The sequence below is a fragment of the Zea mays genome, chromosome 2 (assembly GCF_902167145.1).
Source record: "Zea mays cultivar B73 chromosome 2, Zm-B73-REFERENCE-NAM-5.0, whole genome shotgun sequence".
Classification (NCBI taxonomy): Eukaryota; Viridiplantae; Streptophyta; class Magnoliopsida; order Poales; family Poaceae; genus Zea; species Zea mays.
Window position 1 is genome coordinate 179087443 of NC_050097.1, and position 72089 is coordinate 179159531.

The following is a 72089-nucleotide window of genomic DNA, read 5'->3' on the forward strand; positions in this document are numbered from 1 at the left end:
CTGGACAATTTTTGCTCAATTTTTTATTGCTACTTTTTTGTTCAATGCACAGAACATTTGTTAATTTCTATTTGTCCTCTCTGATTATAAGACAAAAATTATCATTTACACTTATTCATTGATCTTCATTAAGCAATGCACTAATAAAGGTTCATCATTGCAGAAGCTGAGGATGAGATCAAACGGCTAAATGGAGAGGCAGAAAAGCGCATATTGATTTTTGATCCTTTAGACGAACCCATTAGACAGCCTAATTTGCGTTGGTATGCTGCTTATCTCTTTCTATATTTTGTGAGTGAACAATTAGGTATTATTGCTTAGGAAGGAGGACTATTTACAAGATAGTCTGAGAAAATCATAGGTTGCTTGGATTCTCTGTTTGCTTGTGTCATGCGACATGTCTGTTTAGATGTATTTGCACCCACGTGGTTTATTCCTCATGTTATTGCTACTGGTTGAGGCAGACAAAGTGAAACATTAGACTTGCTTTTTCTGTACTTAACATTCTCTCAACCTACCTGCAATGTGCTCAAAAGAATCCATGATAAAATATGACCTGATCCATGATTACTCCTGTTAATGGACAGGAGAAAATCATTCCGCGGTTTCAAAGTAACTGAGGATGCTACTACTCAAGATCCCATTGAGATACTGGCTTCCCAAACAACAACTATGACATGATCTCAGTTCTCACAGGATGTTATGCATGCTGTTGCTGAAAAAAATGAACAGTCTGTTCCTTCACGATCTGGTGAAGCTATTTCAGATGTTTCAGGAAAAGAAGGTTAAACAACATTTGTTTAAATTAGTTTGCCATTATCTATACTTTTTAAATTTGCATAAAAACAGTGTAATTGACCTTCTATGATGTCCATATATATATAAAGCTTACAATTCTCATAGTTGAACATTATGGTTTATATGTGCAGGACAACACTACAAAACATGGCCACAATGGATCCAAACATGTAGGCTCGATCAGTGCAGGAAAGCCTGCACTCAGCCTTGATATACATTAGACTGCCACCAAAAACGGTTAGTGTAGCTTGTCAATTCAATCTTAGATTAATTCAAAGAATCAGAGATCACACTTGGTTTCTTGATTCCAAAAGGACTGAAAAAAGTTTTTTACAACTAGACTTCTTGATTTCTTGATTCCAAAAAAAACTCTAGAATTTGCAGAACATATAGCTACGATAGGATTAATCTATTTTTTTTAAAAAAAATACATGTATGCCACTTCATAACTTCAATCAATAGTTGTTTGCATTTTCCAGTTAGATGCTGCTAAGTGATACTTAGGACGGGAAACAAAATGTTGGCTAATTTAGTAGTTGGATAAAAGGTTATTGATCGATTGAGGAGTAACAAAGCATGCAAATCAGTAGTGAAGTATATCTATCGAGCACTGATCACTAAAGTCCAGAGAACTGAATCTTTTCAAACTCATCTGGCTGGTTTGTTTTAGACAAGAGAGATGAGAGTTCCTAGGCACATAGGAACCTTCACTTTCAAGCCTTATCTATACTACTTATTGGATATGCTTAACAAGGACATCAATTCCTTCTCCATGAGAGTCAGGTCTGTGTCTGTTGCTTGATCTCCTATAATTTTTTGGATTCCGACAGTATACAGTTAATCAACTATCTCAACAGATTTGGTATAGTTACCAGTGGACAATTTGCCTTATAATTTAGCGGATCTATGTGGTGCTAGAATTATTTTTGCAGCATTTACTTTTAATAGATCGATGCTCCTAGATCAATGACCATGCGGGTGTTCCTCCTGCACTGAATAAGAAAGAATTTTGGTGATGGTGTTCCTCCTGCACTGAATATTGGGCTCCCATCGAGCAACCAACAGAAAGAAAATTTTATGATAATTAGCGGTACTGTCGGAATCCACTGGTAACTGTACCAAATCTCCAGTACCGCTATTACTCTGTTTTTTGGATTCCGACAGCATACAGTTAATCAGGTATCTCAACAGATTTGGTACAGTTACCAGTGGACAATGTGCCTTATAATTTAGCAGATCTGTGTGGTGCTAGAATTATTTTTGCAGCATTTACTTTTAAGTTCATATTTTGTTCTGTTTGCCAGAGTAATATATGAGTCAATAACTTGACTTCATTTGAATCATGCAGTTTCTTAGGTTTCAGTCTAACTAAATATCTAAGTTTGCAACTGCACCTTTTGTTTCATGTCTTCTTTGGGGTGGCCCGGTGGAGTGGGTTGGAGCTAGAGAGTCCCTGATTTTTAGTGCATTTTGTCGTAGTGCACCGGTGTCGGGGACCATAATTAGGGGTACCCTCAAGACGCCTAATTCTCAGCTGGTAACCCCCATCAGCATAAAGCTGCAGAGGCCTGATGGGTGCGATTAAGTCAGGGATCAGTCCATACGAGTGACTCGATCACGCCTCGCCCGAGCCTAGCCTCGGGCAAGGGCAGCCGACCCCGAGGGATTTCCGTCTCGCCCGAGGCCCCCCTTTAACGGTGGACACATCTCCGGCTCGCCCGAGGCCTTGCCTTCGCTAAGAAGCAACCCTGACTGAATCGCCGCGCCGACCGACCGAGTCGCAGGAGCATTTAACGCAAAGGTGGCCTGACACCTTTATCCTGACGCGCGCCCCCCGGCAGAGCCGAAGTGACCGCCGTCACTTCGCCGCTCCACTGACCGGTCTGACAGAAGGACAGCGCTGCCTGCGCCACTCCGACTGCAGTGCCACTTGACAGAGTGAGACTGACAGGCAGTCAGGCCTTGCCAAAGGCGCCATAGGAAACTCCGCTCCGCCCGACCCAGGGCTCGGACTCGGGCTAAGCCCCGGAAGACTGCGAACTCCGCTCTGCCCGACCCAGGGCTCGGACTCGGGCTAAGCCCCAGAAGACGGCGAACTCCGCTCCGCCCGACCCAGGGCTCGGACTCGGGCTAAGCCCCGGAAGACGGCGAACTCCGCTCCGCCCGACCCAGGGCTCGGACTCGGGCTAAGACCCGGAAGACGGTGAATTCCGCTCCGCCCGACCCAGGGCTCGGACTCGGGCTAAGACCCGGAAGACGGCGAACTCCGCTCCGCCCGACCCAGGGCTCAGACTCGGGCTCAGCCCCAGAAGACGACGAACTCCGCTTCGCCCGACCCCAGGGCTCGGACTCCGCCCTGGCCTCTGCCGAACGACCTCCGCCTCGCCCGACCTAGGGGCTCGGGCTCGGCCTCGGCAACGGAAGACAGACTCGACCCCAGCTTCGGAGGAGCCCCCACGTCGCCCGGCCTCGGGCGCGGGCCCGCCACGTCAACAGGGAGCGCCATCATCACCCTACCCCGAGCCGACTCGGGCCGCAGAGAACAAGACCGGTGTCCCATCTGGCTAGCTCCGCCAGATAGGCAATGATGGCGCCCCGCGTGCCCTGTGACGACGGCGGCTCTCAGCTCCCTTACGGAAGCAGGGGGACGTCAGCAAGGACTCGACCGCTCCGACAGCTGTCCCTCCGCCAAGCTCCGTTGCTCCTCCGACAGCCACGACATCACACCAGCAGGGTGCCAAGATCTCTCCGGCTGCCACATTGGCATGTACTCAGGGCACTAGCTCTCCCTCCGCTAGACACGTAGCACTCTGCTACATCCCCATTGTACACCTGGATCCTCTCCTTGCGCCTATAAAAGGAAGGACCAGGGCCTTCTTAGAGAAGGTTGGCCGCGCGGGAACGAGGACGAGACAGGCGCTCTCTTGGGGCCGCTCGCTTCCCTCACCCGCGTGGACGCTTGTAACCCCCTACTGCAAGCGCACCCGACCTGGGCGCGGGACGAACACGAAGGCCGCGGGATTTCCACCTCTCTCACGCCTGTCTCCGGCCACCTCGCTTTCCCCCCTTCGCGCTCGCCCACGCGCTCGACCCATCTGGGCTGGGGCACGCGGCACACTCACTCGTCGGCTTAGGGACCCCCCGGTCTCGAAACGCCGACAGTTGGCGCGCCAGGTAGGTGCCTGCTGCGTGCTGACGAATAGCTTCCCGTCAAGCTCCAGATGGGCAGTCTCCAGCAACCTCTCTGGCCCGGGACGGTGCTCCGTTTCGGGAGTCTTGAGTTCATGTCCTTCGACGGCAGCTACGATATGATACTCCTTCCACCGCCGCGCGACAGCGACATTGGCGGCCGACAACCCGCCCGCCGGTGGCGGAATCGACGACATCTTCCCCGCGTGGTGGAAGAACAACATTCGAGCTCGCCCCGTCCTCTCCCCCGCCAACGGAGGAGGAGGCGGAGCAACCAAGGCCAAGCGAGAGGCCGCGCTTCATCGGCTGTCGAGCGAATCGACGTCCCCAGCGCCCCAACGGAAGGCACGCCGGGCGTCGACCTCGTGTTCGAGACGAAGGCGAGCGCCATCCCCCCGCGACACGCCAATCCTGAGCAAGTGGACGACGCCGGCGCGCTCGCGGAAAGCTTGCAGGACGTCGCCCTCGTACCTGAGATGACGGTGCAATCAGTCCCCGACGCGACTATGATGCTCCTCGTCGACCAAAAGGTACCGACTGATTCCCATCTTACGTCATTTCGACTCGGCCTCAACCCGCCTAGCGACCTTGCTTTGGCGGGCGCTCTCGTTAAGGCGAGTGCAACCCCACTGGGGTTTCGTATGCGGTCGCCTTGGGACCGGCTGACGGACGTCTTGACCTACGGGCCCTCTGGGTCCGAGGAAGATGACGATCCCAGCATCTGTTGGGATTTCTCTGGATTTGGCAACCCCAGTGCCATGCGGGACTTTATGACCGCATGTGACTACTGCCTCTCCGACTGTTCCGACGGTAGCCGCAGCCTTGACGACGAGGACTACGGCCCAAGCCGCGAATGTTTCCACGTCGAGCTAGGGGATCCCTCCGAAGGCAACCATCTCGGCATGCCGGAGGACGGTGATCTCCCTAGGCCGGTGCCTCGCGCTGACATCCCGCGGGAGCTAGCTGTGGTCCCCGTTCCGGTGGGGGGTCACGACCCACAGCTCGAGCAAGTCCGCGGGGCGCAGGCCAGGCTCGACGAGGGAGCAGGAGCGCTCGAGCCGATCCGCCGGGACGTCGGGCAGGTATGGGCGGGCCAACCCCCGGCCGGAGAAATACGTCACCTGCCCCAAGGTTTCCAGCACCGCGTCGCCAACGACGTCAGGGTCAGGCCGCCGCCCGCATCCAGTGGGGTCGGTCAGAACCTGGCAGCCGCAGCGATGCTTCTCCGCGCGATGCCGGAGCCATCAACCACCGAGGGTCGGCGAATCCAGGGAGAGCTCAAGAATCTCCTGGAAGGCGCTGCGGCCCGACGGGCCGAGAGCTCTGCCTCCCGAAGGCAGGGATACCCCTCGGAACCTCACGCCGCGACTTCCCAATTCATGCGGGAAGCCTCGGTCTACACCGGGCGCACGCGCAACACCGCGCCTGCGGCCCCGGGCCACCTCGGCAACGAGCACCATCGTCGCGACCGTCGGGCCCACCTCGACGAAAGGGTGCGCCGAGGCTACCACCCCAGGCGTGGGGGACGCTACGACAGCGGGGAGGATCGGAGTCCCTCGCCCGAACCACCCGGTCCGCAGGCCTTCAGTCGGGCCATCCGACGGGCGCCGTTCCCGACCCGGTTCCGACCCCCGACTACTATCACAAAGTACTAGGGGGAAACGAGACCGGAACTGTGGCTCGCAGACTACCGCCTGGCCTGCCAACTGGGTGGAACGGACGACGACAACCTCATCATCCGCAACCTCCCCCTGTTCCTCTCCGACACTGCTCGCGCCTGGTTGGAGCACCTGCCTCCGGGGCAGATCTCCAACCGGGATGACTTGGTCCAAGCCTTCACCGGCAATTTCCAGGGCACGTACGTGCGCCCCGGGAATTCCTGGGACCTCCGAAGCTGCCGGCAACAGCCGGGAGAGTCTCTCCGGGACTACATCCGGCGATTCTTGAAGCAGCGCACCGAGCTGCCCAACATCACCGACTCGGATGTCATCGACGCGTTCCTTGCCGGCACCACCTGCCGCGACCTGGTGAGTAAGTTGGGTCGCAAGACCCCCACCAGGGCGAGCGAGCTGATGGACATCGCCACCAAGTTCGCCTCTGGCCAGGAGGCGATCGAGGCTATCTTCCGAAAGGACAAGCAGCCCCAGGGCCGCCCATCGGAAGAGGCTCCCGAGGCGTCTATTCCGCGCGGCGCCAAGAAGAAAGGCAAGAAGAAGTCGCAATCGAAACGCGACGCCGCCGACGCGGACCTTGTCGCCGCCGCCGAGTACAAGAACCCTCGGAAGCCCCCCGGAGGTGCTAACCTCTTCGACAAGATGCTCAAGGAGCCGTGCCCCTATCATCAGGGGCCCGTCAAGCACACCCTCGAGGAGTGCGTCATGCTTCGGCGCCACTTCCACAAGGCCGGGCCGCCCGCAGAGGGTGGCAGGGCCCGCGACGACGACAAGAAGGAAGATCACCAAGTAGGAGAGTACCCCGAGGTCCGTGACTGCTTCATGATCTACGGTGGGCATGCGGCGAATGCCTCGGCTCGGCATCGCAAACAAGAGCGCCGGGAGGTCTGCTCGGTGAAGGTGGCGGCGCCAGTCTACCTAGACTGGTCCGACAAGCCCATCACCTTCGACCAAGCTGACCACCCCGACCACGTGTCGAGCCCGGGGAAATACCCGCTCGTCGTCGACGCCGACGTTAGGCTCACCAAGGTCCTAATGGACGGGGGCAGCTGCCTCAACATCATCTACGCCGAGACCCTCAGGCTCCTGCGCGTCGATCTGTCCTCCGTCCGAGCAGGCGCTGCGCCCTTCCACGGGATCATTCCTGGGAAGCGCGTCCAGCCCCTCGGACGACTCGACCTTCCCGTCTGCTTGAGAACGCCCTCCAACTTCCGAAGGGAGACTTTGACGTTCGAGGTGGTCGGGTTCCGAGGAACCTACCACGCGGTACTGGGGAGGCCATGCTACGCGAAGTTCATGGCCGTCCCCAACTACACCTACTTGAAGCTCAAGATGCCGGGCCCCAACGGGGTCATCACCGTCGGCCCCACGTACAAACACGCGTTCGAATGCGACGTGGAGTGCATGGAGTACGCCGAGGCCCTCGCCGAGTCCGAGGCCCTCATCGCCGACCTGGAGAACCTCTCCAAAGAGGTGCCAGACGTGAAGCGTCATGCCGGCAACTTCGAGCCAGCGGAGACGGTTAAGGCCGTCCCTCTCGACCCCAGTGGCGACACCTCCAAGCAGATCCGGATCGGTTCCAGGCTCGACCCCAAATAGGAAGCAGTGCTCGTCGACTTTCTCCGCGCAAACGCCGACGTCTTTGCGTGGAGTCCCTCGGACATGCCCGGCATACCGAGGGATGTCGCCGAGCACTCGCTGGATATTCGGGCCGGAGCCCGACCCGTCAGGCAGCCTCTGCGCCGATTCGACGAGGAGAAGCGCAGAGTGATAGGCGAGGAGATCCACAAGCTAATGGCAGCAGGGTTCATCAAAGAGGTATTCCATCCCGAATGGCTTGCCAACCCTGTGCTTGTGAGGAAGAAAGGGGGGAAATGGCGGATGTGTGTAGACTACACTGGTCTCAACAAAGCATGTCTAAAGGTTCCCTACCCTCTACCTCGCATCGATCAAATCGTGGATTCCACTGCTGGGTGCGAGACCCTGTCCTTCCTCGATGCCTACTCAGGGTATCACCAAATCCGGATGAAAGAGTCCGACCAGCTCGCGACTTCTTTCATCACGCCCTTCGGCATGTACTGCTACGTCACCATGCCGTTCGGTTTGAGGAATGCGGGCGCGACGTACCAGCGGTGCATGAACCATGTGTTCGGCGAACACATCGGTCGCACGGTCGAGGCCTACGTCGATGACATCGTAGTCAAGACAAGGAAGGCTCCCGACCTCCTCTCCGACCTTGAAGTGACATTCCGATGTCTCAAAGCGAAAGGCGTCAAGCTCAATCCCGAGAAGTGTGTCTTCGGGGTGCCCCGGGACATGCTCTTGGGGTTCATCGTCTCCGAGCGAGGCATCGAAGCCAACCCGGAGAAGATCGCAGCTGTCACCAGCATGGGGCCCATCAAGGACTTAAAAGGCGTACAGAGGGTCATGGGATGTCTCGCGGCCCTGAGCCGCTTCATCTCACGCCTCGGCGAAAGAGGTCTGCCTCTGTACCGCCTCTTAAGGAAGACCGAGTGTTTCGCTTGGACCCCTGAGGCCGAGGAAGCTCTCAGGAACCTGAAGGCGCTCCTTACAAAGGCGCCAATCTTGGTGCCCCCAGCTGATGGAGAAGCCCTCTTGGTCTACGTCGCCGCGACCACTCAGGTGGTTAGCGCCGCGATTGTGGTCGAGAGGCAAGAAGAAGGGCATGCATTGCCCGTTCAGAGGCCAGTCTACTTCGTCAGCGAGGTACTGTCCGAGACCAAGATCCGCTACCCACAAGTTCAGAAGCTGATGTATGCAGTGATCCTGACGAGGCGAAAGTTGCGACATTACTTCGAGTCTCATCCGGTAACTGTGGTGTCATCCTTCCCCCTGGGGGAGATCATCCAGTGCCGAGAGGCCTCGGGCAGGATCGCAAAGTGGGCGGTGGAAATCATGGGCGAAACAATCTCGTTCGCCCCTCGGAAGGCCATCAAGTCCCAGGTGTTGGCGGACTTCGTAGCCGAATGGGTCGACACCCAGCTGCCGACGGCTCCGATCCAACCGGAGCTCTGGACCATGTTTTCGATGGGTCGCTGATGAAGACGGGAGCCGGCGCAGGCCTGCTCTTCATCTCGCCCCTCGGGAAACACCTACGCTACGTGCTACGCCTCCATTTCCCGACGTCCAACAATGTGGCTGAGTACGAGGCTCTGGTCAACGGGTTGCGGATCGCCATCGAGCTAGGGGTCAGACGCCTCGACGCTCGCGGTGACTCGCAGCTCGTCATCGACCAAGTCATGAAGAACTCCCACTACCGCGACCCGAAGATGGAGGCCTACTGCGATGAGGTTCGGCGCCTGGAAGACAAGTTCTACGGGCTCGAGCTTAACCACATCGCTCGGCGCTACAACGAGACTGCGGACGAGCTGGCTAAAATAGCCTCGGGGCGAACAACGGTTCCCCCGGACGTCTTCTCCCGGGATCTGCATCAACCCTCTGTCAAGATCAACGACACGCCCGAGGCCGAGGCACCCTCGGTCCGGCCCGAGGTACCCTCGGCTCAGCCCGAGGCGTCCTCGGTTCAGCCCGAGGTACCCTCGGCCCCCGAGGTACCCTCGGCCCCCGAGGGCGAGGCACTGCACGTCGAGGAGGAGCAGAGCGGGGCCATGCCTGATCGAAATTGGCAGACCCCGTACCTGCAATATCTCCGCCAAGGAGAGCTACCCCTCGACCAAGCCGAGGCTTGGTGGGTAGCGCGACGCGCCAAGTCGTTCGTCTTGCTGGGCGATGAGGAGGAGCTCTACCACCGCAGCCCCTCGGGCATCCTCAAGCGATGCATCTCCATCGCCGAAGGTCAGGAACTCCTGCAAGAAATACACTCGGGGGCTTGCGACCATCATGCAGCGCCTCGAGCACTTGTCGGGAATGCTTTCCGGCAAGGCTTCTACTGGCCAACGGCGGTGGCTGACGCCACTAGAATTGTCCGCACCTGCGAAGGGTGCCAATTCTATGCGAAGCAGACCCACCTGCCCGCTCAGGCTCTGCAGACGATACCCATCACCTGGCCCTTTGCTGTATGGGGTCTGGACCTCGTCGGTCCCTTGCAGAAGGCGCCCGGGGGCTACACGCACCTGCTGGTCGCCATCGACAAATTCTCCAAGTGGATCGAGGTCCGACCCCTGAACAGCATCAGGTCCGAGCAGGCGGTGGCGTTCTTCACCAACATCATCCATCGCTTCGGGGTCCCAAACTCCATCATCACCGACAACGGTACCCAGTTCACCGGCAGAAAATTCTTGGATTTTTGCGAGGATCACCACATCCGGGTGGACTGGGCCGCCGTGGCTCATCCCATGTCGAATGGGCAAGTAGAGCGTGCCAACGGCATGATTCTACAAGGGCTCAAGCCCCGGATTTACAACGACCTCAGCAAGTTCGGCAAGCGATGGATGAAGGAACTCCCCTCGGTGGTCTGGAGCCTGAGGACAACGCCGAGCCGAGCCACGGGTTTCACGCCGTTCTTCCTGGTCTACGGGGCCGAGGCCATCTTGCCCACTGACCTGGAATACGGCTCCCTGAGGACGAGGGCCTACAACGATCAAACCAACCAAGCTAGCCGAGAAGAATCGCTGGACCAGCTGGAAGAGGCTCGGGACAAGGCCTTACTACACTCGGCGCGGTACCAGCAGTCCCTGCGACGCTACCACGCCCGAGGGGTCCGGCCCCGAGACCTCCAGGTGGGCGACCTGGTGCTTCGGCTGCGGCAAGACGCCCGAGGGAGGCACAAGCTCACGCCCCCCTGGGAGGGGCCATTTGTCATCGCCAAAGTTCTGAAGCCCGGAACATACAAGCTGGCCAACAATCAAGGCGAGATCTACGGCAACGCTTGGAACATCAAACAGCTACGTCGCTTCTACCCTTAAGATGTTTTCAAGTTATTCATATACCTCACACCCACGCAAAGTTTGGTCATCAAGGAAGGGTCGGCCTCGCCTCGGCAAAGCCCGACCCTCCCTCGGGGGCTAAAAGGGGGGGGACCCCCTCTGCGTCGAAATTTTCCTCGAAAAAAGATCTCTTTTAGCAGAATATCTTTCGTGCTTTTTGACTACTTCGAAAAGCGGATCCTGAAAACGACGGAGTACACGTAAGCAGCCAAGGCTGACCGAGCCGAGGGACTCCTACGCCTCTGGGATACGGATACCTCACTCATCACCTTCTGCGATAAGTAACTCGCGTTCGGATAAAGTGATTCCGCGGACCGAACAAGTCTTTACGTTCGGAAGCTCTTCTGCCGAAGCGGTCCTTCAAGCCTTCTCGACCGAATCGGTGACAGGGCCTCATGGACGGGTGAAAGTACGCGTAAGCGGCAAGGCCGATCGAGCCGAGGGACTCCCACGCCTCCGGGATACGGATACCTCACTCATCACCTTCCGCGAGAAGCAACTCTCGCTCGCACAAACATCCCTGTTACCGACAAAAAGTCCAGATGCTCGAAATAAGAGGAAAGGAGACGCAGCTTTACAACGCAGCGAGGGTGTGTTTTCTGGCCTCAGCGGCCGCAGAAGGCACACGCTTTAAGACAATCTGATCCTGCAGGCTCAGGTCTTCGCGCTGGAAGGGGGCTGTAGCACCCTCGGCTTCGACGACACCTTCAGCGAGGTCCGACCCAGCCTCGGACAGCGACGCGGTCCAGGGACTTCTCCGGGAATCCGGCCCGAGCAGGCGGCTCGGCCGGTTACCCCAGGGGCCTCGGCCAACCATCTTCCAAGGGCGCCAGCCCGGTCCGAGGCCTCGGCTGATCAATTCTAGCGTCGGTCCCACTAACGGACAACCCGGTTAGGCTCCGGCCAACCAGGTTTTCATTTTCGAGCCAACTCTGCCTCTGTTCGTGCTGATATCGCTACCCCTGGCCTCGGCTCGTCGAAGAGCGGCCAAGGGGTCTCTTTAACTAAGCTAGAGGAGCCTCAGACAACAAGGCCGATCGAGCCGAGGGACTCCTACGCCTCCGGGATACGGATACCTCACTCGTCACCTTGACACGGGGCGACTCATGCTTGGTGAAGCGGTTCAGATAATCAACAGGCGAGACTTAGTGCTCGAAAATGAGGAAAAAACACGGCTCCGTGCCGAAATTACATACATGTTCAGGCCTCGACAACCACGATGAACAAAGACACTGGCATTCAAAGTGCCCTTACAAATGGAACTCCGGTTCCGTCCCCGCGGGGATAAGCGACCTCGAGCCTGCGGGGCGGCGAACATCGGGAGGCTCGCCAGCGACCTCTGCAGCAGCAGCCACGGTCCCGGGTGGACGCGGCCACCGGAGGGCTCTTGTTCGCGGTCCCGCTCAAGGGACGCGAACCAGCCATCAAAGCCAAAGAGCGGGCCGCTCCCAAGCGCACCGGCAGATCCTCGCTGCCGTCCTCGCCGCGAATGCGAGGGAAAGGACGGAATGTTGCATCCTAGCTGGGCAGCAACAGTTCGCCTTCCCCGGCATGACTGGAGGACGTCTCCGTCGCAGCGCGGGAGGACGATTGCCACCACCAGAAGCTGGAAGAGGAGGTGGTCCGCTGACCCGCGCAGGAGGTAGAGCCCCGGCTCGCCTCGCTCCCCGCCCCAGCGAGGATGACGAACACCCCCGATGCTGAGGGCGGGATCACAGCCTGGCTTGCCTCTCCCCATCCAGGAGCTGGAGGTCACCGTCTTGGGTGACCACCAGCGGAGGGGAGCAACCGGGCTGTGTGATGAAAATCCTTGAAGCCGAACGATGGCTGAAAGGTACCAACTCCCACGGAGTTGCGTTCCTCCAACGATGAGGCGGAAAGACGGCGGGTACCCCCCATCCGGGGGCTTGGAAGATGGAAAGACACGACGCATAAGGGAGGAAGAAGACATGGTTGCCTTCCGAAAGGAGTCGTCCTCCTTTTAAAGGCAACTCTCCCTACGTGTGCCCCCAAACGTCACGGGCTGAGTCTTCTCCAACACGCTCCAAGGCCCTCCCCTGCGGCGCGGGGCTGGGTCCCACATGTCATGCAAACCGGCTCAGAGCAGAAGAAGCCAAACCGCCGCGCGTGGCGCACACAACCGCCCAGCAGTTACAAGCGACCCCCCACTTTTGCCCAGACCAACGGGCGGAAGGGGCGGGCAGCCATGCAGGCGGCATGCAACCGCGCCAGGTGGACGCGCTTCTCCGACTCCCAACGCGCCAGCATGGAGGCCTAGGCCCACGCGTCGCGCAACCGGCGCGCCGGATGCTGCATGCAAGCAACTGCACCGCCACTTGCGCCACCACCACGCCTCTTCGGTTGCGGAACCAATACCGCGACTCGAGGCGGCCCAGCGCACAACCCAACAGCGCCAGCCTGGTGCGACGATCAATACGGCCGAAAGTGGGCCGGCAGTAATGACGGTGGCAGGCGGGCGGGAGCAGCGGTCACGTCGTCGGCCAGACTCACGTCCCGTCCGGGGGCAGCAGGAGAACCCCCTCTCACGGCGTGAAGACAGCGCGCCCGTGAACCGTTCCTCGAACGGCTCGCGCACGCGCAACGGCCGCCCCGCCAACCACTCGCCCTGTCGCATTAACTCCGCGGCGGGACAGGCGGCGCTTCTGGCAGGAGAAGCGGGCGACGCTTCGCCTTCGCCGTAATAACCGCGCCAAAAAAGGTACGCCATGTCGTTCGATTTCGTATCCTTTTCCTTTTTTCCTCTTTCTCTATCTCTTGCAACAGGGACCGGGAAAGGGGGATACCCCGAAAAGGATCCTTCCCTGTGAAGGAACCGGGCTCCGAGCCCCCCTACTGATCAGAGGTTCGAAGGCTGGCCCTCCGAGGGGTTCAACAGTCGCCTCAAATCGCGTGGGCCCTACACCCACTACTGGTCAGAGGTTCGAAGGCCGGCCCCCCGAAGGGCTCCACGGCCGCCTCAGGCTACTCGGGCTCCGCGCCCATTACTGATCAGGGGTTCGAAGGCTGGCCCCCGAAGGGTTCACAGTCGCCTCAGACGCCGAGCGAGGGATGACCAGGGGTACGTTCGATACATAAGCAAGGCTTGGGCTGCGCTCCCGAGGTACCCTAGGACATTTCCGAGACCAGTGGGAGCGATCTTGTAACGGAATCCCATCGGAGGGAGGCATCGAGCCCTCGGACCCCGTCGCCAGGGGATCGGGTCCGACAGATCACCCGCAGGTACTTTTGGGCGTGCCTCTGGGCCCCTAGCCGACCCCCAACGAACGGGGCACGGACGTCCACTCGGATTACCCGCTTGCAGCTCACCGGAGACACCATGTTCGGTGCCCATCGAGGGTAACATGGCGCTCTCCCCCCCTCCTCCTTGCGGAAAGGCGACGTAGGGGCGCATGTAAAAAAGCCGAGTCTGTCCCTGATCGCCCTCTCGCCCTGTGCGGAGGCTCGGGGGCTGCTCTCGCAAACCCGGCTCCGGCCGAACCGTTGACAGCGTCAACATACCAGCCTGAGAACTTGGGCCCCGACCGTGCACCCGGGCTACGGCCAGTTCGCATGAGGGAACAACCAGACCAGCCGAAGCATTACGCAAGGCATTAAGACCTCGAAGGAGTGAAACCACTCCTCCGAGGCCTCGGGGGCTACACCCGGCGGGTGCGCTCACGCGCACCCACCGGAACAAAATGCAACCGAGAAAGGCTGGTCCCCTTGCAAAAAAGTGCGACGAAAGCCTCCAAGCGAGTGTTAACACTCCCTTCGAGGCTCGGGGGCTACTGTCGGGGACCATAATTAGGGGTACCCTCAAGACGCCTAATTCTCAGCTGGTAACCCCCATCAGCATAAAGCTGCAGAGGCCTGATGGGTGCGATTAAGTCAGGGATCAGTCCATACGAGTGACTCGATCACGCCTCGCTCGAGCCTAGCCTCGGGCAAGGGCAGCCGACCCCGAGGGATTTCCGTCTCGCCCGAGGCCCCCCTTTAACGGTGGACACATCTCCGGCTTGCCCGAGGCCTTGCCTTCGCTAAGAAGCAACCCTGACTGAATCGCCGCGCCGACCGACCGAGTCGCAGGAGCATTTAACGCAAAGGTGGCCTGACACCTTTATCCTGACGCGCGCCCCCCGGCAGAGCCGAAGTGACCGCCGTCACTTCGCCGCTCCACTGACCGGTCTGACAGAAGGACAGCGCCGCCTGCGCCACTCCGACTGCAGTGCCACTTGACAGAGTGAGACTGACAGGCAGTCAGGCCTTGCCAAAGCCGCCATAGGAAACTCCGCTCCGCCCGACCCAGGGCTCGGACTCGGGCTAAGCCCCGGAAGACGGCGAACTCCGCTCCGCCCGACCCAGGGCTCGGACTCGGGCTAAGCCCCAGAAGACGGCGAACTCCGCTCCGCCCGACCCAGGGCTCGGACTCGGGCTAAGACCCGGAAGACGGCGAACTCCGCTCCGCCCGACCCAGGGCTCGGACTCGGGCTAAGCCCCGGAAGACGGCGAACTCCGCTCCGCCCGACCCAGGGCTCGGACTCGGGCTAAGACCCGGAAGACGGCGAACTCCGCTCCGCCCGACCCAGGGCTCGGACTCGAGCTAAGACCCGGAAGACGGCGAACTCCGCTCCGCCCAACCCAGGGCTCGGACTCGGGCTCAGCCCCAGAAGACGACGAACTCCGCTTCGCCCGACCCTAGGGCTCAGACTCCGCCCTGGCCTCTACCGAACGACCTCCGCCTCGCCCGACCCAGGGGCTCGGGCTCGGCCTCGGCAACGGAAGACAGACTCAACCCCAGCTTCGGAGGAGCCCCCACGTCGCCCGGCCTCGGGCGCGGGCCCGCCACGTCAACAGGGAGCGCCATCATCACCCTACCCCGAGCCGACTCGGGCCGCAGAGAACAAGACCGGTGTCCCATCTGGCTAGCTCCGCCAGATAGGCAATGATGGCGCCCCGCGTGCCCTGTGACGACGGCGGCTCTCAGCTCCCTTACGGAAGCAGGGGGACGTCAGCAAGGACTCGACCGCTCCGACAGCTGTCCCTCCGCCAAGCTCCGTTGCTCCTCCGACAGCCACGACATCACACCAGCAGGGTGCCAAGATCTCTCCTGCTGCCACATTGGCATGTACTCAGGGCACTAGCTCTCCCTCCGCTAGACACGTAGCACTCTGCTACATCCCCATTGTACACCTGGATCCTCTCCTTGCGCCTATAAAAGGAAGGACCAGGGCCTTCTTAGAGAAGGTTGGCCGCGCGGGAACGAGGACGGGACAGGCGCTCTCTTGGGGCCGCTCGCTTCCCTCACCCGTGTGGACGCTTGTAACCCCCTACTGCAAGCGCACCCGACCTGGGCGCGGGACGAACACGAAGGCCGCGGGATTTCCACCTCTCTCACGCCCGTCTCCGGCCACCTCGCTTTCCCCCCTTCGCGCTCGCCCACGCGCTCGACCCATCTGGGCTGGGGCACGCGGCACACTCACTCGTCGGCTTAGGGACCCCCGGTCTCGAAACGCCGACAACCGGTTTCTAATTTGATGGTGTGATTTCCAAGTTATGCTTCAGAATGTTCGTAATACTAACATGCCGATGGATACATTTGTTAAAAAGGTTACTGAGGTACCAGATCTTGTACAGAAGTCCATGAATCATCAATTTGGTTTCCTAAATATTTTCTTTCTTTCTTGCAGCTGAACCGCAAGATGAACGAGGTAGACGAGGAGTCCAAGCAGGTCTCGTATCCCGTCATCAGGGATGACAACGGCAACGACAAGCTCGATTTCCCGGCGCTTGGCAAGCAGTTCGCAGCTGAGGAGATTTCCGCACAGGTTTAACACTAACTTCGAATGTATCTCCAGTACCGCTATTACTCTAGTTTTTTGGATTCCGACAGTATACAGTTAATCAACTATCTCAACATATTTGGTATAGTTACCAGTGGATAATTTGCCTTATAATTTAGCAGATATGTGTGGTGCTAGAATTATTTTTGCAGCATTTACTTTTAATAGATCGATGCTCCTAGATCAATGACCATGCGGGTGTTCCTCCTGCACTGAATAAGAAAGAATTTTGGTGATGGTGTTCCTCCTGCACTGAATATTGGGCTCCCATCGAGCAACCAACAGAAAGAAAATTTTATGATAATTAGCGGTACTGTCGGAATCCACTGGTAACTGTACCAAATCTCCAGTACCGCTATTACTCTGTTTTTTGGATTCCGACAGCATACAGTTAATCAGGTATCTCAACTGATTTGGTACAGTTACCAGTGGACAATGTGCCTTATAATTTAGCGGATCTGTGTGGTGCTAGAATTATTTTTGCAACATTTACTTTTAAGTTCATATTTTGTTCTGTTTGCCAGAGTAATATATGAGTCAGTAACTTGACTTCATTTGAATCATGCGGCTTCTTAGGTTTCAGTCTAACTAAATATCTAAGTTTGCAACTGCACCTTTTGTTTCATGTCTTCTTTGGGGTGGCCCGGTGGAGTGGGTTGGAGCTAGAGAGTCCCTGATTTTTAGTGCATTTTGTCGTAGTGCACCGGTTTCTAATTTGATGTTGTGATTTCCAAGTTATGCTTCGGAATGTTCGTAATACTAACATGCCGATGGATACATTTGTTAAAAAGGTTACTGAGGTACCAGATCTTGTACAGAAGTCCATGAATCATCAATTTGGTTTCCTAAATATTTTCTTTCTTTCTTGCAGCTGAACCTGTATCTTGTCCTGCTTCCACTTGATGGTCAAAGTGTGCCTAAACTGGAAAAGCCCTACCACAGTTGCCTGCCAACACTATCTATTCGACATCTCTGCCAGGTTGGTTCCATAATCTTGTTGTTGGCGTTGATAAATTTAGCTTACCAGATGAATAAACAAAGGTTGTGTGCCCCTGCATCTTTCAAGTTTGTTGCTCTCCAGTTGTCTCGACAACCCAAAGAAGTCGAGATATATATCAGGAAAAGCAAGGATGCATGCTTGTCAGCCAATTACACTCGTAAATACGAGACAAAGCCAGAACAACCTAATGGTTTAGAGAGACTGTGGGAAGAGAATTCTCTTTCGGATCTCTACCCTTCCCTCGCCACCTGTCAAAGGAGATCTGGTATTCTCACTCTCCAAATGACTGCCCAAGCACTCCTATTTATTTCATCGTTTCTTTTCTAAAGCTGCTGCATTGTTTTCTATTTTTTGACCAAGCAAAGGTTTTTTTACCTGCTAGAGGAACTAGGTGTGATCTCACTGACATGGGCTATGAAGAGACATTTCAGCTCTGAACATCTCATTTTTCCCTTTATTTGAAAATATGTGAATGTGATAGACTTCTTTTATACATACATATATTCAGTGTTGACTAGCAGAATTTTGTGGGGAGGTGGTTATAATTATACCACAGGTTATAACTCAAATTAGCAGGATGCATCTAGGTAGGGTCTGGATCTATTATCACTAGAGTAAAAATGTTTACTTGTGAGTTAGATTCCATCTGGTATCTTTCTTTCTCAAAGAAGCTCATGCTCTATTATGTTCAATAATATTTATTTCATTACATTTGATATGGAAATTACATTTCTAAACTTATAGCTGAAGATATTCGAATAGTTAATAGCAACTTTTTAGAAATAGATAGAAACAATCCATTAAGGTTTGTACATACATCTACTTGTATTGGTAACTTGGTAACCACACTGGACACACATTAGTAGTTTTCTTTCATCTTGCAGAACCATTTCCATGATTTTGTGTTGATGTGATGATGGTGATTGTTGCAGGCCCATGCTATTCTATTGGACCCTTGTGCTCTGGTTCTGGAATATCTACAGAGAGACATTATTTGCTTCCTTCACATTTTAGAGGTACCAAAGGCTTTTCTAGCAACAGTCCTACTATTTCATTTTGTCACCTTAAAAAAGAGAATGAATGTTATTTGATTCTTCACACAATGCGATGTTTTCTTCACACAGTAGTACTTGAAGGTAATACATTGTAATGGGTATAAAATTAGCCAGGAGTTCTCTTTTTATCCTCCCCTTCCTGGCATTTCTTTCATTATTCATTTTGATTTCCGCTCTTTTGCTCTATACTGCTACTCTTATCCTCTTGTTGTAAGCAATTTGTTTCTATGACTATTTGCTTGCTTTTAGTTTAGTTTTGCCAATTCATATTCCATATCATGGGACTTGTATGCTTTCTTCTCATCATGCATGAAAGTTAATATCATGATGCCTTATTGGAAGATCAAAATTATTTTAGGCGTGTGCTATTTCTTCTGTTCCCGATCCTTCTTACATATTGTAGCCACTTTTGGTTCCATTTTCATGCTTCCTATGTACAACGTGGGTGCACATATCACTTATCTTGGTATTTTATTGTCCTATTCTTTCTTTTTTTGTTCAGTATGTTTGGTATGTGCACTCTCATTTCTGCTCATATGGCCCTGCAGGTACCCAATGGTGTCGGTAAGGATTTTGTCATCAACAATGGTGCATGCTCTTGTTCCACGGATTTGGGATGTTTTATTCTCTACTTGCTTTCCTGCTTATAGATTTGGTTGTCCTCAAATGGTTTCACCTAATACATTTTCTGCCTTTACTGGCTTTTAATCTCTCTCTACTGATTTGTTTTATGCTTGCAGATGAAGTGATTCCCTCGCGGTTGTGTCCTTCACAAAGGAAGGATGTAAAGCCACACTCTTATCATGCAACAAACTAGAGCTGTGACACAACTATAACAGAGGAATCATCGCCCATTAGCACACTAAAATTGGCACATACAGAGAACGCGCCTGCGGAGTGGGATTATCTGAACATAGAGGCCAACACACTTGAAAGGGAAATGTGCCCTTGGGCCATTTCTAAGTATTTTGGTGATTGAGTGCCAACACAAGTGCTTAAGTGTAAATCTATGCCCACGGATGAACAAAGTGCAAATCAAGAGTAAAGGTATGTTTCTAAGCCTTAGTACATTGTTTTGAAGACTAATGTATTGTGTCCAAGTGCTTGAAACAGGAGAAAACGAATAAGAGAAGAGTTGGCTGTGTACAGCCAAAAGGCTGTTTCGGTCTGGGGCACCGGACTGTCCGGTGGTGCACCGGACAGTGTCCGGTGCGCCAGGCTGCCTCGGGCGAAGAGGCCGCTCTCGGGAATTTGCCGATGGCGTACGGCTAAAATTCACCGGACTGTCCGGTGTGCACCGGACTGTCCGCTGAGCCAACGGTCGGCCGAGCCAACGGTCGGCTGCAGAATCTGCGCGCGACACGTGGCCTGGCCAACGGTCGGAAGGGGGCACCGGACTGTCCGGTGTGCACCGGACATGTCCGGTGCGCCAATGGCTCTCAGATCTGCAACGGTCGGCTGCGCTGTTTAAGGAAGGAAATCGGGCACCGGACAGTGTCCAGTGTGCACCGGACTGTCCGGTGCGCCCGACGACAGAAGGCAAGGATGGCCTTTCAGATTTGTTCTCAACGGCTCCTAGCTGCCTTGGGGCTATAAAAGGGACCCCTAGGCGCATGGAGGAGTACACCAAGCATTCCTACAACATTCCTAAGCAACCTTAGAGCATTCTTGATCATCCACACTCAGTCTTTGCGCATTCGTTTGTCATTCTCAGTGATTCGAGCTCCGTTCTAGTGAGAACTTTGAGATAGTCTTTTGAGCTCGATTCTTGGCCGTGTGTGTGCGCATTTTGCTGTGGATTTGTGTGTGTTGCTTCCCTCCCTTACTTCGTACTTCTTTGTGAAATTCAATTGTAAGGGCGAGAGACTCCAAGTTGTGGAGATTCCTCGCAAACGGGAAAAGATCAAAGTAAAGAAGAACACCGTGGTATTCAAGTTGATCATTGGATCACTTGAGAGGAGTTGAGTGCAACTCTCGTCCGTTGGGACGCCACAACGTGGAGTAGGCAAGTTTTGTACTTGGCCGAACCACGGGATAACCACCGTGTCATCTCTGTGATTGATTTCTTGTGGTTATTGTGTTTTGGCTCCTCTCTAGCCACTTGGCAATTATTGTGCTAACGATTAACCAAGTTTTTGTGGCTATAAGTTTAAGTTCTACAGGATCACCTATTCACCCCCCCTCTAGGTGCTCTCAATTGGTATCAGAGCCGTTCTCTTCAAGAAAGGGACTAACCGCCCGAAGAGATGGATCCTAAGGGGAAGGGAATCGTGATCAACGATAAGGAGAAGGAGTCCTTCGTCAACGAGCCCAAAGATGACAAGCCTACCGACTCCGGCTCGGGCCATAGACGGAAGGAAGGGAAGAAGAAGACAAGGCGCATCAAGGAGATCATCTACTACGACGACAGCGACGAATCTTCCTCTTCCCAAAAGGACAACGACGACAACGACTACGACAAACAAAAGACGGTTAACTCAAACTTTTCTTTTGATTATTCGCGCATTCCGCATAGCTCAAATGCTCATTTGCTCCCCATTCCACTTGGCAAGCCTCCTCACTTTGATGGAGAGGACTACGGATTTTGGAGTCACAAAATGCGTACTCACCTATTTTCTCTCCATCCAAGCATTTGGGAGATTGTGGAAAGTGGAATGAAATTTGATAGCTCGGATAGCCCTTCGTTTATTAATGAACAGATCCATAAAAATGCACAAGCTACTACTGTGTTGCTAGCCTCTTTGTGCAGGGACGAGTATCACAAGGTGAGCGGCTTGGACAATGCCAAGCAGATTTGGGACACCCTCAAGATCTCTCATGAGGGGAATGATGTCACCTTACTCACCAAGATGGAGTTGGTGGAGGGCGAGCTCGGACGATTCGCGATGATAAGGGGCGAGGAGCCGACACAAACATACAACCGGCTCAAGATCCTTATCAACAAAATAAGGAGCTACGGAAGCACGCGATGGACAGATCACGACGTCGTCCGCCTAATGCTAAGGTCATTTACCGTTCTTGATCCTCACTTGGTGAACAATATTCGTGAAAATCCTAGGTACATCAAGATGTCGCCCGAAGAAATTCTTGGAAAATTTGTAAGCAGGCGAATGATGATCAAGGAGGCGAGGTACGTGGACGACGCGTTGAATGGCCCAATCCATGAGCCTCAACCCATTGCTCTCAAAGCAACAAGGAGCAAGGAGGCGCTACCCAGCAAGGTGGCGCAAATTGAGGCGGCCGGTCTTAATGATGAAGAGATGGCCCTCATCATCAAAAGATTCAAGACGGCACTAAAGGGTCGCAAGGGACAGCCAAGCAAGACTAAGACCAAGGGAAAGCGATCATGCTTCAAATGCGGTAAGCTTGGTCATTTTATTGCTAACTGTCCCGACAATGATAGTGACCAGGAACACGGGAACAAGAGGGAAAAGAAGAAGCATTACAAGAAGGCCAAGGGCGAGGCACATATCGGAAAGGAGTGGGATTCGGATTGCTCCTCCTCCGACTCCGACAATGAAGGACTCGCCGCCACTGCCTTCAACAAGTCATCCCTCTTCCCCAACGAGCGTCACACATGCCTTATGGCAAGGGAGAAGAAGGTATGTAATCAAAACAATATCACTTATGATTCTTCCAGTGATGATGAGTCTAATGATGATGAAATAGATTACTCTAGTTTGTTCAAGGGATTGGATAGAACTAAAGTAGATAAAATTAATGAATTGATTGATGCCTTGAATGAAAAAGATAGACTCTTAGAAAAACAAGAGGACCTTTTGTATGAAGAGCATGACAAATTTGTAGAGGCACAAAAATCTCATGCTTTAGAAGTTAAAAGAAATGAAGTGCTTTCTAGTGAACTATCTTCTTGTCATGAAACCATTGCTACTTTAAAGAGTGTTAATGATGACTTAAATGCTAAAGTAGCTAGTAAATCTAATTCTTGTGTAGAACATGTTGAGATTTGCACTAGGTGTAAAGATTTCGATGTTGATGCTTGTAGTGATCATTTAGTTTCAATTTCTAAATTAACTGAGAAATTGGCTAGTCTTAATGCCCAACTTAAGACTAGCAAGAATGAATTTGATAAACTAAAATTTGCAAGGGATGCCTACACGATCGGTAGACACCCCTCAATTAAGGATGGACTTGGCTTCAAGAGGGAAGCCAAGAACTTAACAAGCCATAAGGCTCCCATTCCCGCTAAGGAGAAAGGGAAGGCCCCTATGGCTACTAGTGCTAAAAAGAACCATGCCTTTTTGTATCATGATAGGAGACAAACTAGAAATGCTTATAGGAGTTATAATGCGTACGATGATTTTTGTCATGTTATGTTTGCTTCTAGTTCTTCATATGTGCATGATAGAAATGTTGGTAGAAGGGATGTTGTTCATAATATGCCTAGGAGAAATGTTGTTAATATTCCTAGGAAAATTAATGAACCTTCTACAATATATCATGCTTTGAATGCTTCCTTTGCAATTTGTAGAAAGGATAGAAAGGTAATTGCGAGGAAGTTAGGGGCAAGATGCAAGGGAGACAAAACTTGCATTTGGGTCCCTAAGAATATTTGTGCTAACCTTGTAGGACCCAACATGAGTTGGGTACCTAAAACCCAAGCCTAAATTTGCCTTGCAGGTTTATGCATCCGGGGGTTCAAGCTGGATTATTGACAGCGGATGCACAAACCATATGACGGGGGAGAAGAAGATGTTCACCTCCTACGTCAAGAATAAGGATTCCCAAGATTCAATCATATTCGGTGATGGGAATCAAGGCAAGGTAAAAGGGTTAGGTAAAATTGCAATTTCTAATGAGCACTCTATCTCTAATGTGTTTTTAGTAGAGTCTCTAGGATATAATTTGCTATCGGTTAGTCAATTATGCAATATGGGATATAACTGTCTATTTACAAATGTAGATGTGTCTGTCTTTAGAAGAAGTGATGGTTCACTAGCTTTTAAGGGTGTATTAGACGGCAAACTTTATTTAGTTGATTTTGCAAAAGAAGAAGCCGGTCTAGATGCATGCTTAATAGCTAAGACTAGCATGGGCTGGCTGTGGCATCGCCGCTTAGCACATGTGGGGATGAAGAACCTTCACAAGCTTCTAAAGGGAGAACACGTGATAGGTTTGACTAACGTGCAATTCGAAAAGGATAGACCTTGTGCAGCTTGTCAAGCAGGTAAACAAGTGGGAGGAGCACATCACAGCAAGAATGTGATGACCACCTCAAGACCTCTGGAGCTGCTGCATATGGACCTCTTCGGACCCGTCGCCTATCTGAGCATAGGAGGAAGTAAGTATGGTCTAGTTATTGTTGATGACTTTTCCCGCTTCACTTGGGTGTTCTTTTTGCAGGATAAGTCTGAAACCCAAGGGACCCTCAAGCGCTTCCTCAGGAGAGCTCAAAATGAGTTTGAGCTCAAGGTGAAGAAGATAAGGAGCGACAACGGGTCCGAGTTCAAGAACCTTCAAGTGGAGGAGTTCCTTGAGGAGGAAGGGATCAAGCACGAGTTCTCCGCTCCCTACACACCACAACAAAATGGTGTGGTAGAGAGGAAGAACAGGACGCTAATCGATATGGCAAGGACGATGCTTGGAGAATTCAAGACCCCCGAGCGTTTTTGGTCAGAAGCCGTGAACACGGCTTGCCATGCCATCAACAGGGTCTATCTTCACCGCCTCCTCAAGAAGACTTCGTATGAGCTACTAACCGGTAACAAACCCAATGTATCTTACTTTCGTGTATTTGGGAGCAAGTGCTACATTCTAGTGAAGAAAGGTAGAAATTCTAAGTTTGCTCCCAAAGCAGTAGAAGGGTTTTTATTAGGTTATGACTCAAATACAAAGGCGTATAGAGTCTTCAACAAATCATCGGGTTTGGTTGAAGTCTCTAGCGACGTTGTATTTGATGAGACTAATGGCTCTCCAAGAGAGCAAGTTGTTGATCTTGATGATGTAGATGAAGAAGATGTTCCAACGACCGCTATGCGCACCATGGCGATTGGTGATGTGCGACCACAGGAACACTTGGAGCAAGATCAACCTTCTTCCTCACCCATGGTGCATCCCCCAACCCAAGATGACGAACAGGTACCTCAAGTGGAGGCGCATGATCAAGGGGGAGCACAAGATGATCAAGTAATGGAGGAAGAAGCGCAACCAGCACCTCCATCCCAAGTTCGAGCGATGATTCAAAGAGATCATCCCGTCGACCAAATTCTGGGTGACATTAGCAAGGGAGTAACTACTCGATCTCGATTAGTTAATTTTTGTGAGCATTACTCCTTTGTCTCTTCTATTGAGCCTTTCAGGGTAGAGGAGGCCTTGCTAGATCCGGACTGGGTGTTGGCCATGCAGGAGGAGCTCAACAACTTCAAGAGGAATGAAGTTTGGACACTGGTGCCTCGTCCGAAACAAAATGTTGTGGGAACCAAGTGGGTGTTCCGCAACAAACAGGACGAGCACGGGGTGGTGACGAGAAACAAGGCTCGACTTGTGGCAAAAGGTTATGCCCAAGTCGCAGGTTTGGATTTCGAGGAGACTTTTGCTCCTGTGGCTAGGCTAGAATCAATTCGTATCTTGCTAGCATATGCCGCTCATCATTCTTTCAGGTTGTACCAAATGGATGTGAAGAGCGCTTTCCTCAACGGGCCAATCAAGGAGGAGGTGTACGTGGAGCAACCCCCTGGCTTTGAGGATGAACGGTACCCCGACCATGTGTGTAAGCTCTCTAAGGCGCTCTATGGACTTAAGCAAGCCCCAAGAGCATGGTATGAATGCCTTAGAGACTTTCTAATTGTTAATGCTTTCAAGGTTGGGAAAGCCGATCCAACTCTTTTTACAAAGACATGTGATGGTGATTTGTTTGTGTGCCAAATTTATGTCGATGACATAATATTTGGTTCTACTAACCAAAAGTCTTGTGAAGAGTTTAGCAGGGTGATGACGCAGAAATTTGAGATGTCGATGATGGGCGAGTTGAACTACTTCCTTGGGTTCCAAGTGAAGCAACTCAAGGACGGCACCTTCATCTCCCAAACAAAGTACACGCAAGATCTGCTAAAGCGGTTTGGGATGAAGGACGCCAAGCCCGCAAAGACTCCGATGGGAACCGACGGACACACCGACCTCAACAAAGGAGGTAAGTCCGTTGATCAAAAAGCATACCGGTCCATGATAGGTTCTTTGCTTTATTTATGTGCTAGTAGACCGGATATTATGCTTAGCGTATGCATGTGTGCTAGATTTCAATCCGATCCTAAGGAGTGTCACTTAGTGGCGGTGAAGCGAATTCTGAGATATTTAGTTGCTACGCTTTGCTTTGGGCTCTGGTATCCAAAGGGGTCTACCTTTGACTTGGTTGGATACTCAGATTCCGACTATGCTGGATGTAAGGTCGATAGGAAGAGTACATCGGGGACGTGTCAATTCTTAGGAAGGTCCCTGGTGTCGTGGAACTCTAAGAAACAAACTTCCGTTGCCCTATCCACCGCTGAGGCCGAGTACGTTGCCGCAGGACAGTGTTGCGCGCAACTACTTTGGATGAGGCAAACCCTCCGGGACTTTGGCTACAATCTGAGCAAAGTCCCACTCCTATGTGACAATGAGAGTGCTATCCGCATGGCGGAAAATCCTGTTGAACACAGCCGCACAAAACACATTGACATCCGGCATCACTTTTTGAGAGACCACCAGCAAAAGGGAGATATCGAAGTGTTTCATGTTAGCACCAAGAACCAGCTAGCCGATATCTTTACCAAGCCTCTAGATGAGAAGACCTTTTGCAGGCTGCGTAGTGAGCTAAATGTCTTAGATTCGCGGAACTTGGATTGAATTGTAGCCTACATGTGTTTATGCCTTTGATCATGTTCATTCTGCATTTTGTTGCTTATTGTGGTGCTCAAGTTGTACAAACACTCCCTGGACCTCACAAGTCCGTTGCAAAGTGATGCACATGTTTAGGGGGAGATGTGTTACAACTTGACCCTTTGAGACTAACCATATGCTTGATTTTGCTTGATTTAGTCTCGAAGGAGAATTGAAAGGGAAAAGGTGGACTTGGACCATGAAAGACTTCCACTGCACTCCGATGAGAGGGTAACTTATTCCAAGTCCATCTCATGAACTCTTATTGCCATTTGATCTTAATTGAAGATTTTGGTGAGGCAATGGGGTTAAAGGGCCAAAATTGGTCCCGTTTTGGTGCTTAATGCCAAAGGGGGAGAAAATAAAGGCCAAAGCAATAAATGGATCAGCTACCACTTGAGAGATTTGAAAATAGTAGAGTAGAGCTTTTGGTGTCAAAACTCTTTTATTGTCACTCTTGTCAAAAGTTGGCTTCTTGTGGGGAGACGTAGTGATTATGGGAAAAGGGGGAGTTTTTGAAATCTTTGATCGATCTCTTTTGGAATGACTCTCTTTATGCTTCAACATGTGTGTTTGACTTAGAGATAGAGATTTGAGTTTGATTTGCAAAAACAAACCAAGTGGTGGCAAAGGATGATCCATATATGCCAAAATTGAATAAAACTCAAATTTATTTTATTTTAAGTGATTTTGCACTTGTTCTAGTTGCTTTATGTTGTGTTGGCATAAATCACCAAAAAGGGGGAGATTGAAAGGGAAATGTGCCCTTGGGCCATTTCTAAGTATTTTGGTGATTGAGTGCCAACACAAGTGCTTAAGTGTAAATCTATGCCCACGGATGAACAAAGTGCAAATCAAGAGTAAAGGTATGTTTCTAAGCCTTAGTACATTGTTTTGAAGACTAATGTATTGTGTCCAAGTGCTTGAAACAGGAGAAAACGAATAAGAGAAGAGTTGGCTGTGTACAGCCAAAAGGCTGTTTCGGTCTGGGGCACCGGACAGTGTCCGGTGCGCCAGGCTGCCTCGGGCGAAGAGGCCGCTCTCGGGAATTTGCCGACGGCGTACGGCTAAAATTCACCGGACTGTCCGGTGTGCACCGGACTGTCCGCTGAGCCAACGGTCGGCCGAGCCAACGGTCGGCTGCAGAATCTGCGCGCGACACGTGGCCTGGCCAACGGTCGGAAGGGGGCACCGGACTGTCCGGTGTGCACCGGACATGTCCGGTGCGCCAATGGCTCTCAGATCTGCAACGGTCGGCTGCGCTGTTTAAGGAAGGAAATCGGGCACCGGACAGTGTCCGGTGTGCACCGGACTGTCCGGTGCGCCCGACGACAGAAGGCAAGGATGGCCTTCCAGATTTGTTCTCAACGGCTCCTAGCTGCCTTGGGGCTATAAAAGGGACCCCTAGGCGCATGGAGGAGTACACCAAGCATTCCTACAACATTCCTAAGCAACCTTAGAGCATTCTTGATCATTCACACTCAGTCTTTGCGCATTCGTTTGTCATTCTCAGTGATTCGAGCTCCGTTCTAGTGAGAACTTTGAGATAGTCTTTTGAGCTCGATTCTTGGCCGTGTGTGTGCGCATTTTGCTGTGGATTTGTGTGTGTTGCTTCCCTCCCTTACTTCGTACTTCTTTGTGAAATTCAATTGTAAGGGCGAGAGACTCCAAGTTGTGGAGATTCCTCGCAAACGGGAAAAGATCAAAGTAAAGAAGAACACCGTGGTATTCAAGTTGATCATTGGATCACTTGAGAGGAGTTGAGTGCAACTCTCGTCCGTTGGGACGCCACAACGTGGAGTAGGCAAGTTTTGTACTTGGCCGAACCACGGGATAACCACCGTGTCATCTCTGTGATTGATTTCTTGTGGTTATTGTGTTTTGGCTCCTCTCTAGCCACTTGGCAATTATTGTGCTAACGATTAACCAAGTTTTTGTGGCTATAAGTTTAAGTTCTACAGGATCACCTATTCACCCCCCCTCTAGGTGCTCTCAACACTTGAGTCACTCGAGCTCCGCGCAAAGCTCCTGGAGCAGGAGAGGCTCGATGAGCTCACCAGCGCTCTTCGGCCATTTGGTGAGGGAGCCGTGTCATCTAGAGAGATGGACAGACGGTGATATGGTTGACCAAGAGCTTGATGACTCCACCGAAGTTTCGAGAGTCCCCAACAAAGCTTCTATAGCAGCGATTCATTTTAGCATTTTTGTTTTTTCGAGTGCCATTTCGAGAGTGTACATAACATCAACAAAATTCAGGATTGATGTGCTTATCTAGGCGTGAGCCCTATTTCTGTTCGGTGTATATTGTTTGCATGTAACCAACCGTTGTGAGCGATGACTGATTATTTACTGTCTTCTTGTTTTATCTATCTTTACTCCTTTCATATAACACTTTCGTGTGTCATGTGTTGTTTTCCCCTTTGTATGCCGTGTGTTGTTTTCACCTTCGTGCGTCGTCTCGCCTTTGTATGTCGTCTCTCCATAGATGATGTTGATTAATATTCGTCACATATTTATCATTGTTTATTTTTTTATCAATAACAACACGGTACAATCTTATGTCTTTCAAGGTATGTAAATGCCTACTTTTAGTGATGCTAACAAAAGTATAGAATACGTTTTTATATGTCAATGTATTTTATCATATTGATTCTATAGCAACATTACGAAGCAGTACGAGAAGTTGTGTTGCCACACCCATTTTCTTTCTTGTGATAGCAACATTACGGAGCAGTACAAGAAGCTGTGTTGCCACACCCATTTTCTTTCTTGTGATGAGTGTTGGGCATCATCATATGATTCATATACTTGACATACAACTGGAACCCATTGCCGTTGAATTGTTAGATTTCAATGTGTACGATTATGATTTACTTCTCGTCAAATAATGTGAGATATTGAGGTGGATGATAAATTATGTTTTGTTCATCTCCATGTAATCGTAATGCACTAGCATTTTAATAACAAGAGAATAGAACGACAAATAGTGCTTCTTCATTTCAATATATTTTATCATTACATATTGACTCTGTAGCAAGGCACGTACATACACCTATTTGTATATATAAGTTATCGAGATATTATATGTTCCAGATGCAATGCACGGGCACTGACCTATCTTATATAAAACACTACTAGGTGAGTGTCTGTGTGTCACAGGCCCGAGTTTCTCTTTGATGTCAACCCGGACAGCTCGCGGATATCATCCTCTATTTCATAATTGTATAACACATATTTGTATATATAAATTATCGAGATATTATATGTCACCGTTGCAACGCACGGGCACTGACCTAGTCACTACAGAATTTAAGGATCGAATTAAGATCGGACTCTATTTATATTTATTTTTAAACTAAAATTAATTTAGGACACTAGTAAATTATGAAAAAAAATATTTGGATCGCAAACTCTACCGTGCTCGCCCACTGCCCTCTCTCACGCATGCCCACAACATCGTCGCGCTCGCTCCTCCGCCTATTGTCGCCCCTATGTGCACCCGCTAACGGCCATAGTGCACTCCTGCCACACACGCTCGCCATGCGCGCACACGGTAAAAAAAGTCCTTCATGCCATTGCCTGGTCCTGTGCTAGGCTTCGTCGTGCCTCACCCTACCATTGTCAAGATGGCATAAAGACCTTCGACAATGGAAAATAATTATGACTCGGTCCCACACATAAGTAATTAACTATTTTAATATCACATTAGTAGGGTGGAGAAATCTATGCGTCACACACATGCGGGTAGAGAGAGGTGTGTCACTGAGTGAGAGGGATGCCATCGGGAGGGGCGACGGCGTTGGATAGGGATTATCCCTAAATTTTCTTTCCTATAATATTTTTTGTGTCACATCAACATTTCATCCACTACTTTTTCATCTTCCGCAGTGGTTCCCTCTATTTTCTTCCTCTATATTCCACTACAACCATAAAATATTATTTCATATACTACTTTTTATCTACTATCAATTTTTCTTCTACTAACAATTAGAACCGAATCCACAACACAGTACAAGGGAGAGCAGACGAGTGCGCGCTGCATCCAGCAGGAGAGAGAAGAGGTGAGCGCGTGCGATGCGTCGTGGAGAGCACCGTAGGGGCAGCACTGCGGCGTTTAGAGGCTACCTGTTGCCTCTACGCGAGGGGAGGGGGAGCAGCTGTGGGAGCCGCTACATACGGTCTTACACTGTCTGCAGCAGCGTCCTCTATATTTCATCTCCTAAAAGAATATTCTCTGTCCTTTACAGCACTCTCTAAAAGATTCCGTCATCTATATCTCCATCGTCTCCAGCAACGTTCTCTAAACTTCGTTCTCTATATCTTATTTTCTATGATTTTTTCTATGAAATTAATAGAAATTTTAGAAAACGTATTTTTTGACAAAATATTTAGACGTTCGCATATTGCAAACTACAATTTGACGTGGGGAAATAGGGTTTTTTAGAGCTTTCCTTGACGCTACAACCACAGATCCAGCTCATCCCTGCGAGGCTTCTTTTGGAACGGTTCCTCCACGCCACCGCCACCGCATCCCAGATCTTCGGAGTCACCGCCTCCTAGCTCGTCGACGTTGGTGCTCCTTCACTGTCGAGGTCCTCCGCGTCACCACAGCGAAGCTTGTTTGCGCCGCCACAGTCGAGGGCCTCCGCGCCATCGCAGTCGACGGCTTCAACGCTAGTGCTCCTCCTCGACCAAGCTCCTTCGCCCCACTGTAGCCGACGATCTCCATGCTGGTGGTCTTCCTTTCGACCGAGGTCCTCCACGAAGCTAGCTTTAGCGGACGAACAGGGATCCGCTGGCTTTAGCGGACGGAGAAGCATCTCTATATTTTACCGGATCCTTTAGCGTTCCTTGTTGGAGGGGATAGAGGACGTATGAAACGCTATATTTAGCGTACATGTTGCTTTACAGTGTCTTGTTGGAGACAACCTTACACCTAGGGGAGCGCTACCATCGGCGAGGTCAGACGCCAGTGAGGGACGGGCCACTGCGGATAGGGGATGTGTTGCTTGGTGCAGGGACGGATGCAATGGTGGGGCTCGATCATCCCCTACCACCCCAGATTCTGTGGAGCCTCCCTAAAGCCTCCCCTAAAATTGGATCCTATATTTTTCATTATGTATTCTATGATTTTCGTTGTGCATCGATGTTTCAATATAAGAGTACTTTAAACTATTATATTTGTCTATTGTGAGTGGTTTAATGATATTATATCGTTGTAATAGTTTAGTTCAGTCTCTCCTAAAAATTTTCTAGCTTGGTCCCTGGTTTGGCTTGGTGTGGCTCTCCGTCCCTGGCTTGGTGTGGGTCAACATGGACAAACCGTGAGCGAAAGTGGCGGTGCTAGATGGGGAATTGGTAGGCACTTGCTCGAAGAGACAAACATAAGCATGGGCGAGCATCTGCGAGGGAGCTCGGGAAAGAAACCACCCAAAGAAAATTTGGATAGCCACCTAGGAATGGCAATAGATATCCGATATGGGTAAAAACACTATACGTACATGAGTATGACGATTTTTTATGGCCATAGCCCATAGGTATTTTATTGCGCACTTTACTATACCTATCGGGCATAGTGGGTATGGGTATATATATGTTCTCTCTTGTCTCAAACCTGCTACCTGATATGAACCCTCTAACCTATGACATGTCTGTCCAGATTATTAGAAATATTCCATATAAAGTTGGAAGACAAGGAATAAATGATACCCCTTGAACTCCAGTAGCTTACACGCCTAATATTTAAATATTAAGTATTGTGTTTTGAACAATTAAATATCCTAATGTTCTATGTTGTTCTAGAACTCTCTTTCGGGCTATGAGTGCTATATTTTGTGCGATCTGATGGCATGATGCTGTCATTTATTGTTGGATGTTGCTGAATTTTATGGTAAAATTATGTTGGGTTCGATGAATTTATCATGTTAGACACAACGATAATATGCTATTTTAGTATCTTTTATTATTGATGAGATATATGACTTTACTTGATATCTTTGCGATTAAAATGATCATGTCTACTGGATATTTGTGGGTATGGGAGCATTTTGTACCCATGATAAATAGTGGATACGAGTAGTGGGGTATTTTTTTTCTCTCTGGTAAGTATGGGTATGTTATTGTGTACCTAACCGGTATTTTACCCATTGCCATCCTTATAGCCACCTATTGCCCCAACGAAAATGGGTAGGGAGAGATGGGATTTGTGGGGGCAACAAATACAGTGGTAGTTTGGTAAGCGTCAGTTTGGGAGAAAAAAAAGAATTGGGGGAGACTGAGGGAGCTAAAACCCTTTTCCTGAACTAGTACAATTGTCTCCATTCAAGAAGAGAAAAGAAATAGAATAATTATAATGCTCAGCACTCAACGAAGTCTCGAGAATGACTGTTGCAGATTAGCACTTGATCAGATAGTGACAACGACTCGTTCTGTGTTTATCTTCATTTCATGAGTAAAGAAACTAAAGTTTTTCCAGCAGCAACGATTATCTGTGTTCGGGAAAATAAATTAAATAAAAAGAATGGCACTGTAGTGTGGTCGAATCTTCATGGAATGAACAATGAAGTGTAGCGGCAGGTGGGCCTCAGCAGCAGCTTGCAAGGCAAAACGTTCCCATCGCAGAGATGTGTATATATGCTTGCTTAGGCTTTTGAAGAAACTAATAAAGCGCCGACTTAACAGAACTGATGTAGCACCCGCCATCCCAACCTTGCCGTGTCAGTGCAAAAGGGTTGGGCACCTGAAAAATCAAAAAAAAAATCTACATATGTGATACCTGAATTTGTAGTCGATGAATGTAATTAAACAGCAGCGTAATAACCTATTCGGGAGTAGTATATTTGTTTCGTTCTTGGGGGTTTAGGGTTGAGCAAAGCTTTTGTCATGGCTACAAGAAAACAGAAACCTAGCTTTTGGGCATCGATCTACTGTATTTTCGCTTTATCGATGCACCTCTCGTCGCAGTCGTACGTGTTCAATCACAAAGCTATATATCATCGTATCGCTTTCAATTCCGACGCGGAATAACACTCTCCTCGCTTTCTTTTCTTTCTCTTTCTCTCTCGTACGTCCCTTCCATTGTGTTTGTGGCGCATCGCATTCGATCATGTTGCTTGTGCCAACGATTGTTTTGTTTTTGTTGGCGGATATAGTATGCACACACAGTTCTGTTCAAACTGTACTTCCATGTGTTTCTGTTTTCCAGGCGTGCACTCTGCACAGCTTCTGCAGATGGCCATGCATGTTTGCCAGCCCAAACGTTAATTTCATGCTTTCAGCGAATATAGCTTGCTAACGTCCGCGTCTTGAAGAGGTCGTAGATACTTCGCCACCGGACGCCGATGATGATGCTCTGACAGTGCACGCCGAACAGACGGCCGGCCGTATATGGTCAATTCATGGTCACAAGGCGATCGGAATCGCGCGCGCAGCCAAACCGACTGCACCGTCGACGATTCTCCCAGCTCTCGTAGCCCAATCTTTGCGAAGCCCAAAGATCTGGTTGCGTCACCTTTTCAATCAACCATTAGCAAAGCGCACACGAAACGAAACTGACACAGCCAACTTGGCAAACAAGATCGGGATGTATCGGAGACCAGAAAAAGAGAGAGAGAGGAAGAAGGAAAGCAGGACCTACAAGGCTCCTACAGCGCCAATTCAGCTGCAGAATGACCCCAAGCAATAATCCACCAGTTCATCAATAAGATGTAATCTCGACTCCTGGTGGTGGGGCGTGCGCCTGATGCCAGCTAGATGCAGAGGTCGGTAGCCATGGCAGCGGGTGCTAGCTAGAGCTGGTGACGGCTACAACTACAATGCATGTGCGGCAGTGTTAGGTGTGCGGTATGGTTGGCGCCCCGGTCGAAAGAGTTTGAGGGCGACGCAACAAGGTTTATGGACTCTCCAAGGCTTCTGTGGAGCGGCAAGACAGCGACGACGACAATGGTGCTTGGTAAGGGGTTCGGTATCATGGCTCGACGTTGTGCTGGGGAGACGTAGACACCCAGGGTGAAAGCCACATGCGACGGTGACATCTATATGGACTATGCACTGGATGTCTCTTTGCATGTGGGTGACATCTATGGACGGTTGACGCAACAAGGTTTATGGACGCAACAAGGTTTTCAAGACACATTCAAAAGATCAAATCCTTTCCAAGCCTCAAAATCAACTCAATTGCTTAGTGACTTGAGAGAGGGTGTTTAGTGTTTCTTTTATTCCTCTTGTTGTTTGGATTGCTTTATCATTCTCATTCTAATTCTTCTAAGTGTTTTGTAAAGCTAGCGAGAGACATCTAAGTGTGTGGTGATCTTTGCGGGGTCTTAGTGACCCAAATGATTAAGTAGAAGCACTCAATCGGTCGGTGTGACCGATTGAGAGAGGGAAATGGTTGGAATAGACCCGACCTTTGTGGCCTCCTCAACGGGGACTAGATTCTTTGGAACCGAACCTCGATAAATAAATCATCGTGTTCATTTGTGTTGATCTTCACTTGATTTGATTCCCTTTCTTTCCTCTCTCTAAAAGTTCCCTTGCTCATATTGATTTGAGTTCGCTCCAAAGGTTATCCGCATTGATTGAGCAACTCACAGCAAGGAGAACTATCTTCCGCACTCCGAATTATTTCTAACACTAACCACGGGCATAGTGCGTGTTCAAAGTTTATAAATTTCAGTTTCGCCTATTCACCCCCCTCTAGGCGACTTTTCACAACCATAGTGAGGATGGTGATAGCCATAAAAGGTAATTAAGTGCCCGCCATAAAAAGAGAAAGAACAGAAAAACAAAATACAAGACCTCAAGGCAAAGGTATAAACTAGAGTATTTTGTTTCACCGATCACGATTAAACAAAGTGTGTGGTTGCAAAAACACCAGGGACCAAATATATACAAGGAAGGATTGCTAGGGGAGTAGGGAATGAGTGATGGCACCATAGAGTATGCCTACTAGGTCATGATACTACAAGCCCAATACATAAAGATTTTATAGAGGTTCAGGCTATAGAGTGCGTAATATATATCCTATGTCTCTTAGTGATGGTGGATAATTGCATGAAGGGTGTACATAAGATTAGAAGTTCTAAGTCAGGGGAACTAGAACTACTACTTAGGAGAAAGGTAGGCTAAAGAAAACTAAACTAACTCCTTGTACTAGCTTGGATGGATTGTTTTCAAGTCTCTTGGTTTGAGTTTGGTCTTATGACCCTGAATTGAATGTTGTTCTACCAACCGTTTCATAGTCTAAAGGAGTAGTAGTGTTCATGTATATACTTCATGTGGCCTCGACCTATCATATTGCCAAGCAATCATGTTCTATCATGTGATTGTATGGTATATCTTATGGTAGGCATGCTCTGATGTAATCATGTCATTATGCTCTTGACGCATTAATGCTCCTCATACCTTTTGTTACAAGCATGGTTCTTCGTACCATCCTACACATGTAACTAGGATCCTCCTAATGCTTGGACAAGTGGGATCTCCTATCTAAATTTTATAGTGTATTCTAAACTATATGCATATAGTGGCTCTAAGTACACCTGCCCATCACGCGTGTCAGGGCAGAGGGCATGCTCATAATATCACATTAAACACTACCACTGTCAAAGTTATCCCTTGGTATGATAACCCACTATACCGACTACCTAGGTGGGCATTAAAACCTACGACATCGACCTTTGCATTGTGGTTATGATGTTCGCATGTGATAGGCTACCGATAATGCTCCTTATATCTCATCGTACTACTAGGTATGACATGCACTTATTTTTCGAGCTATAGGACCGTTGTGTGCCCTACTAGTTATGTTCCGTGTCTACATGCCTTGTTAGCCCTGTTACGTTGTCCATCGCATGTATAATGAGTTAAACCCAAGACTTATCTATTAAGATATCACATTGAACAATATTCAAGGCATATTGATATCGAGCCCATGTCTCAGTGTCATACTATCCTAGTGGGCCCTCCACACCATTCAGCCCCACAACATCTCGATGTGGTTACTAAGTCGTTGTTGCCTTTGGGTGGCCAATTAGTCTCCGACCACATGCATCATTAAGTGCCTTGGGGTACATGCGGCCCCGAGGTCTTACGTCGCTAGAAACCTTGGGCCGTTAGGGGCTCTAGGGGCATATACTTCTAGATGCTCCATGGCATGAGGGGTCCCGGTGGCATATGTTGCTAGATGCCTTGGGGCACAAGGGCCTCTAGGGGCTTATATTGTTAGATACCCCATGACATGAGGGGTCCCAATGGCTTATTGAAAGGGAAATGTGCCCTTAGGCAATTTTTGGTTGTTTTAGTGATTAAATGCTCAACACATTACTATGAACTAACACTCCTCTTATGATCATGAGCACATGTGTTTAGAAAGCAAATTGAAGCTATCAAGTCCAAAAGATTGAGGAAAATAAGAAAAGCACTTTTGGGCTTGAAATTAGGCATATTGCAAACCTCTATGAATCAAAAAAGATAAATGTATGTTTCTAGCACTTAGTCATTTGTTTTAGGTGCTACCAATGTTCTTCTAAGTGCTAGGGAACTTATCAAGTCGAGTCAAAATAGAGTGAAGAAGTTTGGCTAAGTGTGGCCAAACTTGGGCTAGTGTGGGCCTCACTAGACATTCACCCGAGACACCCTCGGGCGAGTCGGAGATGCGGTCGGACGATTCATGATTGCGCTCGAGTGAATCGGAACCGCGTCTCCCGCCGAGGTTGGCCTCAGGCGAATTGGAACCGTGTATCCCGCCGAGGTTGGCCTCATGCGAATCGGAACTGCGTTTCCCGCCGGAGTTGGTCTCGGGCGGGTCGTGACTGGCTTGGGCAAGTCGTGACATCCTCGAGCGAGTCATGACTACGAAGCTTCTCCACTCAAGTCGGTAGCATCTTCCGAGTTAACCATCTGTCTCATCTTTTCTTTCGCATTCAAAGATTCATACACTTCAGCCACGGTTAGGGTATCACGACTGTATAGGATGGTATCTCGAAAATTGCTAAACGATGCAGGGAAGGAAGACAGGAGAAGAAGAGCTAGGTCTTCATCATCAAACTTTACCTCCATAGACGTCAGATCGGCCACGGTCCCCTTAAACACCGATATGTTCGTCAGATTAGAGCCTCCTTGCAACTTGTGGGAGAACAACTTCATCTTGACATGCATCTTGCTGGTTAGTTCTTTCGACATACAGATCGATTCCAGCTTCAACCAGAGTGCAACGACAATTTTCTCCTCCAAAACCTCTTGTAGTATATTGTTAGATATATGAAGGTGAATATGTGCGAGCGCCTTACGATCCTTGCGCCTCTCCTCAACAGTCCAAGTCGTGATGTCCTTTTTGCCAAACCCATCTAGGGCATCATCCAGATCGCGATCAGACTACGAGAGAATCGCCCGCATCTTCACCTGCCACAGTGAGAAACATGTGTCGAGATCCAGCAGTGGAAGATCATACTTCATTGTCGTCGACATACGTGCGCCGACAGGAAACCCTAGCACACGAATCACAAGAACACGGTTCCTATACCACTTGTTATGAATCAACACGACACAAAGTAGATCAAACATAGAGAAGACACATATTTAACGTAGAAAACACCTCTAAAGCGAAGGGGAAAAAACCACGCATACCGGCCAACAACAATCTCACTAATTTTCGGGTGGTTACAGGTCGCATGAGATTTACAATGAGATGATTATCTCCTGTGGATTACAATTGAATTTATAGAGGCGAAACCCTAAGGTGAGTAGGGAACGCTCCGGCCCAAGCCTCCTGGCGACGGGACTCCGCTTCACTCGCCAACTTGGTCGTGTTCTTCAAAATTTGGATCACAAACTCAACACCTGTCAAATCTGTACTCTTGTAGCGCTATTCTGAATAGAAAGAAGAAGAATCTGACACATTTTCCTATTCCTCAGGTTATTTCGTTTATCTATTATACATGCGCGTAAACAAACCTACATGATCTCTGCTTATGTGGTGTTATTATGCTAAATCTTAAAAGGATGCAGCTCTTGCAAACGAACTGCAGTATTTTTCTGATCGCATCTATGTGTAAGCAATCGAGATTCAGGAAATGAGTTGCGTCTGGCAATTGCTCAGCACCCCTGGCCTTGATCAACCTGTCAAACTAGCTCTACACTGATGTCGTTTGGTTATTAACTCGCCATTCGTAACAAAACAATAGAGATATCGTAAGTGACGGCGAAGGAGGAAGGACACACAACAGTTACAACCAACCAAATCAACAAAAACAAAAACTAAAGATACTAAAGTTTAGACATCAGACTAGGATCTTTTCACTTAAGACTATCATATTGCTAAACTTTCATCGCATAAATATCTATTAAACAAATCTTCATCTTCAGGGCGCAGAGCCTTTGTTCTCTGTTGCTCCTCCTTTCCCAATAAATTGCTTCAAAATTTGAACTAATAGGTGCTCCTGTATAAAACTTGTATATTTTTTTCTCGAAAAACGCAGGAGAGCTGCGTATCATTCCATTAAGAAGAAAAACAAAGATAATACAAAACAGCCACCTCACGGGGGCCAAGTACAGGCATACTGATACTCATCCATGAATAAAACATCCAAAGCTACAAACTCTAACACAAAGCCTACAGACCCGAGACTCGACTAGTTAGTAAGGATAGCTTTCTTGCCTTAGCCAGCTCCCACTTCTCTCTCTCTCTCTTGATCAGCCATCCTAAAAGCAAGATCCGCATTAGGTTTGTTTCTATCGAAGGCACAACTATTCTGATGTTTCCACAGAGTCCAAGCTCCTAAAATTACCAGGGAGTTTATTGTTTCCCCTACCACTCTAAGTATCTGATTGCCCAGCCATCTCCACCAGCCCATAAAAGATGCATCAACAAGATGAGGCCATGCTTTGGAGATTAACTTGAGATAGTAGTTTAAACCAGAAAATCCTAGGTGAACACACACCCAATCAGTAGATGGTCAAGTGTTTCCTGCTCCTGATCACACAAAGGGCAGCTCGCAGGGTAATCCATGCCTATTTTGCAACCTGACAGCTATCCAAAGCCTTTGTTGAGCGACCAGCCACATGAAGAACTTGGTCTTTGGAGGAGCCCAAGTTTTTCAAACTCTGTGGTACGGCTCAAAAGTCGTCGACCTAAGGAAAATACACCCTTATAGGCTGCCTTTGCTGAATACTTCCCATTGGCGGCGAGACGAAAAAAATGAGTGGCATTCACTTCAGGTCTAAGCTGAACCGAGGTGACAATATCCCATAGAGCGAGGTATTCAGATATAGCCCCAACCGTGAGAGCTCCTTGTATGTCTGAAATCCAAGTCTGATTACAGAGCATCCCAGACAGTTCTCTTGTTAATTCGCCTTTTAATCACTGGATTGAGCTCCCTTAGTCCACTGCCCAAAATAGTGTGCAGCATTTTGTGGAGCTGTAATTCCAGTACAGATTTCGACTAATCACCAAAGAAATCTAGCAAAGCAACATTTAAAGAAAAGATGATCAATGCTTTCATTGTAGCTACAATAACAACATTTTAAACTACCTATCCAGTTCTTTTAACTAGATTATCATTGGCAAGTGTAACTCCTTGATGGATATACTAAAGAAACACGTTGATCTTCGGCCGTAATTCCAGTTACATTACATCTCAAAGTAATGTAACATTATTAAACCTCTAACAAATTCATTACCTTCAGTTACATTACATCTCAAAGTGTGACTCTGCGGCAAAATTTTCAGTGAGTCAAATCACAGAAAGGAGAAAACATTGCAAAGTCAAAGTCAACTTGTCAGCAGTCACAGCTTAAGCATGAGCAACACCTGAAAAGCATGAGCAACCGATTCACCCTGCAGATGTAGAACCCCTAACAGTCTTACTCATGTGACTGCCCCTCCTAACTTCCACCAGAAAAAACAATGCAGGACCAAGTAAAGCCACCGGATTCCCTCCTAAACTAGTTCCAAATTCTCACTACTTAAACCCCTGAAAACGTCATAGGAACCATCCCTTGATCAAAAACCCACAGGCCACAACACCAAGAAACCAGCATCTTCTGCAGCTCTGAAGAAAACTCGATCACCATGGACATGCCTTCTCTTGTTCTCCTCCTGCTCGTCTTCATTGCAACAGGCAGCCGCGCCGCGGGGCAGGTGTTCTGCCGCTCGCAGTTCAACCTGGCCAACGAGGCCTGCAGCCTGCGCACCTTCTCCGGGCCCAACCCGGCGCAACCGCTGCAGCTGCACAGCAACAGCTCCTCGGCATCCTACGAGATACAGGCGGACCACCACGAGCACGAGCACAGCCACGAGCACGAGCACGAGCACGAGCATAGCCACGAGCACGAGCACGAGCACAGCCACGAACACGAGCGCGAGCGCGAGCACACGCACAGCCGGCGGCACGGCTTCGGGCACGGCGGCCGCGACCCCTACGACACCGCCTGCTGCCGCCGCCTCATGGGCATCGACAACGCCTGCATCTGCCAGGCCATGTCCTTCCTCCCCGTCTTCATGAGCAAGGTCAAGCACGCCATCAAGCTCAGCCCCGTCCCGGGCTGCGACGTCTCCTTCGAGTGCGGCGCCGTCAACTGAACTGACGCCGCGGACCTTCACCTTCTTGCTGCCAAAAACTTTTCAAAGGAAATAAACTGTTGGGTTGGGTACATTACATGGAAAATCTTCAGCCTTTTTGGACTAGAATTTTCTTAGTGTTACGTATATGTAGCTCCTACACTACACATATTGAAGTTTTGGAGCTTGAATTGTATTCATAAGAATGTGGATTCCAATCTTGGATATTTGAGAGCAATGCCTGACTGAAACATTTCAGAACTCTAGAAACATTTCAGCGTGTCTCTGTCAATCTAATACCTTTACAAGCCTATTGTGATATCGCCTTAGATTCTTTTTTCTGGATTTGGGAAATTTTATTGCTTCAAGATAATCATAAGTCACAACTCTCTTGAAAACAAAAACCCGACTTCTGCATCGCGCAAGATGCACACGGTCTAAACAAAAACCAACAACCCAAACACTCTATTAGTAATCAATCCTAAGACTAAATCGCCACCCATGAGCCTGGCCAAAAAACTCCTTGACCACTTGCTCCAAACGTTGACAGGTAGCCAAAATCAACTACTGGAAGATAGGCTTCTGTAGCACAGCCCAGAAACGGAGCCAGTGGATAGCCAAATGAAGAACCTGTAAAGAATTTGTCACATTTTTACGTTCAAACACAATGTCATTTCTATGTCGCCAAATGGCCCAACAAACTGTTGCTGCCCCTAATAGCGCTAACAATTTTAAATCTTTACTAATCCCTCCTATCTATGAACCAAACATATTCGCGACACTAGAGGGAGGGTAAAGATTTGTGGCTATTTGGACTATATGCCAGATTGCCCGCGCTACCTAGCACTCGAAGAAGAGATGATTAATTGTCTCATTGTTGTGACAAAAGCTACACTTCACGCTGCCATTCCAATTTCGCTTCGCTAGATTATCCTTAGTTAATATTACACCTTTTCGTAAAAACCAAAGAAATATTTTTATTTTATAGGGGGCTTTAGTTTCCATAAATTTTTGTTAAGGTTGGGTACATATAGGTGAATTAAGCTAAGGTAATGTGACTTCACTGAGAATTGTCCATCTGATGATAGATTCCATCGAAATGCATCCTGATCATTCGATAGAACTATATTAGCAAGTCGTGGAGATAGATCATTCAACGCTACTAATTTATGTCCTATTAGATCTCTACGCCAAGACAAATTTAAAGGCGAAGTGTTGAACACATCTGCCACACTCACATGTTTATATCTAGCAATATGGTACAAACAAGGGTATTGGTCACGAATGGTCGATGTACCCAGCCAGATGTCCTCTCAGAACCTAACATGAGATCCATTTCTTATTGTGAAAGTCCCAAACCTCAAAATGTCTTGTTTCACTTTCATTAGCCCAGTCCAAAAATGGGAATCCCCTGATTTCCAAAAGGCTTGGGAGAGAGTTTTCGCATTCAAGTATTTGGTGCGGATCAGTTGTTGCCAAGTTCCATCAATTGTCAAAAGTCTATAAAGCCATTTGCTGAGCAAAGCCTTGTTTTGAATATCTAGATCTCCAATTCCTAAGCCTCCTTGGTCTTTGGGTTGGCATAGAATATTCCATTTCGCTAGACGTTTTTTCTTCTCCTCTTGTTGCCAAAAAAATTAGACCGAAAATAATCAAGCTTTTTTAGGACTCCTCTCGAAATAGCAAAAAAAGACATCATATACATTGGTAGGCTACTCAACACTAAATTAATCAATGTGAGCCTACCCCCATTAGAAAGATGGTTTCCTTTTCAACAACTAATTATTTTTTCGAATCGTTCTTCCACACTTTTCCAGTCCGCATTTCTTAACTTGCAGTATATGGTGCTATAGATGCACAACTCTAGAAATATTTCAAAATGAACCACTATTTCATACCCAAACTGCAGGAAGCAGTTCTCGGTTCTAAAGGCTAAAGATGTCACATAACAAGTGGAGATAGATAATTCCTCTTGGGGAGGAAACTGGACTCATTATGTTCGATTTAGATGACACAAAAAATGAAAAATAAATACTTACTCAAACCTATTCACATGGATTAATATTCTAATTTTTTATCAACCTTTCTAAAACTAACTGTTGTCCAAGACTAATTTGGGGGATTCTTGAACTCTTACTGCCCTAGGTGCCGCAAAGTAGGAAGCAACGGGCAATGGTCTTGTTAGGGTTATTGTGTCTGTGTTGTAATAGGGCCTTATATAATGGTAGAAGGCCCAACAACACTTTTATAAGTATATCTCCCAACTCAGTTAGTGTTAGGTTTTCACTTTTCAACATGGTATCTAGCTAGTTTTTGTTTCCATCTTCCCACCCAACCCCAACTGTCACTATAGGTGATCAGATGGGCTAGGTCATATGGGCCGTCACGAGACACGACCAATTTGGCACGGTACGAGCACGACACGGCACGATAGTAACTGTGTCGGGCCGGCACGAGGCCTGTCATGGGCCATGCTTGGGCTTAGGTACAAGCCCATTTGGTGGCACGAGCATGGCTCATTTATTGTCGGCCCAGTTAGCACAATGCTAGCCACGGATAGCCCATCAAACCGAGCACGACCCAATACGGCCCATTTGTGGCCCAACCTTGCTTGTCCTTATCTAACCCACCATATATATAAATATGACCAACTCGACCCCCACTTTAAAGCTATTTTCGAGTTCTGTTAAAAATGAGAAAATTAAGCAACACAAATATGAAAAAATAAGTTATTTTGAGCTCTATTACAAGGTGGTCCTTGGGCCACCCGGCACGGTAGCACGACACACCATGATAGCCCGGCACGGCCCATTAAAAACTAGTCGGGTCGTGCTTGGGCTCTGACTTCGGCCCACGGACGGGCACGGCACGACCCGCTGCCGCTATGTATTCGTGTCGTGCCTCAGCCTGATTAAATTGGCACGCCCCATGACGGTCTTGGGTCGAGCCGGCACGACACGACCCATTGGCCACATATAGCCGCCACGGTAGCCGCTACAATGTCGCTGTCGGCACTGCTCCCCCGCCGACTACCTCCTGTCCCCTCCCTCCTCCTCGCCGGATCAGGCAACGACGACACTTTTGCACCGTCCCTACCCCGCACCGCCAATCTGCGCCGCCGTGGCCGCTCGCCTCCCTACGTGTGTCATGCCCAGATTTAAGGTCAAATCCAGATGCATCTCAAATGTGTGCTAGGATCAAGTCTCACACATATGATGACTCATGGTACAAAAACCAATGTCACATATTTATTATATAATAGAAGTTATGTACAAAATAACTAAATAAATTAGATCATATGACGACAACGATCCTCCACAACCATAGTTAACTGGGAGACGATGGCATAGACCTCTCTGAACTCATTGCAACATCCTTCATGCTTCTCATCTTGATGGTACATGTTCTTGACCTTGTGTGATTATAGCAAGGGTGAGCTCTCATACGGTCATCGCTCAGCAAGTGTGGGGAATAATGTGTATGAGCTCACTTACGGTGGGGTCTCATGTGTAGTGTAAGGCTTACCAAGAAAGATGGTTAAGGCTGATCATTGATTTTAAATAAGTTGGTCAAAATTTTATTACCAATTACTAAGTATAAGTAGATACCAACCCAATTAGTTAATTGAGCATCATGATGAATAAAATCCCAGAATACAATATAATGTACGTCATGTTTAAATTTAATTCCATAAATTAATCAAGTGAGGGTCCGAGCCGCTCTTGAATGTGAGCACGACTGATATACCAGTGTTACACTTTGCAGAGGTGTTGCATCTTTACTCATAAGACATGTTCCCTTTTCTCCTCAGGTTGATTGAACCCTTAAACACTTCTAAGGTGAATTGACGAGGGCACACTATGAGGCTTTTCCAAAGTTCCACTAGCATGAGAAAACCCACTACGGTTTCATGACGAAGGAAGCATAACACTTTTTCATAGTCTGTAACCCCATCGCAGTAATTATAGCCAGCACTATACTCTGCAGCGACGCCTCCCCGGTTGCCCCTTTCGGGAAAGGATTATCTCACACTAGCTTTCCTAATTAATTGGCCAATGGCGTCCCAGTCCACCCTTGTGGTAGCATTGTTTTCTCAGGTTAAACTCCATGTTACAATTAACAAAATGATCTTATCATGAACAATAAAGAATCCATTAACAATAATAATAAAGCATGATCATAATTCATATATAATATTAATTCCAAAACCATGTAAAGCAATAGCAAGACTACCCATAATTCATTTATATGCAAGGTGTAGGGTAAACAAACTAGGTAACCTATTAGGTCCCGTCAGTTTAACCTAAGCATGTCATAGTAATTATCAGAAACATGAACATTATTAGCTCAAAGAATGTGATCAAGACACAACTTGCCTTTGTTGGTGCAACACTAGGTACTCCAAGTTGGGCTTCAGATTCTTCGTGACCTCGCTTCTACTCATAACAATACATGCAAATAAGCAAATAATGGATACAATAACATTACACCAAAACATGAGAACAAACTATGTGATAATATTCTACGCGTTGCTACGAGATCGTAGGTTTGAGAATCACTAAAATCGGAGTTAGGGTTGAAAAGATATGGTTTTCTGAAGTTTTAGGTGATTCACAGTAAAAGTATATTCTATGTTAATTAATATAAATATTGCAAAGAAATAACTAATTCAATTTTAACCTAAGTTATATCTTGATTAGAGGTTTATATTTTAGTCAGACTATAATTATGGACAAGTTAACTTTGATCAGAAAGTTTAATCTACTAAACATAGATTAAACAAATATATATTTTTGGAAACATGTTACTTGATAATAATGTTACTAAAGCGTAGGAAATATTATTACGAAGCTAACGTAACTTGAACAGACTAAATTGGAGTTAAAATGTGAGAGATGAATTTCCTAAGTTTTATGGATATTATATTATCAATTGTATACCCAAAATTACCAACAAGGGCTAATATGCAAATACCATGGATCTAACCGTAATTATATTCATCCCAAGAGGGACGGCATGTGTATTCTTTAAAATCCCGAGGTTTATTATGCAAAATAAGCGCGTAGTTATAACAGCGGAGTGCTGCTGACCGCCCGATCAAGGTCAACGGTTCTCATCCCCTTGCTGAATCGTTATGCTTGGTTCTAATCTAAAACGTCCGCGCGGAGATCAACGACTCCCACGATTCCTCCGCGGGCGGCAGAGCGAGGCTCCCCACGGCGGCGTAGTTCGCCGGGGAGCATGCATCCGCGATCTGGTGCCACTATTCCTAGCCTTGAATCATCCTAAACAGAACGAACTCTTGCGCGAAGTCGAAGTGGTCACATATCGGCGATGATGGTCGATAGCACAGGCTGGCAACAGTACATGGCAACGTGGCACTCCGGTTGCCCCCTTGGTTGTAACACCCGAAAATCATAATTTTGGGTTAGAAAAAAATCACTCCTAAAAATAAACATGTTTTCTAAGAAAGATTTACTAAAATGATCCTTATGCAAATTCAATCATCTATTTTTGGCATCATAGAGTTGTAAATTTTGCAAAAAAAATGTTTAAGTCAGAACATCCTTTAGTAGATATTATGCAATAGATATAGTTTCCTTTAAAAAATATATTTGGTGTGTATATATTATGTACCTAGTAGCATTTGCTTAAAAGAACAAGATAGGGAAATAAATAAAAATAATAATAAATAGATAAATAAATATGACTTGCATACATGCTGGGTCTCTGATATGTGCATTTAATTTGAAGTTGAAACTCCAAACTCAGAGTGGAACGTAATCTAAAATTGAATTTGAAATCTAAATAAAATCAAAGAAATTGGAAAACAGACAAAAAATAAAAATAAAAGAAGAAGCCACATTGGGCCGACACCACCCTCTAGGCCCAACTCAATCCCATTCGTGCAGCCCAACATCTCCACCCGACGCCGACAGGTGGGCCTGGAGCGTCAGCCACTCACCCTCACGTCTTGATATCATCTCACTCGCCGGTGGACCCCTATCTCTGGTATGTGATTGCTTGATGGGCCCCAATTGTCATCTCCTTCATTCACGCTTGCATGCAAAAACAGAACCCACGGGGATCACAACAGAAGACGCGGTCATGGATTGAGTCCATTCGGAACTCTTCTTGTTGGCCATCATTCCAGCTCGATTGTCCCTCGCCTATGGCTATAAATTCTAGCGATGACATACCCCCTTCCTACCCCATCAAGGTTGAAAGTCGCCTAGAGGGGGGCGAATAGGCGAAACCTGAAATTTATAAACTTAAACACACACTAAGGCCGAGGTTAGCATTAGAATTAAATCTGAGGCGGAAGATTGTTTCTCTTGCCACGAGTTGCTCAAATGATGCGGATGATGTTTGGGAGCAAACTCAAATCGATGTTGGCAAGGAAACTTTAGAGAGAGGAAAGAGGGCAAACAAATCAAATGGAAATCACACAAGTGGACACGATGATTTGTTTTACCGAGGTTTGGTTCCAAAGAACCTAGTCCCCGTTGAGGAGACCACAAAGGCCGGGTCTATTTCAACCCTTTCCCTCTCTCTCAAACGGTCACTTAGACCGAGTGAGCCTTCTCTTAATCACACGGGTCACTAAGACCCCGCAAGGACCACCACACACTTGGTGTCTCTTGCTTGGCTTTACAAAGCACTCAAGAACTGGAATGAGAAAGGAAGAAGGCAATCCAAGCAACAAGAGCGCAAATGAACACAGAAACTCTCTCTCCCAAGTCACTAAGTGCGGAGTGTAGTCTTTTGCTCTTGTATTGAATGTTGAATTCAGAACACTTGGATGGCTTTGAATGAGGTGGTTGGGGGGTATTTATAGCCCCCAACCACTTCCTAGCCGTTGGCAAAGTTTGCTGGCGATGGGCGCACCGGACAGTCCTGTGGCGCATCGGACAGTCACTGTGCACTGTCCGGTGCGCGCCACGTCAACGCATTCATTAGGGTTTGGAGCTGTTGACCGTTAGAGTCGTTTGTCTTTTTGCTACACCAGACAGTCCAGTGCCACACCGAATAGTCCGGTGACCTCTGACTTCTGTCGTAGCACTGTTCATCGCTGTTCATATGAGCAGTCGACCATTGGCGCGTAGGGAGTCGTTGCTCCGCTGGCTCACCGGATAGTCCAGTGGCACACCGGACAGTCCGGTGAATTATAGTGGAGCGCGCCCAGAAGAAACCCGAGAGTGGCTGGTTCGCTGGCTGCCTGGCCTGTCCGGTGCACACCGAACAGTGTCTGGTGCGCCACTTGGCAGCACACTCTGGTCATGCTCCAATTTTTGATTGTGTCCCTAACTGAATTTCTTTCTTGGTTTGTGTTGAACCTTATGCACCTGAGATAAATGATATCTAGACAAACTAGTTAGACCACATGGTTTGTGTTGGACGTCAACCACCAAAATCGATTATAGGAAATGATTAGGCTCATTTCCCTTTCAAGGGTTCGACTGGAAACCAAGCATCACCACGGGGTGTTTGGGGAGCGCGAGGCGGAGAGAGCACCGCCGCAGGGAAAACCCTGAAGCAGCGATGTCGTGATCTTGGGAATTGGCCAGAATACATCTCCAACATGTTTGGGTTTATCTGCTAGCCTTGGTTGGATGCGATGACCATTAGGGCAACCGGAGTTTCTCTACGTCGGGACAGCACCGCCGCGAGTCGTGGCTGGGTGCTACCCCTACTTCATCTACACCCGGTGAGCCTCTAATCAAACCGCCTTACTCGTAGGTATGACTAGAATTAGGTTTTCCTGGAAGCAGAGCTCTTGAATACGTTGGTCGTGTGTGCCGGCAAGCTCTCTAGGCGGTGCCATGTTCTTCCGCAGCGGTCGACCATCGTGGTAGGGAAGAACCGACCTAGACCATTGATCCATCAATAGGCGGTCGAGATCATATAAAAATAACATTTCTGTTGGGATGTTATTGGCCATAGATCTTGGATCTGATGGTGGGGATCACATACTGGTTTGTGTAATAGATCTTTTAATCTGGGTCGTTGAATCGCAATCGGTCGGCTAAGAAACAAGCATACTGTCGGCGTTTCGAGACCGGGGGGTCCCTCGGGCCGATGAGTGAGTGTCCCCGCGTGCCCCAGCCCAGATGGGTCGAGCGCGTGGGCGAGCGCGAAGGGGGGAAGGAGCGAGGCGGCCAGCGACCGGCGTGAGAGAGGTGGGAATCCCGCGGCCTCCGTGTTCGTCCCGTGCCCAGGTCGGGTGCGCTTGCAATAGGGGGTTACAAGCGTCCACGCGAGAGAGGGAAGCGAGCGGCCCCAAGAGAGCGCCTGTCCCGTCCTCGTCCCCGCGCGACCAACCTTCTCTAAGAGGGCCCTGGTCCTTCCTTTTATAGGCGTAAGGAGAGGATCCAGGTGTACAATGGGGGTGTAGCAGAGTGCTACGTGTCTAGCGGGGGAGAGCTAGCGCCCTAAGTACATGCCGATGTGGCAGCCGGAGAGATCTTGGCACCCAGCTGGTGTGATGTCGTGGCCGTCGGAGGAGCGACGGAGCCTGGCGGAGGGACAGATGTCGGAGCGGTTGAGTCCTTGCTGACGTCCTCCTGCTTCCGTAAGAGAGCTGAGAGCCGTCGTCGTCACAGAGCATGCGGGGCGCCATCATTGCCTATCTAGCGGAGCTAGCCAGATGGGACACCGGTCTTATTCTCTGCGGCCCGAGTCAGCTCGGGGTAGGGTGATGATGGCGCTTCCTGTTGACGTGGCTGGCCAGCGCCCTAGGTTGGGCGACGTGGAGGCTCCTCCGAAGCCGAGGTCGAGTCTGTCTTCCATGGCCGAGGCCGAGCCCGAGCCCCTGGGTCGGGCGAGGCGGAGGTCATTCGGCAGAGGCCAGGGCGGAGTCCGAGCCCTGGGTCGGGCGAATCGGAGTTCGTCGTCTTCCGGGGCTGAGCCCGATTTCGAGCCCTGGGGTCGGGCGGAGCGGAGTTCGTCGTCTTCTGGGGCTGAGCCCGAGTCCGAGCCCTAGGGTCGGGCGGAGCGGAGTTCGCCGTCTTCCGGGACTTAGCCCGAGTCCGAGCCCTGGGTCGGGCGGAGCGGAGTTCGCCGTCTTCCGGGACCTAGCCCGAGTCCGAGCCCTGGGTCGGGCGGAGCGGAGTTCGCCGTCTTCTGGGAGTTAGCCCGAGTCCGAGCCCTGGGTCGGGCGGAGCGGAGCTTCCTATGGTGCCTTTGGCAGGGCCTGACTGCCTGTCAGTCTCACTCTGTCAAGCGGCACTGCAGTCGGAGTGGCGCAGGCGGCGCTGTCCTTTTGTCAGGCCGGTCAGTGGAGCGGCGAAGTGACGACGGCCACTTTGGCTCTGCTGGGGGCGTGCGTCAGGATAAAGGTGTCAGGCCACCTTTGCGTTAAATGCTCCTGCGATTCGGTCGGTCGGTGCGGCGATTTAGTCAGGGTTGCTTCTTAGCGAAGGCAGGGCCTTGGGCGAGCCGGAGATGTGTCCGCCGTTGGAGGGGGGCCTCGGGCGAGACGGAAATCCCCCGGGGTCGGCTGCCCTTGTCTGAGGCTAGGCTCGGGCGAGGCATGATCGAGTCGCTCGAATGGACTGTTCCCTGACTTAATCGCACCCATCAGGCCTTTGCAGCTTTATGCTGATGGGGGTTACCAGCTGAGAATTAGGAGTCTTGAGGGTACCCCTAATTATGGTCCCCGACAGTAGCCCCCGAGCCTCGAAGGGAGTGTTAGCACTCGCTTGGAGGCTTTCGTCGCACTTTTTTGCAAGGGGACCAGCCTTTCTCGGTTGCATTTTGTTCCGGTGGGTGCGCGCGAGCGCACCCGCCGGGTGTAGCCCCCGAGGCCTCGGAGGAGTGGTTTCACTCCTCCGAGGTCTTAATGCCTTGCGTAACGCTTCGGCCGGTCTGGTTGTTCCCTCATGCGAACTGGCCGTAGCCCGGGTGTACGGTCGGGGCCCAAGTTCTCGGGCTGGTACGTTGACGCTGTCAACGGTTCGGCCGGAGCCGGGTTTGCGAGAGCAGCCCCCGAGCCTCCGCACAAGGCGAGAGGGCAATCAGGGATAGATTCGGCTTTTTTACATACGCCCCTGCGTCGCCTTTCCGCAAGGAGGAGGGGGGAAAGCGCCATGTTACCCTCGATGGGCGCCGAACATGGTGTCTCCGGTGAGCTGCAAGCGGGTAATCCGAGTGGACGTCCGTGCCCCGTTCGTTAGGGGTCGGCTAGGGGCCCAGAGGCACACCCAAAAGTACCTGCGGGTGATCTGCCGGACCCGGTCCCCTGGCGACGGGGTCCGAGGGCTCGATGCCTCCCTCTGATGGGATTCCGTTACAAGATCGCTCCCGCTGGTCTCGGAAATGTCCTAGGGTACCTCGGGAGCGTAGCCCGAGCCTTGGTTATGTATCGAACGTACCCCTGTTCATCCCTCGCTCGGCGTCTGAGGCGGCTGTGAACCCTTCGGGGGCCAGCCTTCAAACCCCTGATCAGTAATGGGCGCGGAGCCCGAGTAGCCTGAGGCGGCCGTGGAACCCTTCGGGGGGCCGGCCTTCGAACCTCTGACCAGTAGTGGGTGTAGGGCCCACACGATCTGAGGCGGCTGTTGAAACCCTTCGGGGGGCCAGCCTTCGAACCTCTGATCAGTAAGGAGGCTCGGAGCCTGGTTCCTTCACGGGGAAGGATCTTTTTCGGGGTATCCCCCTTTCCCGGTCCCTGTTGCAAGAGATAGAGAAAGAGGAAAAACGGAAAAGGATACGAAATCGAACGACGCGACGTACCTTTTTTGGCGCGGTTATTACGGCGAAGGCGAAGCGTCGCCCGCTTCTCCTGCCATAGGTGCCGCCCGTCCCGCCGCGGAGTTAATGCGACGGGGCGAATGCTTGGCGGGGCGGCCGTCGCGCGTGCGCGAGCCGTTCGAGGAACGGATCACGGGCGTGTTGTCTTCACGCCGTGAGAGGGGGTTCTCTTGCTGCCCCCGGATGGGACGTGAGCTAGGCTGACAACGTGACCGCTGCTCCCGCCCGCCTGCCACCGTCATTACTGCCGGCCCATTTTTGACCGTATTGACCGCCGCGCTAGGCTGGCGCTGCTGGGTCGTGCGCTGGGTCACCTCGAGTCGCGGTATTGGTTCCGCAATTGAGGAGGCGAGGTGGTGGCGCAAGTGGCGGTGCAGTTGCTTGCATGAAGCATCCGGCGCGCCGGTTGCATGACGCGTGGGCCTGGGCCTCCATGCTGGGCGTGTCGGGAGTCGGAGAAGCGCATCCACTTGGCGCGGTTGCATGCCGCCTGCATGGCTGCCCGCCTCTTTCGCCCGTTGGTCTGGGCAAAAGTGGAGGGTCACTTGTAACCGCTGGGCGGTTGTGTGCACCACGCGCGGCGGTTTGGCTTCTTCTGCTCCGAGCCGGTTTGCATGACATGCGGGACCCAGCCCCCGCGCCACAGGGGAGGGCCTTGGAGCGTGTTGGAGAAGACTCAGCCCGTGACGGTTGGGGGCGCAAGTAGGGAGAGTTGCCTTTAAAAGGAGGGCGACCCCTTTCGGAAGGCGACCATGTCTTCTCGCTCCCTTATGCATCGCGTCTTTCCACCTTCCAAGCCCCCGGATGGGGGATACCCGTCGTCTTTTCGTCTCATCGTTGGAGGAACGCAACTCCGTGGGAGTTGGTACCTTTCAGCCATCGTTCGGCTTCAAGGATTTTCATCACACAGCCCGGTTGCTCCCCTCCGCTGGTGGTCACCCAAGACGGTGACCTCCAGCTCCTGGATGGGGAGAGGCAATCCGGGCTGTGATCCCGATCCCGCCCTCAGCATCGAGGGTGTTCGTCATCCTCGCTGGGGCAGGGAGCGAGGCGAGCCGGGGCTCTACCTCCTGCGCGGGTCGGCGGGCCACCTCCTCTTCCAGCTTCTGGTGGTGGCAATCGCCCTCCAGCCCTGCGGCGGAGACGTCCTCCAGCCATGCAGGGGAAGGCGAACTGTTGCTACCCAGCTAGGATGCAACATTCCGCCCTCTCCCTCGCATTCGCGGCGAGGACGGTAGCGAGGACCTGCCGGTGCGCTTGGGAGCGGCCCGCTCTTTGGCTTTAATAGCTGGTTCGCGTCCCTTGAGCGGGACCGCGAACGAGAGCCCTCCGGTGGCCGCGTCCACCCGGGACCATGGCTGCTGCTGCAGAGGTCGCTGGCAGGTCCCCCGACGTTCGTCGCCCCGCAGGCTCGAGGTTGCTCATACCCGCGGGGGACGGAACCAGAGTTCCGTTTGTAATGGCACTTTGAATGCCAGTGTTTTTGTTCATTATGGCTGTCGAGGCCTGAACATGTATGTAATTTTGGCACAGAGCCGTGTTTTTTCCTCATTTTCGAGCACTAAGACTCGCCTGTTGATTATCTGAACCGCTTCACCAAGCATGAGTCGCCCCGTGTCAAGGTGACGAGTGAGGTATCCGTATCCCGGAGGCGTAGGAGTCCCTCGGCTCGGTCGGCCTTGTTGTCTGAGGCTCCTCTAGCTTAGTTAAAGGGACCCCTTGGCCGCTCTTCGACGAGCCGAGGCCAGGGGTAGCGATATCAGCATGAACAGAGGCGGAGTTGGCTCGAAAATGAAACCTGGTTGGCCGGAGCCTAGCCGGGTTGTCCGTTAGCGGGACCAACGCCGGAGTTGATCAACCGAGGCCTCGGGTCGGGCTGGCGCCCTTGGAAGATGGTTGGTCGAGGCCCCAGGGGTGACCGTCCGAGCCGCCTGCTCGGGCCGGATTCCCGGAGAAGACCCTGGCGGCGATGGCCCGGGCGTGGTGATGACGTCGTCCTTCGGAGTGGAGATCTTCGGACCGCGTCGCCGTCCGAGGCTAGGTCAAACCTCGCCGAAGGTGTCGTCGATGCCGAGGGTGCTGCTGCCCCTTCCAGTGTCAAGACCCGAGCCTGCAGGATCAGAGTGTCTTGTAGCGTGTGCCTTCTGCGGCCGCCGAGGCCAGAACACACACCCTCGCTGTGCTGTAAAGTTGTGTCTCTTTTCCTCTTGTTTCGAGTATCTGGACTTTTTTGTCGGTAACAGGGTTGTTTGTGCGAGCGAGAGTTGCTTCTCGCGGAAGGTGATGAGTGAGGTATCCGTATCCCGGAGGCGTGGGAGTCCCTCGGCTCGGTCGGCCTTGCCGCTTACGCGCACTTTCACCCGTCCATGAGGCCCTGTCACCGACTCAGTCGAGAAGGCTCGAAGGATCGCTTCGGCAGAAGAGCTTTCAAACGTGAAGACTTGTTCGGTCCGCGGAATCACTTTATCCGAACGCGAGTTACTTATCGCAGAAGGTGATGAGTGAGGTATCCGTATCCCGGAGGCGTAGGAGTCCCTCGGCTCGGTCAGCCTTGGCTGCTTACGTGTACTCCGTCGTTTTCAGGATCCACTTTTCGAAGTAGTCAGAAAGCACGAAAGATATTCTGGCAGAAGAGATCTTTTTTCGAGGAAAATTTCAACACAGAGGGGGTTCCCCCCCTTTTAGCCCCCGAGGGAGGGTCAGGCTTTGCCGAGGCGAGGTCGACCCTTCCTTGATGACTAAACTTTGTGTGGGTGCGAGGTATATGAACAACTTGAAAACATCTTAAGGGTAGAAGCGACGTAGCTGTTGGATGTTCCAAGCGTTGTCGTAGACTTCGCCTTGACTGTTGGCCAGCTTGTATGTTCCGGGCTTCAGAACTTTGGCGATGACGAATGGCCCCTCCCAGGGGGGCGTGAGCTTGTGCCTCCCTCGGGCGTCTTGCCGCAGCCGAAGCACCAGGTCGCCCACCTGGAGGTCTCGGGGCCGGACTCCTCGGACGTGGTAGCGTCGCAGGGACTGCTGGTACCGCGCCGAGTGTAGTAAGGCCTTGTCCCGAGCCTCTTCCAGCTGGTCCAGCGAGTCTTCTTGGCTAGCTTGGTTGCTTTGATCGCTGTAGGCCCTCGTCCTCGGGGAGCCGTATTCCAGGTCAGTGGGCAAGACGGCCTCGGCCCCGTAGACCAGGAAGAACGGCGTGAAACCCGTGGCTCGGCTCGGCGTTGTCCTCAGGCTCTAGACCACCGAGGGGAGTTCCTTCATCCATCGCTTGCCGAACTTGTTGAGGTCGTTGTAAATCCGAGGCTTGAGCCCTTGTAGAATCATGCCGTTGGCACGCTCTACTTGCCCATTTGACATGGGATGAGCCACGGTGGCCCAGTCCACCCGGATGTGGTGATCTTCGCAGAAGTCCAAGAACTTTCTGCCGGTGAACTGGGTGTCGTTGTCGGTGATGATGGAGTTCGGGACCCCGAAGCGATGGATGATGTTGGTGAAGAACGCCACCGCCTGCTCGGACCTGATGCTGTTCAGAGGTCGGACCTCGATCCACTTGGAGAATTTGTCGATGGCGACCAGCAGGTGCGTGTAGCCCCCGGGCGCCTTCTGCAAGGGACCGACGAGGTCCAGACCCCACACAGCAAAAGGCTAGGTGATGGGTATCGTCTGTAGAGCCTGAGCGGGCAGGTGGGTCTGCTTCGCATAGAATTGACACCCTTCGCAGGTGCGGACAATTCTAGTGGCGTCAGCCACCGCCGTTGGCCAGTAGAAGCCTTGTCGGAAAGCATTCCCGACAAGGGCTCGAGGCGCTGCGTGATGGCCGCAAGCCCCCGAGTGTATCTCTTGCAGGAGTTCCTGACCTTCGGCGATGGAGATGCATCGCTGGAGGATGCCCGAGGGGCTGCGGTGGTAGAGCTCCTTCTCATCGCCCAGCAAGACGAACGACTTGGCGCGTCGCGCTACCCGCCGAGCCTCGGCTCGGTTGAGGGGTAGCTCTCCTTGGCGGAGATATTGTAGGTACGGGGTCTGCCAATTCCGATCAGGCGTGGCCCCGCTCCGCTCCTCCTCGATGCGCAGTGCCTTGCCCTCGGAGGCCGAGGGTACCTCGGGCTGAACTGAGGGTGCCTCGGGCCGAGCTGAGGGTGCCTCGGGCTGTGCCGAGGGTACCTCGGGCTGGACCGAGGGCGCCTCAGGCTCGGGCGAGTCGTCGATCTTGACGGAGGGTTGATGCAGATCCCGGGAGAAGACGTCCGGGGGAACCGTTGTTCGCCCCGAGGCTATTTTTGCCAGCTCGTCCGCAGTCTCGTTGTAGCGCCGAGCGATGTGGTTAAGCTCGAGCCCGTAGAACTTTTCTTCCAGGCGCCGAACCTCCTCGCAGTAGGCCTCCATCTTTGGGTCGCGGCAGTGGGAGTTCTTCATGACTTGGTCGATGACGAGCTGCGAGTCACCGCGGGCGTCGAGGCACCTGACCCCTAGCTCGATGGCGATCCGCAACCCGTTGATCAGAGCCTCGTACTCAGCCACATTGTTGGACGCCGGGAAATGGAGGCGTAGCACATAGCGTAGGTGTTTCCCGAGGGGCGAGATGAAGAGTAGGCCCGCGCCGGCTCCCGTCTTCATCAGCGACCCTCGAAAAACATGGTCCAGAGCTCCGGTTGGATCGGAGCCGTCGGTAGCTGGGTGTCGACCCATTCGGCTACGAAGTCTGCCAAGACCTGGGACTTGATGGCCTTCCGAGGGGCGAACGAGATTGTCTCGCCCATGATTTCCACCGCCCACTTTGCAATCCTGCCCGAGGCCTCTCGGCACTGGATGATCTCCCCCAGGGGGAAGGATGACACCACAGTTACCGGATGAGACTCGAAGTAGTGTCGCAACTTCCGCCGCGTCAGGATCACTGCATACAGCAGCTTCTAAACTTGTGGGTAGCGGATCTTGGTTTCGGACAGTACCTCGCTGACGAAGTAAACTGGCCTCTGAACGGGCAATGCATGCCCCTCTTCTTGCCTCTCGACCACAATCGTGGCGCTAACCACCTGAGTGGTCGCGGCGACGTAGACCAAGAGGGCTTCTCCATCAGTCGGAGGCACCAAGATAGGCGCCTTTGTGAGGAGCGCCTTCAGGTTCCCAAGAGCTTCCTCGGCCTCAGGGGTCCAAGTGAAGCACTCGACCTTTCTTAAGAGGCGGTACAGAGGCAGACCTCTTTCGCCGAGGCGTGAGATGAAGCGGCTCAGAGCCACGAGACATCCCATGACCCTTTGTACGCCTTTTAAGTCCTTGATGGGCCCCATGCTGGTGATGGCTGCGATCTTCTCCGGGTTGGCTTCGATGCCCCGCTCGGAGACGATGAACCCCAAGAGCATGCCTCGGGGCACCCCGAAGACACACTTCTCGGGATTGAGCTTGACGCCTTTCGCCTTGAGATATCGGAATGTCACTTCAAGGTCGGAAAGGAGGTCGGAAGCTTTCCTCGTCTTGACTACGATGTCATCGACGTAGGCCTCGACCGTGCGACCGATGTGTTCGCCGAACACATGGTTCATGCACCGCTGATACGTCGCGCCCGCATTCCTCAAACCGAACGGCATGGTGACATAGCAGTACATGCCGAAGGGCGTGATGAAAGAAGTCGCGAGCTGGTCGGACTCTTTCATCCTGATTTGGTGATACCCTGAGTAAGCGTCGAGGAAAGACAGGGTTTCGCACCCAGCAGTGGAATCCACGATTTGATCGATGCGAGGCAGAGGGTAGGGAACCTTCGGACATGCTTTGTTGAGACCAGTGTAGTCTACACACATCCGCCATTTCCCCCCTTTCTTTCTCAAAAGCACAGGGTTGGCAAGCCATTCAGGATGGAATACCTCTTTGATGAACCCTGCTGCCATTAGCTTGTGGATCTCCTCGCCTATCGCTCTGCGCTTCTCCTCGTCGAATCGGCGCAGAGGCTGCTTGACGGGTCGGGCTCCGGCCCGAATATCCAGCGAGTGCTTGGCGACATCCCTCGGTATGCCGGGCATGTCCGAGGGACTCCACGCGAAGACGTCGGCGTTCGCGCGGAGAAAGTCGACGAGCACTGCTTCCTATTTGGGGTCGAGCCCGGAACCGATCCGGATCTGCTTGGAGGCGTCACCACTGGGGTCGAGGGGGACGGCCTTGACCGTCTCCACTGGCTCGAAGTTGCCGGCATGGTGCTTCACGTCTGGCATCTCTTTGGAGAGGCTTTCCAGGTCGGCGATGAGGGTCTCGGACTCGGCGAGGGCCTCGGCGTACTCCACGCACTCCACGTCGCATTCGAACGCGTGTTTGTACGTGGGGCCGACGGTGATGACCCCGTTGGGGCCCGGCATCTTGAGCTTCAGGTAGGTGTAGTTGGGGACGGCCATAAACTTTGCGTAGCATGGCCTCCCCAGTACCGCGTGGTAGGTTCCTCGGAACCCGACCACCTCGAACGTCAGAGTCTCCCTTCGGAAGTTGGAGGGCGTTCCGAAGCAGACGGGAAGGTCGAGTCGTCCGAGGGGCTAGACGCGCTTCCCGGGAATGATCCCGTGGAAGGGCGCAGCGCCTGCTCGGACGGAGGACAGATCGACACGCAGGAGCCCGAGGGTCTCGGCGTAGATGATGTTGAGGCTACTGCCCCCGTCCATAAGGACCTTGGTGAGCCTGACGTCGCCGACGATGGGGTCGACGACGAGCGGGTATTTCCCCGGGCTCGGCACGTGGTCGGGGTGGTCAGCTTGGTCGAAGGTGATGGGCTTGTCGGACCAGTCTAGGTAGACTGGCGCCGCCACCTTCACCGAGCAGACCTCCCGGCGCTCTTGCTTGCGATGCCGAGCCGAGGCATTCGCCGCATGCCCACCGTAGATCATGAAGCAGTCGCGGACCTCGGGGAACTCTCCTGCTTGGTGATCTTCCTTCTTGTCGTTGTCGCGGGCCCTGCCACCCTCCGCGGGTGGCCCGGCCCTGTGGAAGTGGCGCCGAAGCATGACGCACTCCTCAAGGGTGTGCTTGACGGGTCCCTGATGATAGGGGCACGGCTCCTTGAGCATCTTGTCGAAGAGGTTGGCACCTCCGGGGGGCTTCCGAGGGTTCTTGTACTCGGCGGCGGCGACAAGGTCCGCGTCGGCGGCGTCGCGTTTCGCTTGCGACTTCTTCTTGCCTTTCTTTTTGGCGCCGTGCGGAGTTGACGCCTCGGGAGCATCTTCCGATGGGCGGCCCTGGGGCTGCTTGTCCTTTCGGAAGATAGCCTCGACCGCCTCCTGGCCAGAGGCGAACTTGGTGGCGATGTGCTCGCTCGCCCTGGTGGGGGTCTTGCGACCCAACTTACTCACCAGGTCGCGGCAGGTGGTGCCGGCAAGGAACGCGCCGATGACATCCGAGTCGGTGATGTTGGGCAACTCGGTGCGCTGCTTCGAGAATCGCCGGATGTAGTCCCGGAGAGACTCTCCCGGCTGCTGCCGGCAGCTTCGGAGGTCCCAGGAATTCCCGGGGCGCACGTACGTGCCCTGGAAATTGCCGGCGAAGGCTTGGACCAGGTCATCCCAGTTGGAGATCTGCCCCGGAGGCAGATGCTCCAACCAGGCGCGAGCGGTGTCGGAGAGGAACAGGGGGAGGTTGCGAATGATGAGGTTGTCGTCGTCCGTTCCACCCAGTTGGCAGGCCAGGCGGTAGTCCGCGAGCCACAGTTCCGGTCTCGTTTCCCCCGAGTACTTTGTGATAGTAGTCGGGGGTCGGAACCGGGTCAGGAACGGTGCCCGTCGGATGGCCCGGCTGAAGGCCTGCGGACCGGGTGGTTCGGGCGAGGGACTCCGATCCTCCCCGCTGTTGTAGCGTCCCCCACGCCTGGGGTGGTAACCTCGGCGCACCCTCTCGTCGAGGTGGGCCTGACGGTCGCGATGATGGTGCTCGTTGCCGAGGTGGTCCGGGGCCGCAGGCGCGGTGTTGCGCGTGCGCCCGGTGTAGACCGAGGCTTCCCGCATGAATCGGGAAGTCGCGGCATGAGGTTCCGAGGGGTATCCCTGCCTTCGGGAGGTAGAGCTCTCGGCCCGTCGGGCCGCAACGCCTTCCAGGAGATTCTTGAGCTCTCCCTGGATTCGCCGACCCTCGGTGGTTGATGGCTCTGGCATCGCGCGGAGAAGCATCGCTGCTGCAGCCAGGTTCTGACCGACCCCACTGGATGCGGGTGGCGGCCTGACCCTGACGCCGTCGGCGACGCGGTGCTGGAGACCCTGGGGCAGGTGACGTATTTCTCCGGCCGGGGGTTGGCCCGCCCATGCCTGCCTGACGTCCCGGCGGATTGGCTCAAGCGCTCCTGCTCCCTCGTCGAGCCTGGCCTGCGCCCCTCGGACTTGCTCGAGCTGTGGGTCGTGACCCCCCGCCGGAACGGGGACCACAGCTAGCTCCCGTGGGATGTCAGCGCGAGGCACCGGCCTAGGGAGATCACCGTCCTCCGGCATGCCGAGATGATTGCCTTCGGAGGGATCCCCTAGCTCGACGTGGAAACATTCGCGGCTTGGGCCGCAGTCCTCGTCGTCGAGGCTGCGGCTACCGTCGGAACAGTCGGAGAGGCAATAGTCACATGCGGTCATGAAGTCCCGCATGGCACTGGGGTTGCCAAATCCAGAGAAATCCCAACAGATGCTGGGGTCGTCATCTTCCTCGGACCCAAAGGGCCCGTAGGTCGAGACGTCCGTCAGTCGGTCCCAAGGCGACCGCATGCGAAACCCCAGAGGGTTTGAACTTGCCTCTGCGAGAGCGCCCACCAAAGCAAGGTCGCTAGGCGGGTTGAGGCTGAGTCCAAATGACGTAGGATGGGAATCAGTCGGTACCTTTCGGTCGACGAGCAGCGACATAGTCACGTCGGGGACTGATTGCACCGTCGTCTCAGGTACGAGGGCGACGTCCTGCAAGCTCTCCGCGAGCGCACTGGCGTCGTCCGCTTGCTCGGGATTGGCGTGTCGCGGGGAGACGACGCTCGCCTTCGTCTCAAACGCGAGGTCGACGCCCGACGCTCCCCCCGTTGGGGCGCTGGGAACGTCGACTCGCTCGACAGCCGACGAGGCGCGGCCTCCCGCTTGGCCTTGGTTGCCCCGTCTCCTCCTCCGTTGGCGGGGGAGAGGACGGGGCGAGCTCGAATGTTGTTCTTCCACCACGCGGGGAAGACGTCGTCGATTCCGCCGCCGGCGGGCGGGCTGTCGGCCGCCATTGTCGTTGTCGCGCGGTGGTGGAAGGAGTATCATGTCGTAGCTGCCGTCGAAGGACATGAACTCAAGACTCCCGAAACGGAGCACCGTCCCGGGTCGGAGAGGTTGCTGGAGACTGCCCATCTGGAGCTTGACGGGAAGCTGTTTGTCAACACGCAGCAGACCCCTACCTGGCGCGCCAACTGTCGGCGTTTCGAGACCGGGGGGTCCCTCGGGCCGACGAGTGAGTGTCGCCGTGTGCCCCAGCCCAGATGGGTCGAGCGCGTGGGCGAGCGCGAAGGGGGGAAGGAGCGAGGCGGCGGCGACCAGCGTGAGAGAGGTGGGAATCCCGCGGCCTTCGTGTTCGTCCCGCGCCCAGGTCGGGTGCGCTTGCAGTAGGGGTTACAAGCGTCCACGCGGGAGAGGGAAGCGAGCGGCCCCAAGAGAGCGCCTGTCCCGTCCTCGTCCCCGCGCGGCCAACCTTCTCTAAGAGGGCCCTGGTCCTTCCTTTTATAGGCGTAAGGAGAGGATCCAGGTGTACAATGGGGGTGTAGCAGAGTGCTACGTGTCTAGCGGGGGAGAGCTAGCGCCCTAAGTACATGCCGATGTGGCAGCCGGAGAGATCTTGGCACTCAACTGGTGTGATGTCGTGGCCGTCGGAGGAGCGACGGAGCCTGGCGGAGGGACAGCTGTCGGAGCGGTTGAGTCCTTGCTGACGTCCTCCTGCTTCCGTAAGAGAGCTGAGAGCCGCCGTCGTCACAGAGCATGCGGGGCGCCATCATTGCCTATCTGGCGGAGCTAGCCAGATGGGACACCGGTCTTGTTCTCTGCGGCCCGAGTCAGCTCGGGGTAGGGTGATGATGGCGCTTCCTGTTGACGTGGCTGGCCTGCGCCCTAGGTTGGGCGACGTGGAGGCTCCTCCGAAGCCGAGGTCGAGTCTGTCTTCCATGGCAGAGGCCGAGCCCGAGCCCCTAGGTCGGGCAAGGCGGAGGTCGTTCGGCAGAGGCCAGGGCGGAGTCCGAGCCCTGGGTCGGGCGAAGCGGAGTTCGTCGTCTTCCGGGGCTGAGCCCGATTCCGAGCCCTGGGGTCGGGCGGAGCGGAGTTCGTCGTCTTCTGGGGCTGAGCCCAAGTCCGAGCCCTAGGGTCGGGCGGAGCGGAGTTCGCCGTCTTCCGGGACCTAGCCCGAGTCCGAGCCCTGGGTCGGGCGGAGCGGAGTTCGCCGTCTTCCGGGACCTAGCCCGAGTCCGAGCCCTGGGTCGGGCGGAGCGGAGCTTCCTATGGTGCCTTTGGCAGGGCCTGACTGCCTGTGAGTCTCACTCTGTCAAGCGGCACTGCAGTCGGAGTGGCGCAGGCGGCGCTGTCCTTTTGTCAGGCCGGTCAGTGGAGCGGCGAAGTGATGGCGGTCACTTCGGCTCTGCCGGGGGGCGTGCGTCAGGATAAAGGTGTCAGGCCACCTTTGCGTTAAATGCTCCTGCGATTCGGTCGGTCGGTGCGGCGATTTAGTCAGGGTTGCTTCTTAGCGAAGGCAGGGCCTCGGGCGAGCCGGAGATGTGTCCGCCGTTGGAGGGGGGCCTCGGGCGAGACGGAAATCCCCCGGGGTCGGCTGCCCTTGTCCGAGGCTAGGCTCGGGCGAGGCATGATCGAGTCGCTCGAATGGACTGATCCCTGACTTAATCGCACCCATCAGGCCTTTGCAGCTTTATGCTGATGGGGGTTACCAGCTGAGAATTAGGAGTCTTGGGGGTACCCCTAATTATGGTCCCCGACACATACCCCTTCGCCGCATCATTTTGCTAGAGTCCCTGTCCTTGTTTATATTTAACCCGCCATCCACGCTAGTGTAAAGAATCCTTTAGACTAGTCCTAAAATTTTCGCAAAAGCCCCTGAGTTCTCAAGTATTAGTGGCCGCAGTCCATATACTTTATTAAATCATATAAATAGACATGAAGTTGATTTTTAGTATAAAGATAAACCTAGAAACTTGTAAAATTCGTAACTTTTGCGATTTAACTTCTTTTACTCCATTCCAATTGTGTTAGCTTCATAAAATATTGCCTACAAAATAACAACATTTATTGTCCCATATTTCATTCTTTTATAATTATATCTTTATTTAACTTATGTTTAGATTGATTAATCTTGTTAACCTGTCTATCATCATAATCCACTAAACTATGATCTATGGTCAAGTTATAATTTAGATTAAAGTTGAATTAATTACTCTTTTGGGTTATCTTTTCTCATGATAGATAAAATAAACATAAGACCTAGTTTTAATCATTTAATCACATTAATCATATCCTTTCAACTGTAACTCCGATTTTAGTGGTTCTCGAGCCTACGATCTCGTAGCAGCGCGTAGAATATTCCGACACGGTTTGTTCTAATGTTTGGTGTAATGTTATTTTTATGTATTCCTTGTCTATTTGTATGTATTGCTACGAGTAGCAGCGAGGTCACGAGAAACCCGAAGACCAACTTGGTAAAGTACCTGAAATTCAAGTATAAGGCAAGTTGTGCCCTTGATCACTTTCTTTACCTAATAATGTTACTGTTAATCATTGTGACATGCTCAGGTTAATTTGATGGAACCTAATAGGTTTCCCTAGTTTTGTTCACCTTACACCTTGCAAGCAAATGAACTATTGGGTAGACTTTCTATTGCTCTACCTGGTTTTGGGATTAATGCTTTATTGAATTACGATATTGTTCCATTGTTATTATTGGTTTAATTATTGTTCATGACAAGATTATTATGTTAAATGAAACATGGAGCGACCACCAGAAAAAACAGTGCTACCACAAGGATGGTATGGGACGCCCTTGGCTGACTAATTAGTAAAGCTAGTGGAGGACTACCTTACATAAAAGGGACAAGGACGATAGAGGAGTTACTGATGTAGGGAGGTTCTCGGGTCGATCATGCTGCGATGGCTTTTCGGACGAGGGATTCCTATATCGCTCTTCTCACGAAATCATATCGGGTTTTCTGAAGCTAGTGTAACTTTGTAAAGGCCTCATAGTGGAATCCTAGCCATTCACCTCAGAAGTGTCTAAGGGCCTTGCAAACCCTGGCTAGATGGGATACATGACTTGTGGGTAAAGGGTGCAACCTCTGCAGTGTGTAAAACTGGTATATCAGCAGTGCTCACGGTCAAGAGCGGCTCGAACCCTCACATGACTAACTTATGGAATTAAACTTAATCTATCATTTGCATTGCATTGTGGGTTTTATTATTAATTGTGATCAAATATTTAATTAGGATGATATCTACTTATACTTAGTAACTGCTAATAAAATTTTGATCAACTTTAAAAACAATGCGCATCTTTAACTATCTTCTTTGGTAAGCCTTACACTTCACATGAGTCCCCACCGTAAGTGAGCTCATGCACATTATTTCCCACAACTTGTTAAGTGATGAACGTATGTGAGCTCACCCTTGTTGTACTCATATGCCCCCTAGATAAAGAATATGTACCATCAAGATGAAGAGCATGAAGGATGCTGCAATGAGTTCGTGAGTGGTCTAGGCGGTCGTCTCCAGTCAACTATGGTTGCGGATAATCGTTGTCTTTATATGATGTAATTATTTAGCTATTTTGTATAGAACCCTATTATATAGTAAAGATGTGATATTCGTTTCTGTATCATGAGTCATTAAACACAACAGCAGCACGCAACATTTTCGGCGGCCACCGTAATTTTCGGCGGCCAGAGGGTAGCCGCCGAAAATTGCGGACTATTTTCGGCGGTCTGACACAGCCGCCGAAAATAGAGTAATTTTCGGCGGCTTCTGACACAGCCGCCGAAAATTGCGTAATTTTCGGCGGCTTCTGACAAGGCCGCCGAAAATTAGTGCTTATTTTCGGCGGCCGGGGTTAGCCGCCGAAAATTAAACGTTAAAAAACGGCCAGCCCCCTTCTTCTTCTCTTTCTTTCTCTCTTCCCCTGGCCTCTCCCGCGCCGCCGCTCCCTGTTCGCCCGCGCCGTCGCTTCCGGCCGTCCCTGCGCCCCCGGCCGGCCACCCCCGCCCCTGCCGCCGGCCGCCGGCCACCCGCCGCCGGGAAACCCTGCCTCGGCCGCCGCCGCCCGGCCCCGAGCAGAGCCGCCGCCGTCGCTCCCTTAAGTCCCTGCGCCCCCGGCCGGCCACGCCCCGCCCCTGCCGCCGGTCGCCGGCCACCCGCCGCCGGGAAGCCGGGCCTCGGCCGCCGCCGCCGCGCCCCGAGCAGAGGCGCCGCCGCCGCGCTTCGAGCCGCCACCGCCCCGTCGGAGAGGTAATTTTTTTAGTATTTTATTTCTTATTTTCGACGGCTGTTATTTAGATGCCGCCGAAATTATTATATATTTGTAATTGTGTTTGTTTGATTACTGTTTGTAATTTTGTTTAATTTGATTACTATTATATTATTAGTATGCAATTATATTATTAGAATGCAAGTATGTTATAGTATATTATATTGTTTAATTTGATTACTATTATATTATTAGTATGCAATTATATTATTAGAATGCAAGTATGTTATAGTATATTATATTGTTTAATTTGATTACTATTATATTATTAGCTTTAATAGTATATTATATTGGTACGTATAATAGTTGCATAATTATTGTATGTGGTACTTAGTTTGATTTGATTGTTTTGTATAGAAGTAATATTATTTAGTGGCAGCGAAGTTATGCTGCCAAATTATTTTGGGTCCTGCTAGGTTCATGTGGGTTTAGAACCTATCCATGTCGTACATACATGTAGGACCGATACCCTTGACGAAGTTGAATTTTTTTTCACGATATTGTTCCGTTTAATAGTCTCAGGCATGGCTGAAGATCGTGCATGGATGTACAATGGCTGGAGTAGAAATGGACGTCATTCTGATGAATGGATAGCCAAGACCAAAGATTTTGTGGACCACGTATTCGCCTTGTCCTTAACCGGCACTGTTAGATGCCCTTGTAGGCGTCACGAAAACAGTATATTTCTTAATAAGGAAAGAGTTAGCCTAGATCTTTGTCAGTTTGGATTTATGCCCGGATATGAGGTGTGGGAACATCATGGTGAGGTAGTACCCAACAGGAATGTAGAAGAGGAGGAGAACAATGATTGGGCTGGCGATGATGCGATGCATGAGATGCTAGATTCGCTACGTCCAGAATTCAACCTAAGCTTCGAGGATCCTGCCACACCAGAGGTTTCCAGATTTTTTAAACTACTAAAAGACTCTGAAGAGCCGTTGCATGAACACACAGATGTGAGTATACTCGCTTTTGTGACTCGGCTCATGTCCATTAAGTCCAAGTACTTTTTCTCGAACAATTGTTACAATGAGATTTTAAAGTTATTAGGAGATGTGCTCCCAAAGCCCAATAAGTTGCCTAAAGACATGTACCAATCAAAGACAATTATCAAAGGTCTCGGTATGGATTATGAGAAGATTGATGCGTGCAAAAATAATTGTATGCTTTTCATGAAGGAGCATGCGGAAGAGAAAAAATGTCTGAAATGTGGACAATCTAGATTTGTGGAAGTTGTTAATGATGAGGGTGAGAAGGTGATGACAGATGTTGCACATAAGCAGCTCCGCTACTTGCCACTAACTCCTCGAGTGAAACGGATGTTTCTATCTAAAAAAACCGCTATGCACATGCGATGGCACAAAGAAGGTGTCCGTGATAACGATGACCTAATCGTGCACCCTTCAGATGGGGATGCATGGAAGGCTCTCGACACGTTTGATCCCGAGTTTGCAGCTGATCCGAGGAATGTTCGAATTGGCCTCGCGACCGATGGCTTCACACCTTTTGGTCAAATGGCATCATCATACTCATGTTGGCCCGTCTTTGTTATTCCATACAACCTTCCACCTTCTCTTTGTATGAAATATGAATTTATATTTCTTTGCTTAATCATTCCTGACCCAGACTATCCTGGAAAGAACCTCAATGTCATGTTAAAACCCTTGATTGAAGAGTTGAAGGAGCTTTGGAAAGGTGTTGAAGCATACGATGTTTTTACAAAACAGATATTCAAACTTCGAGTTGCGTATTTGTGGTCGGTGCATGACTTCATGGCGTATGCTATTTTTACCGGTTGGAGTACACATGGTAGATTGACATGTCCATATTGCGGTTCAGATACAGATTGCTTCCGTCTTGCTCATGGTGGAAAGATCACTTACTTCGATTGTCATCGACGCTGGTTGCCCAGGAAACACCCCTTTAGGAGCGATAAGAAAAACTTTATAAAGAACACTGTGGTCACCAAAGGTCCGCCTAAACGTCTTAACGCGGCAGAAATATATGCTCAGCTGAACAACCTTGTCCTAAATGAAAAGGGGGACAAGTACGAAGGATTCGGAGTGGACCACAACTGGACACATATATGTGGTCTCTGGGAGCTCCCTTATATGTCGTCATTGATTCTTGTGCACAACATTGATGTCATGCACCAAGAAAGTAATGTTGCTGAAGCCCTCATACACACCTGCATGCATTTTGACAAAACAAAGGACAATCTGAAAGCTCGAAGAGATCTAGCAATGCTTTGTGACCGACCAACCCAAGTGCTTAATGACAACGGTAGGCCGCCCCGTGCCTTGTTCTGTCTTACCTCTAAAGACAAGATCGAGGTAATGAGATGGATGAAAAAAATTAAATTTCCCGATGGTTATGCTGCGGGCTTGAAAAGAGCTGTGAATTTGAAAACGGGAAAACTAACTGGGTTAAAGAGCCATGACTTCCATATATTAATGGAGAGGATTATCCCTGTCATGTTTCGTGGTTATATGCCCGACGCCATGTGGCAAGCAATAGCTGAGCTAAGTTATTTCTACAGGCAAATCTGTGCCAAAGAAATAAGTAAAAATATGATGGAGAAGTTGGAGAAACAAATACCAGTGTTGTTATGCAAGCTAGAAAAAATATTCCCACCTGGATTCTTCAATCCGATGGAGCATCTACTTATTCACATTCCATATGAGGCAAAGGTTGGTGGACCTGTACAATATAGGTGGATGTATCACATTGAACGTGCACTCAAAAACCTGCGAGGCATGGTTCGAAATAAGGCTAGAGTAGAAGGATGCATCGCTGAAGCTTTTTTGCTAAAGGAGGTTTCATACTTCACGAGTGTGTATTTCGCAGAGGAACATAATGTCTATGCTGCTACCATGCGATACAATGTCGATGAGGAACCTCCTGTCAGTGATCTCAACATTTTCCAATGGAGAGGCACAAGTACTAGTAAGGGCACGTTCTACCACCTTAGCATGGATGAAAGAATGTCCGCATTGCTATACATGTACTCTAATATGGAAGAGATGGAGCCATATTTCATGTAAGTCTTTATTTTACCCCTTAATTTCTGTACCAAAGGAGCCATATTTAATTACTTATTTGTCGTACAGTAAGTTCGACGAGGAAAATTGGACTTATTCCCATCAGCCTACAAGCAAACAACTAGATACTATGCGACGACATGGGAGGCAAGGAAGACCTAATTTTGTTGACTGGTTTCGCGAGCATGTAAACTCTCTATATTCCTTACTTTCATGTCATTTAGCCTTTTACACGAGGTAGTCATTTTAACTGTATATTATTTGCAGTGCACAAAGACTCCTAACATACACGAGGACTTGAGACAACTATCTTATGGGACGGTCACTTGCAGAACATTTGGTCGATACGATGTGAATGGCTTTCGTTTTCGTTCAGACCAATTTGAAAAGTCTCGGCCTCGTGCAGCCACACGTAACACTGGAGTTCTGACTAGGGCACTCGATGCACTCGGCAGAGAAACTAATTATTATGGCATCATTCAAAACATCCTAGAGTTTAATTTTGCAGGGAACAAACCTTTGAAATTAGTATTCTTTCTATGTGATTGGTTTGACAGCACTAATGGGATTAGACAAAGTCAATATGGTATAACTGAAGTAAAGCACAAGGAACGACTTCGAGGCCATGATAATTTTATCCTTGCACACCAGTGCGAGCAGGTCTACTATATGTCGTACCCAAATCCGAAGTTTGAAGCATGGTGGGTAGTTCATAAGGTGAACCCTAGGGAACGTTTACATACTCCTTGCACTGCTGGTTATCAATTCGAAGACGAACAGGCCGATGATGTTTATCAAGAAGAAGAATTGCCAACTACTTTTACTATCGATGAGGGTGTTGCACTGAACTCACTAGTCGGAGACCGTAACGATGTCACTACTGATGAGTGTGTTGCACCGAAACGAAAACGAAATCCAAGGAACAAAAAAGCCACATTGCGAGCTTTGGATCGAAGAAGACTCCTTGATCGTGATTCTGATGAATTTTGATGTGTAATGCAAAATTTCATATTATGTGATGTATTATTTGATTTTTTGTTAGTTCACTTTGTAAGGAAAATGGACCCCGGGCCATTTGGCTAAGTAAGTTTTGGTGTTTGATGATTAACACAATCTGTGGACTAACAAGTTTCCTAGTGTTTATGTTTGTAGTTCATAGAATGCAAGAACTACTTGGACTAAGGAATTGAGGAAAGCAACACCTCAAAAGAAGACATTAAGAAGATCAAGAAAAGTCCAAGAAAGGAGGCGTGTGCTGCCTGCGGACTGTCTGTGCGTGGAGCACCGGACTGTCCGGTGACACACCGGACTGTCCGGTGCCCACACGCCGGACTGTCCGGTGCACCTGGGAACTGCAGCCCAACGGCTAGTTCCAGGTGGCACCCGGAGCCTGCGGCGCCAACGGTCACCTGCTCTGACAGGAGTCAGACAGGCAACGGCTAGGCGCACCGGACAGGCTACAGTGCGCTGTCCGGTGCACCACCGGACTGTCCGGTGCACACCGGACTGTCCGGAGTGCCGCAGAGAGCAGCAGCTTTTCTCCAACGGCTACAATTGTGTTGGGGGCTATAAATACACCCCCAACCGGCCATTCTCAAGTGTGGGAGCCCAAGCAACATACCAAGGCATATTGTAGACATTTCCAAGTGCTCAAACACCCAAGTGCTTAATAGAATCACTCGGTGATTAGCGTAGGTGCTTTGCGAAGTGCTTAGGTTAGTTAGACCGCATTAGCGCTTGCTCTAGGTGAATCCTAGTTAGTTGAGTGAGTTTAGACAAACCACACAACCCCTCGGCTCTTGCGTGAGTCGTTGTAATTGTACCGAGTGGGGCGAGAGTCTTGCGAGACCGTGACAACCGTGTTTGTGTCACGGCCGCCACCGTGTACCGGAGGGAACGAGGCCCGCGGCGTTTCGGCCGGAAGCTCGATAGTGGAGACGGCGGGGAGCGTCCGAGAGGAGCCGGAAGCGGAGCACCACTTGCGTGTGGAGAAGGCCCGTGGCTCTCTACGGAGTTACTCGACCGAAGGTGCTTGGCCCTCGCGTGGGCTTCCCTTTGCGTAGGGGCACCAACGAGGATTAGTCGGAACCTTGCGTGGTTCCGGATACCTCGGTAAAAATACCGGCGTCTTCCACGAGAGTTTGCATCTCTACTTTGCTCTTTAATATTCCGCATTTATATTAAGCATTTAAGTTTCAATCTTGTATTCATTCTTATATAGTGTAGATTGAAACTTAGCGTTTGCGGTAGAGATAGCAACACTTAGACAAAACCTAGTTTGCACATTCTAGTTTGTTTATTTGCATAGGTTTTGCTCTAGGGATTTAATTGTGGCCTAGTTTAGTTAAAGTTTTAGAAGTCCTAATTCACCCCCCCCCTCTTAGGCGTCACCCGTTTCCTACAAGTGGTATCAGAGCCTGGTTTGGCTCATTTGAAACGTTTTAGCTTCACCGCTAAAAGGGCCGACGCTTTTTAGAGGAAGGGATGGATACCCATAGGCCACCACATTTCGACGGCACTAACTTTCCCTATTACAGTGCTAGAATGGCTTGCTACCTAGAGGCCGTTGATCTAGGTGTTTGGAGAGTCACTCGTGACGGGATGAAACCCCTCAAGAATCCCGAGAAACCAACCACGAGTGAGGAAAAAGAAATTCACTTAAATGCTAGAGCCAAAAATTGCTTGTATGAATCTCTTAGCATGGATATTTTTAATCAAGTATTTACCTTGAAAACTGCTAATGAGATTTGGCTAAAATTGCATGAGCTTCATGACGGCACAACTAATGTCCGTGAGCAAAAACATTGCCTAGTCTTAAATGAGTATAATTCTTTTGCTATGAAAAATGATGAGCTTGTTAGAGACATGTATTCTCGTTTGAATCTAATTATCAATGAGCTCAATTCTATTGGCATTAATAAGCTAGGTGATGCGGACATTGTGAGGAAGATTATCTCCCTACTACCACAACGAAGATATGGGAGCATCATCACTATCCTCCATAACATGGAGGACTTGGGTAACATGACCCCAACCATTGTAATTGGAAAAATCGCGGCTTTTGAGATGTCGCGAAAAATGTGTCGGGGAGAGGAGCCAACTTCCTCAAATCCATATGCTTTTGCATGTGATGAGAGGAAGGGTAAAAAGAAGGCTTCCACACCAAGTTCCTCAAGTGAAGAAGAAGAGGAAGAAGAGAGTGATGATGATGAAGATAATCAACCATGCACATCATCCTCCGAGGACGAAGAAACAATCCGACGCGTCGGAAAGGTAATGGGGATGATCCGCAAGATTAATCTAATGGGTGTCCCCCTGCAGGTCGAAGATATTCTCTTTAACATTGACAGGAAAAAGCAAAGAAAGAGAGGATGCTTCGCATGTGGGGAGAAGGGCCACTTCAGGGACAGCTGTCCAACTATGGCCAAACCCAAAAAGGAGAGGAGCAAAGGCAAGGCGCTAACAAGTGTTAGAACTTGGGATGACTCTTCAAGTGAAGATGAACCTCCAAGGACGCGCAGCCATCGGTCCTCATCACGCTCATCACGGTCATCACACAAATGCCTTATGGCAAGAGGTAACAAAAGCATTCCATCCTCTAGTGATGAAAGTAGTAGTGATGATGAAGGTGAGGGAAAGCCCTCCATAGATGAGCTTGCAGAAGCCGTTGAATTTTTCCAGGATATTTGCACTAAGCAAAAAGCCCAACTTAAAACTTTGAAAAATAAGTTGATTAGCTCCCAAAATGATTACAAAGGTTTGCTAGAAAAATTTGAAACTTTTGCAAACTTGAATAGTGAGCTGTCAACTAAAATTGAGCTATTAGAGTCTAGTGCTCCATCCACTGCTACCGATGATAGTCTTTTTAAAAAGAATGAAAAACTTAAGGCTAAGCTAGCTAGCTCCCAAAATACCATTGAAAATTTGCTAGA

General features: G+C 50.8%; 1 protein-coding gene and 1 non-coding gene across 2 annotated transcripts; both read left to right on the plus strand.

Annotated features, from left to right (window-relative positions):
* The first annotated feature begins 17193 nt into the window (after window positions 1-17193).
* On the plus strand, window positions 17194-19439 carry LOC103649118 (uncharacterized). The gene is made up of 4 exons (XR_004856383.1): window positions 17194-17386; window positions 17474-17672; window positions 18340-18543; window positions 19011-19439. It is a non-coding gene; the product is annotated as an uncharacterized protein (transcript).
* Window positions 19440-40291: 20852 nt separating this feature from the next.
* Window positions 40292-41161, plus strand: LOC100277169 (uncharacterized). The gene has a single exon (NM_001150815.2). It carries the CDS (start codon window positions 40406-40408, stop codon window positions 40913-40915), a length of 510 nt encoding a protein of 169 aa, NP_001144287.2. The 5' UTR covers window positions 40292-40405; the 3' UTR covers window positions 40916-41161.
* Window positions 41162-72089: the final 30928 nt, after the last annotated feature.

Coding starts and splice junctions, on each gene's coding strand:
- LOC100277169 (NM_001150815.2), top strand. CDS start 40,406: ATGGACATGCCTTCTCTTGTTCTCCTCCTGCTCGTCTTCATTGCAACA.